Below are 72,089 nucleotides of genomic sequence, written 5' to 3'. Positions count from 1 at the left end.
TGCTCGGTGCATTCACTGAATATCCTATTAGTTTTTAAAAGGAAAGAAAAATTATAATAAGTTATCCAATCAATAGACTTTTCTGATTTTGCCCACGTTTCGAATAGCCAAAAGATGCAGCAGAGGGGCAGGATTCGTTTGGTCTCAATATAATTGAGGACTGTTTGGCTCCAATAACCCGGTCCACGTACAAATCCAACTATTACTACGAACCAGAAAATTTTGATGTCTATCAATTTAACCACTTAAAATAAATTTTCGTAATTTTAAGAAATTTAGATAAGAAGTAGAATAAAAATCTATGTCCTAAAACTAGAATAGCGAGAAATAAGAAAGAAAAAGAGTTCGTCGAAAAAGGTCGAAAAAGAAAAATGGTTGAAAAATAAAAGGTGACAGAAAAATAAAAGAAACTTATAAAACTTAAAAACACTTGACTAACCTAACCTTATTACTACAACTAACTTAAAATTATAATCGCAAATTGAGATTACTAATTGGAATGATAATTGATACATAGGTAAAAGGCGTCTAAAAATATTAAAGCTTACAGGAAAAACTAAATCCCAAATGGAAATAACTTAAAAAGAAACTAAAACTTAAAAAGGCGTCGCAAAATTCTAAAGCACCTAAATCTTAGTCTAAAGAAAAAGCACTTAAGGAATTCTACGGCAAAGCCTAAAAAACTAGAAGTAAAAATAACTATGGCAAAAAACTAAGTTTAAAACTAAATATGAGCTAAAAATACAAATATTAAGCTAAAACGATTAAAAAGGGACAAAATATAAAAATATACAAAAAATTGTAAAAAGTACAATTTTTATAAAAATATTATTTTTATATTATTTATTTAATAAAACTATTAATTTTATAATTTAATTAAACTAATTTAACTAAAATATAAATTAAATAAAAAGTAAAACTAAAAATAAAACTAATTATAATAATAATAATAATTAGGGTTAATAATAATAATAATTAATAATAATTACCCGTAATTAATGCCTGATTAGGGTTCTGTGTACCCGTGTCAGAGTGGCTCCGCGAGTTGCGATGCCCGAAGCAAAAATCTCCGCGAGTCGCGGGGTTCCGAAATTCAATTGACAGCTTGTTTAAAATTTGACGCGTTTTTATTTTTTTATTTTTTTTTCTGTTTAATATTTTCTGTTTTATAATCTAAAATTTATATAATAAAAACTTATATTTAAAAACTAAAATAAAAATAGAATTACTTTATAATTTTATAAATAAAAATCTTAAAGCTAGATTTATATATATATATATATATATATATATATATATTTCGGTTTTTTATATTTATAAAATATATTTATAAAATAAATTAAATAAAACTTATATTTTTACAAACTAAAGAAACTTTATAAAACTTAAATATTTATCAAACTCCTAAAAATATTTATATTTTTGTTTTTCTTTTTATATTTTCGAATATTTAAAACGTATTTTTATAAAAACGAATTTTAATAAAAGTAAACTAAATTTTTTTTTTTTATATTAGCGTTGCGCTTCCGGCTTTTAAGAGTTCCCCGGCAGCGGCGCCAAAAATACTTGATGTTTTAGCAGAGTAGTATATAAAATAGCTTATATTTTTACAGGAAATACTATTAAATACGATACAATTTTACACAAGATATTTATTTATTTAGAGAATGGATATACTTAAACCTTGCTACAACACTTATAGGCAGTGTACCTAATTGTACAGTAGTGTAGTTTTTAGTAAGTCCGGTTCGTTCCACAGGGAATCTTTTTAAACAAAGCTTAACGCTATATTAGTTTACTTTTATAAAAATACAAATACATATATATAAGTAATATTATTATTATAAAGGGGGGTTTTTACCGTTTAATGATCGGTTTGTCGATTTTAAAACTTTAGTCGCAGTTAAAACCAAATGTAAAATAATAAATATAAATACAAGACTTAAATTAAAGCGTAAAGTAAATAACAATAATGAAATTGCGAATAATAAAAGTGCGATAAAATAAACTTGCGATAATTAAAAAGTACGATAATTAAAAGTGCAATTAAATACAATAACAATAAAAATGCGATAATTAGAAGTGCAATTAAATATAAAATAAAGGAAATTAAATATGAAATAAAAGAATTATGCTTATTTAAACTTTCGTAATCATGATGTTTGACGTGTTGATTTTAGTTTTATGCCCATGGGTTAATTGTCCTTTGTCCTGGATTATTTAATATGTCCGTCTGGTTTTTGTCCATAACAGTCCATCAGTCATAAATATAAAGTGCGAGTATCCTCGTCAAATTATCCTTATACCCGAAGTTAAATATTCCAACTAATTGGGGACTTAAACTGTAACAAGATTTTAATACTTTGTTTAATAATTACACCAGGATGTCGACTGAGTGTAACCCAAGGTTTTAATATTTTGTTATCAATTATACCAAGTGTCCTTGTACATAATTTCACCTCTGTTTTAATTATTCTAGTGGCTATTAATCCATTCCCGTGTCCGGTTAAATGAACGATTATTCGTACATATAAATACCCCGCCCATCGTGTCCGATCGAGTGTATATGGTAATTTATAGGGACGCCCAATTGTAAATGTTTATATTAACATTAACAAACTATCATTTAGTTAAACAAATATAAAGCCCATTAATAGACCATAGTCTAATTTCCACAAGTGTCGTTCTTTTGTCCAAACCCCAATTATGGTACAAGGCCCAATTACCCAATTTTAGTAATTAGCCCAACATCATGATTACTTCGTTTTAAATAAGCATAATAATAACTTAGCTACGAGACATTAAATTAAAAAGGTTGAACATAACTTACAATGATTAAAAATAGCGTAGTGTTACACGGACAGAATTTCGACTTACACCCTTACAACATTCGCTAACATACCCTTATTATTAGGATTAAAATTAAAATTAAAATTAAAATTAAAATATAAATATAAATATATACGATATAGATAGAGAGATGGATATATAAGTTTTTTGAAAAATGATCATAATTCGGTTGGCTTTATAGGGAATTGCAGAATTTGGGGTTCCGCGACTCGCGGCATTTTTTGCCTTCAAACTCCGCGAGTCGCGGAGTTTGAAATTACAGCTCACACAATTTGGAGTCTTTCTTGCCGACGGTTTTTATTTATTTATATAATATATATATATATAATTAATAGAATTAATTATATATTATATTATATTTATATATATATAATTAACTTGTAATTTTTAGTCCGTTGCGTCGAGCGTTGAGAGTTAACTCTGGTCCCGGTTCCGGATTTTCGAACGTCCTTGCGTACAATTTAATATCTTGTACTTTGCATTTTGAATCTTGTACTCTTGTAATTTCGAGACGTTTCTTATCAATAATTGGAACCTCTTTGATTGTCTTTTGTACTTTTGAGCTTTTTGGTCGTTTGCGTCTTCAATTCGTCGAATCTGTCTTTTGTCTTCACCTTTTGTTATTTAAACGAATATCACTTTTAAATAGAACAGTTGCAACTAAAAGCTTGTCTTTCTTGAGGAATAATGCTATGAAATATATGTTCGTTTTTAGCATTATCAGTAATCTGAGAAAATGAAGATTGATTTGTGAAAATGTGAAAACGGAGATGTTTATTTTATATTTGAAAAATATAGTCGTTGTAATGTTGTCAGTTGACGTTAACAACCGTTATGTATATATGACCGTTGTAACGTCGTTAGTTGACGTTAACCACTGTTATGTACTCGTTATAATAATAATAATTTTAATAAAAGAATTTTATTAGTATAAATATGATTACTATAAAATACATTTAGTATAAATACATTTAGTAAAAATACGAAGATTAAGAGAATAAACATAGTATGCATAAATAATAAATTTAAGAATAAACATTAGTATGCACGAAATAAGTAATGATTAATTGCATAAGTAATCATAAATGTTAGATAACATAAATATAAATGTTAGTGAAGTTAATAAGAGTTAGATTACAGAAATATAATTCAGGCAGTATAACCAACCATATATAACATAAAAATAAATGTTATTGAAGTTAATAATAGTTGGATTACAGAAATATAATTCAGGCGGTATAACCGACCATATATAACATAAATATTAATGTTAGTGAAGTTAATAATAGTTGGATTACAGAAATATAATTCAGGTGGTATAACCGACCATATATAACTTAAATAACATAAATATAAATGTTAGTGAAGTTAATAAAAATTATATTACAGAAATATAATTCAGGCGGTATAACCGATCATATATAACTTAAATAACATAAATATAAATGTTAGTTATGATGATAATAATATTTACCTCACTAATAAATAATAGAAGATATCGTTAAAGAATTTTTTTTATTATTACCTTGATTGGTGACTTGTGCTTGCTTAGATAAACCTTGATTATACGGAGCACTTCGTGCTGATAACGTGTTATAATTTAGGAGTTTATAACATACCTTTAATGACTTATTATTTGGATATTGTTTTAAGAAGACGAATGAGAGAATGAGTAAAATTAATAATTTCAGTGTATCAATCTTACATACATGACTGTATATTTATAGTCCTTAAAGATACTATTGCTAGTCACAATTCACTATTGCTAGTCACAATTCATCAAATGCATTTAATGCATTTCATTGTATGTATACAGTTTGTCGGCCATGCATATTTGACTTATAACAACAAATATACCCAAGATATTAAAAATAGATATCCATAAACCGCGTTTTCCATTTCAATTCAGCCAGGTGGCCTAAGTAACTGTAACGACCCGGAAATTTCCGACCAAATTTAAACCTTAATCTTTATATGTTTTCGTCACGATAAGCAAAATCTGTAATGTTGAGTCCAGAAAGTTTGAAATCTTTATTATGTAATCAATTACCCTTTGACCGTCCTGATGATTCACGAACCCTTGTGTGTAAATATATATATATATATATATATATATATATATATATATATATATATATATATATATATATATATATATATATATATATAAATGTATATAGATGTATATATGAATTCTATACATAAAAGATACATATATATTACATATATATAAATATTAAATATTAATACTAATACATTATCTATAAGTTAAAATATAGTAGTTATAGTAATATTATTATGACTTTTATTATCTTTATTAATACAAAAATTAGAATCACTAATTTATAGCAATATTAGTTATATTATTACAGATATTATATAAATATGAAATTTAATTTGATACCTTTACTAATATTATTATTACTTTCACTACTATTATTAGTATATGTATTTAATATTAATAACAGTGTTATCTATATTATCTTGTATAATACATAAATATAAAATTTGATACATCTAATTTATTGTATCATTATCAAAACCAATGTTATCATTATAATTATAATATTATTATTAATATCGTAATTTATGTATTTTGATATTATTATTATTATTAATTATTAATAATTATATTATTACTTGCTAGTAATTTATGTGTAATATTAACTGTATTATTATTATATATGTATATTTATTTATGTATAATTTATAAAATCCCAATTAAATCTAGCAGATGCCCATCACAATCGACATTTTATCTTTTTCTGCTATTTTTCTTGTTTCCTGTACTACATCTGTCGATCACTTTGCTATAAATCAAAGACTTTAACCCAAGTTTTGGACACGTTCAATTAATCATCGTTACTCACTGTCAAAAATCACTCTCATCTGTTTTACTTTATCAAATTCTAAACAGAAAAGGGAAGGGACGCAGCCTCTACCCCTGTTCACGGACTCAACAATCAAAAACTCGGTTTCATAAATTATTTTCAAAATACGGTAATGCAGAGTTGTTAGAATTGATTCATTCGAACTATCTGCAAAGCCTAAACTTCCAATTCCTCATAACGCTCTCGAATTTTGGAAGTCAAAGTTTGGGTTTACAAAAGTCAAACAGTGTTCTTCATGAAAATTCGAATTGTGTGTTATGAATTGAGTAAAGTCGAGGTTTGATAAAGATTACAGAAACGTTTTAAAAGATTTTTCGTTTAGAAAGTTTGGATTAAAACATTCTTAAAAATCAAAAGCCAAAATATTTTTTTTCCTTCATCCGTCGAACAGCAGCAGCAGCAACTATGTTGTTGCTGTTTATTTTTTTTTTTTTTTGACAACCAGGATCGATTACAATAAACGATGCAATTCCATTTATCAATCTTAATTAAATTTTAATGCTTCTGTTATGATTAACTGGTCTTGGTCGATGGGAAATTGAAGAAGGTGAAAAAGGAAACTATAATAATACGGGGTAAATATAAATCAATAGGGGTATTTGTCAGATAAACAGCAGCAGCTCAATGGTTTAGAGGGAGTGTCGTTTAGCGAGGGGTCTCGGGTTCAAGTCCCGGCTTGGACAGTTTTTGTATATTTTTGAGTTTTTTTAAAGGTAATTCACTTAACAACTTATTATTATTATTATTATTATTATTATTATTATTATTATTATTATTATTATTGATATTATTAGAAATTGTTATTTATAACTAATATTATAGTTAATAATATTAATACTAATAAAAATATCAGTTATTATTTATTATTAATAATTAAAAATTACTGTGATTACTATTATTATTGTTAAATTGGGAAATATTTATTACTATCACACTATAAATTATTTTAATCTTCATTAAAATTTATACTTATATCATTTTATAATTAATAAGTAGTATTATTGTTATTACTAATATTATAATTAAAATTAGTATTATAATTACCATTATAAGTATTATTATTTATATTATAAGGAGTATTATTATTACGTAATTACTAAAAGTCATTATTATAACTATCATTAACAATAAAATTAATATTTTTACGATATCCTTATTATTATCATTAATAAATTTTTTTTAACATTGTTATTTTCATTTGGTAATATTAAGTATTATGATTATTACTATTTTTACCACTATTAATGTTACTTTGATTAATAATACACAAATGATATAGGTTCGTGAATCCGAGGCCAACCTTATACTTGATCAATGATGTTATATGTATTTTTACTACAAAATACAGTATGGTGAGTATATAGTTCCCTTTTAAACTTTAAATATTTTTGGGCTGAGAATACATGCGCTGTTTTTATAAATGATTTACGTTATGGACACAAGTGATCAAAAATAAAATCTACGTTGAGTTGTACCATGGCATATCTCTTTATACTTGGTAGCTAATATTTACGTGAGGAGCGTAAACGCGAATCCTGTTGATAGATCTATCGGGCCTGACAACCCCAACCGGGCTGGACGACCAGTTTTAAACGGTTGCACAGTACTTCGTTTCGTTACTACACTTGGTACGGTGTAGGGTTTATTTAAGAATATGCTGCTGTGATTTAAATGTTAAGTATGGTTACCAAGTGCTCAACGACTTTTCCATACACTTGCGAGTGTATTATGTATGTATATAAAATCTTGTGGTCCATAGTTATAACGCTGCTAGCATCAAATCTATATATCTCACCAACATTATGTTGACTTTTTAAAGCATGTTATTCTCAGGTATAAATTAAGTCTTCCGCTGTGCATTTGCTCATGTTAAGGACATTACTTGGAGTCGATCATAGCAATGGGACCAACTGTTGATGACTCCGTCCAGGAGGATTAGGACCGGTTGTTAAAGTTGGTATCAGAGCGTTGGTCATAGCGAACCAGGCCTTGCATTAGTGTGTCTAACTGGTAGTTGTTAGGATACATTAGTGAGTCTGGACTTTGACCGTGTCTACCTGCCAAAAAGTTTTGCTTATCATTTCTAGTCGGAAACCATCTGCTTATCATCCTTAGGGAATTGTCTGCTTATCATTCTTTAGTCTAGACACGTCTTACTGCATTTAGTGCATCGATAGTGTATAGACAAAAAAAAAATTCATATCTTATCGCATCTATAGACCTGCCTGACAAATGCCGTAGGTTCTTCTGTAGTCTACGAAATCTTTAGTGTTATATATATATATATAGATATTCTATGAAGTTAGAATATCATCCTATGTTCGAAGATCATTTCACATCAAAGATTCTTCTCAAATTGCCCTTTTGGCGATGAACCTGAAAGCACTTACCGGCGAACCTGTTCGAGAAACTATTTACCCTCTCATTTCTAGAGTATCCTATCACGATTATATATTATCCTATATTTGAATCTTACTCACCCGCTCGTTTCAATCGTCAATCATCTCGACATAATATAAGAAGTTAACGAACTACGTGCTCGAGTAATGACTTTGGAAAAATCTGGTGCGGAGGTTACAAACACCAGCAGCAGCACCAGCAGCATAAACTGTACCACCATCATCAATGCCGACAATACTCTTATCACCCCAACCACAATCACGTCATAAATCTCAACGTCACTATCTGTACCTCGGATATCAACATCATAGGCTTCAATATCATCATCTGTACTTCAAGTATACTTCTTGTTATACATATCATTCTACATCGATTAATTTCGTTCTACGTATTGTTCTACCTCATTTACCTTCGTCCGACATGGCAATTATGTAATCTCTAAAGTTTTAGAGATCATATAATCAAGTGCTAACAATAAATCAAATGAGTATAAAATCTTATTGACTCATTAAATCCATAATTACATCTGAAGAAAATATATATGCAAGTATATTTTCATAAAGATTGTAATTAAAAATTCTTTCGTACAAACTGTTAATGATGAAAATATTTTAACGGGTGGGTAGTACCCAAGGAATATTTAAAATTCACATTAACAAGTTACACTGTACATTCTTCGAATCTGATTCAACGATCATTTATTATCCTACTTACAACCACTGCTATTCATATCCGCTCACCCTGGAATAACCATTTTCATTCAAATTTCATATTCGGATTTTGACCTATCGAAATCCAACAAGTGGCATAAAGAAGAAAACATTGGACAAAATAAAATTTGTTAGAAACAGACGAAATAATTAAATTAAAATATTGTTAGGAATCCACGCTAACTGTTCCTAGCTAACTGTTCCCGGCTAACATTTAATTTATCGCAATTTACATTCTCGCAATTTTAATTTCTGCACTGTACATACTGTCGGGACACATGTACAACAATACGTCGGATTAATTCTGAGACAACACGTTGTATAATGGGTCATGATATATATTTATTTATTTTACGCACTTTAATTAACGGGACACGTATGCAAGGTTTCGACTTATCATATCGACCCATCTATATATATATTTCGGAACAACCGCAGACACTCTATACGTGAAGGTGGGAGTTGGCTATACAGGGTTGGAGTTGATTCCAAAATATATATATGGTTTGAGTTGTGATCGACACTGAGACCGGTACACGGGTCACGATACGTATTAATTAATTCGAATATTATATATTTAATTTATATATGAATTCATTGGACTATTGGACAATCGGACTATTGGACTGCTAACTTTGGATAATTAAAATGAATTAAAAGATTGATTATAACATATGAAACTAAAACTAATCTTCAAGTTTGCCACTTGATTTCATCTTAAACCTCATTTGTATCTTGATGATTACAACCCGCGTTCAAACCTATCATGATTCTTGAAAACACCTCGATCGAGAAGTTAAACCAGCTGCACCTCGTCTATGGAAGAAAGATTCATGCATACAGTTATGCACCCGAAAAACCCTCGAAACCTAAATTTATAGTTTAACACATACCGTGTTGAAACCTTTGCCATTTATTAGCAAAAACAATCCTACAATCCCTTTTCAAAAAAGCTAATTTTGTCACAGCTCCACTTTGACTTCTCAGTGAGACTACTCCTATTATAACCTCGATATTTATATCTTGTCCTTTCGCCGTCATTACCGGAGAACCTTTTATATTTCACAACATCATCAGCAGATGTACCAGCAACTCGTTATTTTTCTGGTGAAATCCGCAACCAGTATTTTGAAAATCTCGTAGAAATTCTCCCAGTTATATCGCAAATGTTTATCCCTAAGAATTTCATATTTCGAATGTGAAGTTTCTGAAAAACACCCTAAACTATGAAGTAGTTCTTGAAAAGCTGATGAAGCAGCAAAAACTGTAAACGACTTTAACAATCAAAAGATTGATGATAAAGAATGGTATGGTGGTAGAGCTAAGAAAATAGAAGGATTGAAACCGTAAGACGGATTGAGCAAAATATGAAAGAGGCTGTGGATAAATCACAAGGGCTGAACCCACTTTCAAAGAATCCAAACGATTCAGTGCCTGCTAAAATCGTTAGTAAGAACCCTATTCCTTATTATAAACCTTCACAGACAAATCTTCCTCGTTATCCATCGATATCATTATGCCTTTCATTGTAAATATCCTCAATATTTCTGGAGATATTTTCACAACTATTCCTATCTGAGATCATTTATTCTTCCGTAATTTCTGCGTTACAATACCAAGGAAACTGTGTTAGTTTCTAAGTTCTAAAACTTTCGAGTTTAAAATAGGAATGTTCTGAAGCAGTGTTAGGAACTGAAGCATGAATTAATATAATATAATGAAACTTGATCAACTTCATTATATTATAGTAAGCCATGTTAAGTTTCTAATGGAATATGATGATTCACAGTACCATCATCATGTGCCATATTATACGGCTCTTACATTCCATCTAATCTCTAAATATATCAAGAAAATATTATTCTTGATGATTCGGTCTTTCACAGGATATTCTGATGATTTGACAAAATAAAATCGTGCCATTTCCAATTCTTTCTGAGAACATTAGCTATGTTCATTTCAAATTTCATACCTGCAAATTTCGGACCAAAACTCGCTTGACTCGAAGTCGGGAGGAGAAAACGAAAGCATGAGGCTTTGAAGAATAATGAAGAATACAAAGGCCGATAACAATCCCGAAGTTAAAAACCGTGTATATCAATACGTAATGCAACGTAAAGACACGGGAGTATTAAAAACATTATAATTCCAAGGAAAGGATAAAAGTGAATAGATTCTTCTGGCGGTAGATGAAAGAGAAGAATGAAAGATATGAAAGTTAGAAGTATACCAAAAATCAGAACGGGATGAAGCATTTTAAAGAATACCTTAAGGTATGAATTAGAGGAGGAAGAATAGGAGATGTGAGGTATGGAAGTAATGAAAGGAAGAAGGTGGATTTATAGTAAAATATCCGACAAAGAAATCGAAACAGATTACCGCATTAAATCAAAGCAGATCCTGTTTCCGAAATTGTCGAAGAACCAAATCTTATACATAAGATTTTCTTTAAATCCCTTAAATTCTGGAAATCAATCCTAATCACGTCATTGGTTAAACCAATTCCATATTCACTCATTTCATTCTTTTGTGATAACTTCACTCGTGCGCTTCACATGATCGAATCGTTTTATCTATATCTTCCAATAATGATAAAACTCTATTATTACCTCATATTCGTCATGAAAACATTCCTATTGTTATTTATGACAACCTCTACCAAATTTCGGGGACGAAATTTCTTTAACGGGTGGGTACTGTAACGACCCGGAAATTTCTGACCAAATTTAAACCTTAATCTTTATATGTTTTCGTCACGATAAGCAAAATCTGTAATGTTGAGTCCAGAAAGTTTGAAATCTTTATTATGTAATCAATTACCCTTTGACCGTCCTGATGATTCACGAACCCTTGTGTGTGTGTGTATATATATATATATATATATATATATATATATATATATATATATAAATGTATATAGATGTATATATGAATTCTATACATAAAAGATACATATATATTACATATATATAAATATTAAATATTAATACTAATACATTATCTATAAGTTAAAATATAGTAGTTATAGTAATATTATTATGACTTTTATTATCTTTATTAATACAAAAATTAGAATCACTAATTTATAGCAATATTAGTTATATTATTACAGATATTATATAAATATGAAATTTAATTTGATACCTTTACTAATATTATTATTACTTTCACTACTATTATTAGTATATGTATTTAATATTAATAACAGTGTTATCTATATTATCTTGTATAATACATAAATATAAAATTTGATACATCTAATTTATTGTATCATTATCAAAACCAATGTTATCATTATAATTATAATATTATTATTAATATCGTAATTTATGTATTTTGATATTATTATTATTATTAATTATTAATAATTATATTATTACTTGCTAGTAATTTATGTGTAATATTAACTGTATTATTATTATATATGTATATTTATTTATGTATAATTTATAAAATCCCAATTAAATCTAGCAGATGCCCATCACAATCGACATTTTATCTTTTTCTGCTATTTTTCTTGTTTCCTGTACTACATCTGTCGATCACTTTGCTATAAATCAAAGACTTTAACCCAAGTTTTGGACACGTTCAATTAATCATCGTTACTCACTGTCAAAAATCACTCTCATCTGTTTTACTTTATCAAATTCTAAACAGAAAAGGGAAGGGACGCAGCCTCTACCCCTGTTCACGGACTCAACAATCAAAAACTCGGTTTCATAAATTATTTTCAAAATACGGTAATGCAGAGTTGTTAGAATTGATTCATTCGAACTATCTGCAAAGCCTAAACTTCCAATTCCTCATAACGCTCTCGAATTTTGGAAGTCAAAGTTTGGGTTTACAAAAGTCAAACAGTGTTCTTCATGAAAATTCGAATTGTGTGTTATGAATTGAGTAAAGTCGAGGTTTGATAAAGATTACAGAAACGTTTTAAAAGATTTTTCGTTTAGAAAGTTTGGATTAAAACATTCTTAAAAATCAAAAGCCAAAATATTTTTTTTCCTTCATCCGTCGAACAGCAGCAGCAGCAACTATGTTGTTGCTGTTTATTATTTTTTTTTTTTGACAACCAGGATCGATTACAATAAACGATGCAATTCCATTTATCAATCTTAATTAAATTTTAATGCTTCTGTTATGATTAACTGGTCTTGGTCGATGGGAAATTGAAGAAGGTGAAAAAGGAAACTATAATAATACGGGGTAAATATAAATCAATAGGGGTATTTGTCAGATAAACAGCAGCAGCTCAATGGTTTAGAGGGAGTGTCGTTTAGCGAGGGGTCTCGGGTTCAAGTCCCGGCTTGGACAGTTTTTGTATATTTTTGAGTTTTTTTAAAGGTAATTCACTTAACAACTTATTATTATTATTATTATTATTATTATTATTATTATTATTATTATTATTATTATTATTATTATTATTATTATTATTATTATTATTATTGATATTATTAGAAATTGTTATTTATAACTAATATTATAGTTAATAATATTAATACTAATAAAAATATCAGTTATTATTTATTATTAATAATTAAAAATTACTGTGATTACTATTATTATTGTTAAATTGGGAAATATTTATTACTATCACACTATAAATTATTTTAATCTTCATTAAAATTTATACTTATATCATTTTATAATTAATAAGTAGTATTATTGTTATTACTAATATTATAATTAAAATTAGTATTATAATTACCATTATAAGTATTATTATTTATATTATAAGGAGTATTATTATTACGTAATTACTAAAAGTCATTATTATAACTATCATTAACAATAAAATTAATATTTTTACGATATCCTTATTATTATCATTAATAAATTTTTTTTAACATTGTTATTTTCATTTGGTAATATTAAGTATTATGATTATTACTATTTTTACCACTATTAATGTTACTTTGATTAATAATACACAAATGATATAGGTTCGTGAATCCGAGGCCAACCTTATACTTGATCAATGATGTTATATGTATTTTTACTACAAAATACAGTATGGTGAGTATATAGTTCCCTTTTAAACTTTAAATATTTTTGGGCTGAGAATACATGCGTTGTTTTTATAAATGATTTACGTTATGGACACAAGTGATCAAAAATAAAATCTACGTTGAGTTGTACCATGGCATATCTCTTTATACTTGGTAGCTAATATTTACGTGAGGAGCGTAAACGCGAATCCTGTTGATAGATCTATCGGGCCTGACAACCCCAACCGGGCTGGACGACCAGTTTTAAACGGTTGCACAGTACTTCGTTTCGTTACTACACTTGGTACGGTGTAGGGTTTATTTAAGAATATGCTGCTGTGATTTAAATGTTAAGTATGGTTACCAAGTGCTCAACGACTTTTCCATACACTTGCGAGTGTATTATGTATGTATATAAAATCTTGTGGTCCATAGTTATAACGCTGCTAGCATCAAATCTATATATCTCACCAACATTATGTTGACTTTTTAAAGCATGTTATTCTCGGGTATAAATTAAGTCTTCCGCTGTGCATTTGCTCATGTTAAGGACATTACTTGGAGTCGATCATCGCAATGGGACCAACTGTTGATGACTCCGTCCAGGAGGATTAGGACCGGTTGTTAAAGTAACTCAATTCGTTTTAAAAGATAAATGACACATAATGTATCTAGTCTATTTTTATATATTTAGTTGAATGAAGGGTATGAAATGAGTAAGAAACATTTGTAAACAGAAACTACAATATACAATTCTGCAAAGTGGCCAATCTTCCAAATTTTATGACAAAATCGCTGTTGGGGTGAAAACCTATCCCACATAGGAGGGAGACAAAAACAAATGTATGTATATAAGTCTAAGGGGAAGTCCCTCTAATACCAATTGGTTTTAAAAAAGGATGGACTATTGGGCTTATATTGCAGGACATTGTGTTTGGGCTATGCGATCTTACAAATGGCATCAGAGCTAGGCTATAGCCCGATGTGGTGAACGACGCAGTGGTGGCGCACCCCTAAGCGCACGGTGCGACATGGCACACCCCTCAGTTTGCCAACGATAATGGAGCCATGGTGCCTTATATCGAAAGTCTTCCTTCCCAAGGAGTGGAAGTGCGGCGTGTCCCGATGGTGAAAGAAAAGTGAAAGAAAGAGATCGGCGGTATAAGAGGCGTGTCCCGGTAGTGAAAGAAAAGTGAAAGAAAAGAGACCGGTGATATAAGATGGCGGGAGTATCGTTGAAGGGGAGGCTCGGTGATGTGGTCTTCGGTTTGAGGGGAGGATTGTTGGGGTGCAAACCTAATACCAATTGTATGTATATAAGTCTAAGGGGAAGTCCCTCTAATACCAATTGGTTTTAGAAAAGGATTGAAGGATGGACTCTTGGGTTTATATTGCAGGACATGTTTGGGCTATGCGATCTTACAGTCGCCACTCTAATTGGATACAAATTGAAAACATATTACCAAGAAATTTCAAAGTTATTGCTACACGTACAATGTTACTTAAATTGGAGTAAACAATAATAACTAGCAATGACTAACGACCCTAATTTTCTGTAAAAATCTATTATGTCATTTTACATTTACAAATTAATTATCAGAGACGCATACCAGAAAAAGGATCATTGAAAAAAACATGACTAGCTGAACATGTTTCCGGTTCTCCCGTGGCAAGTTTTAGGAGTGTTGAATTTGCAATGTCAGCCTATTTGTGAAGGTTGAGATCATCATCATCTTCGAAAACGTTAGACGACAGAAATCCAGGTAACTGAAATGTCGCGCTGCTGGAAAAAAAAAAAAAAAAAACTATGACAAATGAAAAATGGAATACATTGCTAACTAGATGAAAAAAAGCTGAGAATTACGTACCTCCTATATTCGTCACCATAATAATTAAAATTCTGAACATGATTTCACAAAAAATTATAGTATGTAAATAACAACTCATTAAAGGCACCAACACACGCATCAAACCTTAATTAACAGAATCTAGTATAACAATATATACATACATGTTAATGTATTTATATGAGTATGTACGTTTCATACTTCATTAGCGATACCATGTTTGGTGCAGTCAATTGCATGTCTTGTTGCACGCCCAATGCTTTCTTTAGCTCTCAACAATGTTTCTATCAAACTCTACCGGTTCAAATTTGATACACACTGATAGTTCACCCTAGAAGATGGAGAAGCAAGTGATGTCATCATTCCAGTAAGTGATGTCATAAGTCCAGGACCTGTTGGCTGAACAATAGATACGGACCCAGGACTCCTACTACCAATTGTTTCACTGGTTGTCATATGTGAAGAATTATTATGGCTGTCATGCACATGGTATTGAGCTTGCATTCGTTTTGCTGAAGTTTCAATGACCCGAGTACTTGACTTTATAGTAGAGTTTGGCTTCTCAACAGACATGGAAGGCTTGTTTGAACGATGTCGACCTATGACTAGCCTGAACTCGTCTATAGATTTATTTCAAATCGTTGTCGTGTTTTTTCTTAGGAGTCATTTCAAAATTCTTGGAATTCTGCCAGATTGGTCTCCTCTAGTTTTTGGGGGCAGTGGTCACCTTTTTCACCGATTGGTCACCATTAGTCTCGCGGGGGGTGGGGGCGGTTTGAGTACTTTTTCACCTTTTTCAGCGCAATTGTTCTCTAGTTTCAGGGCTTGAGTAGAAGAAATGCACATTTTCTTTTCTTTTTCACCATGCAGTAAATCTCTAACTTGTGGCCGATAAGATTTTATGTGAACCTAATCAAATGTACCACACTAGACTTTATACACCTTTTTCATTCCATTTACCAATTTCATAGCTTTGATCAACTTAGGCTCAAAAACCAAACCCAACCACCATTATTACTACATCAACACAACCTAAGATTTTGCTTATATATGTACTGTGTTGGTGTCCTCGGTTACTAAATCGCAAACAGTAATAAAGAACTATATTCTTCTTTTTTTGCCTCTAAAGCCACGGGGGATCTATCACTTACGTAAGCACTTTATCATCATCTTCCCCAATTTTTAATCTATATAGCAGGTTGGTTCACCAGTTTTTTATTATGCCATAAATGTAAAAGAAAAGGTTCTCTTTCACAAATATGTGACGGTGAGAAACTGAAAAAGATAAGAGGCCATCTACTGGACCAAAAAAAGAAGTCTATAAAAAGACTTTCCGTGAAAGAAATGTAGGAAACGGAAATTTTCGAAACAATACTGTAGCTTGACGGTGGATGAGGATTGCCCAAATACCGTTCTTGTCCGCGGAGTTCAGTTTTCAAGTGAAGATAATAAGTGACATGATGCATATCAACTTTGTAAATGTACACTACACGAACACGTTAAAGTTGTATTCATTGATGTGGTTGGCAATGAAATAAATGAAGCACGCTACTCGTTAGAATGGCAAAATTTAATGGAAGAAATATGGTAAAAAAGGTCGATCATATCCACCAGAACAACCAGACCCACGTGAATCTCAATCCATTCAATATTTTGATAGTGGATAATTCCATAAATATTTACGGAATGACCCGCTGCGAAGTATTAAAGAGTAATACCGGAGTACACTATTAAAGTCTAATTTACGGTTTTGAAGATTACTATTTACTACAGTATATTAGAAGAAAGGAACCAATTAAGAATATGGCTGGTTAATTTAGAATTAAATAGATGGACTACATATACAGTACATATCAACTTTGGTAAATGAATCGACAACAAGCAGCAATAAATCTTCAGAATATAACTATTATTATCGTCTAACTAAATTATGGTATAGGGGTATACTCGCGAATTTCTCAAACGGGTCTCACGGGTTTGCGGATTGGATTTTACCTGTGACGGATATATTAGATATCCATAACCCGCCAGCGAGTATGAAATTTTACCCTACCGGTACTTTTGCTTAACATATTCAGCAAAATGTGTTAAGATATTGGTTTGAGTGACAATCACATGTTAATTGTTAACAATCACATGTTAAGATAGCGTACCATGTAATTTAAAATAAAACATGTTATTTTTTCAACACATTCTAGACATTTACATTCCATATAAGAGTTCCAACTAATTATACAGATATTTAGAAATCAAAATTCAGAAACCAACATTACTATAGACAAGCCATCAATTTAGTATATTTTAAATCGATACCTATGTGCGCGATCCGATAAAACGCGTATAATTTGAGCAACTTTTAGTAAATACAACTTCTTGGCTAGATTTTCTAGATTGTCATCACTTTGGAAATATCTGGTATCCCCTCCATTAGTAAGGATGCAGTAGAGTATACGGGTAAAGTCAACATCATCTTCATCTGACACAAAAAAAAAAAAAAAGATAACGTTCTTGTTAAACAGTCAACGTGCACATGACGTGTAGAAGGAATAAGAGTCTAAGATAAATAAAGCTAACTCTACTAACAGAATTCAATTAGAATTAGATAGCAGATAACTAAGGATAAAAATGCAATATAAATAATTCTACAACAAAATGTTTAACAATAAACATTTACCTTCCAGATCTGGGGTTAATTCTTGGCATAAACTAGTGTCCAAAATCTTTGCTGAATGCTCAATTATCAATACATTACGCGTATTCAAATTTGTAAGAGCCAATTTCTTCTCATGAACATAGCCAATTCCATCCACGAGGCTCATGATCTTGTTTTGATATGTCAATGAATATCTTTGGTCACTATTCGTGAAGGCCCTAATTACATAATCATGTAAAGTCTCATTGGAGAATTAGAAAGCAAAGATGAAATTACCATCATCTCAGCGTTGTGTATCCCTCAAACTCACAAGACTATGACATGAATCATCAACTGAATATTTCAACAATCGTGTTGAAAATTTTCATCTTGTTCACTTAAAGAAAGACGTTTGCATGCAACAGAATTTACTAGAAACTCCTGAATTAACACTTGATTGACTAAATCAATCACCTATTTTCCTAAAAAAGTAGTTCTCTGAAAAATGACGCTGATAAAAATAATTGACAATTGACATAGTATAATATATAGATATATATCCCAAAATATCATTTTTTTCATTTATTTTTATCAGCGTCATTTTAAGAGAATTAATGTTGGGAAAATAGGTTGATTGATTTAGTCAATTAAGTATTAATTGGGGAGTATCGCGAAAACCCAGTCGCGTGCAAACATCTCTCTTTAGGTGAACAAGATGAAAATTTTCAACGCAAATGTCGAAATATTTCAGTTGTTGATTCATGTGATAATCTTGTGAGTTTAAGAGGTATACAACGCTGTGAAGATGGTAATTTCATTTTCGCTTTCCAGTTCTGCAATGTGACTTTAAATGATTATGTAATTAGGGTCTTCACCAATAGTGAGCAAGTATATTCAATGACATATCAAAAGAAAATTAAGAGCATCGTTGAAGGAGTTGACTATATTCACCAAAAGAAATTGGCTCTTACAAATTTGAATACAAATTTGAATACGCGTAATGTAATGATAATTGGGCATTCATCAAAGATTTTGGACACTAGCTTATGCCAAGAATTAACTCCAAGGTAAATGTTTATTGTTGAACATTTTGTTTTTAAATTATTTATATTGCATTTTTATTCTTAGATATCTGCTATCTAATTGTAATTGAATATGTTAAGCAGAATGTGTTATAAAATAACATGTTTTACGGAATGACCCGAAGCGAAGTATTAACGAGTAATACCGGAGTTACTATCAAATGTCTAATTTATGGTTTTGAAGATTTTTGTATTATTATGTTGTTATTTATCAGCTTGCGACTACTTTAGGTTATCGGGGATAGTGCTTACCTGTATCACAAATGGAGAACACGAATTTAAATGATGCTAAGTTGCTTGCTTGAGTGATTAATCACCTTTGGCTTTAAAGGCTAAAAAGAACATTTCTTTATTGTTGTTATTTATGTATTAACAGAGGACGTCAACAAGATCACATATATAAGAAGAATCTTAGGCTACTTTTATTATAGTATCAACGGTGGTTGGGGTTGGGTTTTTAAGCCTAAGTTGATTAAAGCTATGGATCTGATAAATTGAAACAAGAAAGTATACGTAAAGTTAGTAAAGTTTAGTGTAGTACACTTAGTTAGATTCGTACGAAATCTTTTCAGCCTCAAGTTAAAGATTTAATAAAGTTGAAAAAAGGGGAAAAGATGACCACAGCTCCTACTCGAGCCCCAAAAAGTAGTGGAGACTAATTGGTGAAAAAATGAAAAGGTGGAAAACTTGAACACTATCACATATTTGCGAAAAGTTTCATTATGCATTCGTCTCACAACTAATCTATTATATCTTATAATAGGGAGTTTACGCTGAGGTCATAGCTTGCTTTTAAGAGTTGTAACATGTCCTTTAAAAGTTGTAACATGCCTCTAAAAATAAATCTGATGATGTCATGCTTTTAATAATTTAATATTTAATAATAATAGTATTGAATTAAAATTTAAAATAACTCCAGGAGGCTTACAGAGTACGAGTCTATTTTTTTATTTAATTTGGATTATAAACAGCTTCCGGGAGAAGCTTTCTACAACTGTTTATTACTGTACTATGTAAAATCAATTTAGAGTTAGATGAACATCTTCATTAGTTTTACTCTTTCTCCAATCACTTATTCTTCATTCGAATTGTACCACTGGAAAATATTCAATCAGGTACCATTTGTAAGTGATTATGTGAGTGCTTCTTTTATGTCTTTAAGGTTTTTGTTGCTTTCTACATCTTGATGTATTCTTGACGGTATAATTTTGTTTCAGATTCAATTAGAATGCGGTATTAAATCAAGATGTCTTCCAATTCAGAAGGTAATATTGTAAACTCTGGTTCGTTATACATAGTGTTCAACAAAGAAATTTTCATCAAAATCAACTAATCTTTTCCAATTCTTTTATCAGGTGACGTTTTAATTTTGAAACTAAGTTAGGGTTTTATCACCAATTCATTTTATAATTGAAGGTGTTTTTCATAGCTTGGAAGGCGAGATCTTTACACATCAGGTGACGTTTTAATTAAACTCTATTGATTGCAATTAGGATTTTAAACTCTATCGATTTTGTTTTCTTAAGTAGATATTTGCAGATTAAGAATCAGAATCGTAAGGAAATATTCAAGGTAATTTAAAATGTTTTTTTTTTTTTTTTGGTTTACATTGACCATGAATATCTTACTTTATATAACTTTCTTTTGTAATGTTATGGTTAAAGGTGTTACGGTCTTTGTAGGATTCAGCACTGATATGGAAATGAAAGTTGTGAGTTTCAAATACAGTTTTGTAAGTGTATGGTTTCAGTGGTTTATTTTAGGGTTTCTTTTCAATGAACTTTGATTAATTCATCTTAAGTTTCAATTGTTATTTATGTGGTGTTTGATGTAAATTATGGTGGTGAGTGCAGGCAATTAAAAGTTTGACGATCTTTTTAAGTTGAAAAGTGTTTAACTTTATATAGTTGCAGGTATCTTGACTCATCTACTAATAAACAAGTCAAGTGATTTAAGATTTATGTTGTCATAACTAATTTGTTCGTTAACTGGATAATAGTAAAATATGAGTTATACATGGATTCAGTTTTATGTACATATCGAAGCTTATTGGGTGTAAGTTGTATGTTTTAAGTTGTGGCCACAACTTAATCATATCAATCAAGGGTGTGTGTTACTTTAGCTTTATAATATTTTTGTACTCCGTATGTGATAATATGTACATAGACATAGACTATCAAGTATTGAGCCTGTTACACTAATAATGTGGTAATGGTGGTGATGGTGTATGTTCTAAGTACTAATAAAAGAAATCAATGTTTTGATAATTTAAATAGGGTATTTTCATTTTCACTCGATGAACACACAAATCAAGTCATCACTTTGATTTGGTCAATTTGTTGGAGCGTTAATACTTTAATACTACAGTATGTGAGAATTTTGCTTAAGATATGCAATTTGTTTTCTTTATATAATTTTTGGTACAAATATTTATAAACAATATTATGAATCAGATATATAATATATAATGGGAAAAACATTGACCATAATTTTATGCATATGATATGTTAGGGATAAGAATTGGTTTTGAATAGTAGTTATTATCCCCTAGTTTCATGTGTGTATATCTGTTGTAGAGTTAAAGTCACTTAAACCAAATGCCTAAACAAAAATATGCACAAAGGAAATATTATGTAATCAAGCATAATGTTGTACATTAGTATGGTTGTGTACCACGAGATATTCCATCTAGAGTCACAAATATTATAAACATTTTTTAATAAACTATATATATTATAAATATTTAAATTTAAATTTTTAACCAAATACGGTGTAGTAAATATTAATTAACGGGTCAATGACGCTAATATTATAATATAGATTTCTTCGCAAAATCCGTGAATTCACGGGTCAATGAACTAGTAACATAAAGAAACAACGGTACAAGGTAAGTATAATAAAATAACCCTAACCCTAACTCTAACTTAATAGGAAGAAAAAAAAATAGTTATTAATCCTAATTTAAAGTAAACATTGAATAATAAAATAATACTAATAAATAGTTAACTTGGCCCTAAGAATAGGACCTTGAAACCAACACAATTGCTTAACTCAGTTCCACGTCACACAAAAAAGGAATTGTTTGAACCTAAAGAATTGTTTAATACAAACCTATAGATTAACACACAAAAAATTAAAGAAAAACGAGTTACAAACCTTGATTTAGCCATCATATGCAGCAATTGAGATTATGCGCTGGGGAAGAAAAAAACGGGTGTTATGTAGATAATGTGTTGTGTATATCTAGGGTTTACAGGGTATTAAACCCTAAGCCGTTGCATGCTGGAAACGCAAATAAATTAGGTTTGTTTACATATGGATGTGATGTGATAGTGATACGTACGAATCAGCTTCAGGAAAACTCAAGTGCAGCTTTCTAGGTTTTATGTGTATGAAGAAGAAGAACAATAAGGAATTAAGCAGAACATACCTGTGAATTACATTATTCGCTACAGCAACAATTCGCACAAGCCTTGAATTGCTGGATCCCTAATTTGATGATGACAGTTTGAATGAGTGTTTATGGAACCCTAATATGTGTACCAGAGTGAGATGGAGAATTGGGGATAAAGAGTGGGAAGAAATCGATTAAAGGGATTTCTAACCCTAAACTTTTATGTTAGGCACCCCTGTAAAAATTAAGAAACTACAAAGTAACCCCTTGGGCGATCAATATTTTCAAACACTCCTCAAGTGTTTATATTATCTCTATTTATATTTATATTTATATTTATATTTATATTTATATTTATATTTATTTATATTTATATTTATATTTATATTTATATTTATACTAAATCACGTAAATTAGTTGCAATCCTATTAGCTACAAAGCCTTAATTTTACTGTCCTACTGTTCCATCCGCCCCACCTAACTCCCACATCTCCAACCTCTTTCTCTACTAGAAGGGTTCCATACTTTCTCTTAACCAAACATCCCAACTAAAATTCACCCACAACTCACCCCTACTGCCATTGAACTCTAGAGTTTTCTTCATTTCCTTAAATCAGTGGTTTCATGGTGATGATTTATTGTTCCCGATCATACTTATTGGTACACCTACTCACTTTTTTTCCCTTTCGTTTTCCTATTTTTTCCAATGCTTATTGGATTAATCGGTTCATTATTTGAGCAGCGATTAGGGTTTCAATTGATTAAACGATCACCATCATCGCCTCCTCTACTGTTAGTGCCCGCAAGGTAATCACAGCCGCGACTATCAACCAGTAAAATCGGGTGAAGATTTAAGGTACAAATTAGGTTTCAAGGTGATAAAACTGAATTCGTCGTCGCCAAATTTCTGCGCGCTTGAATACATCGTACAAACTCATTGATGGTATGTATTTTCTTTTATTTGATTTTTTCATTGTATCGTGATTTTTCCCCAATTTTTAGATGTATATGATTGCTAGGGTTTTTGCTTATTGGCAGGTATTACCATATACAATAACGACAATAATGTTGGTCACAATTTTTTGCTGGAGCTATATCTCATCAACGGCTATTCTGCTTTTTCTATACTATCGTATGGTTTAATCCGGTTAATTATTGTTATTCACTTATTGTTTTCAATTTTTGCCCAAATTAGTTGGTTGCTATAGTTGAAGGTAAGGGTACTGAATGTGAAGAAAATGGGTACGTTAAACATTCAATCAATATCTAAATTTCGAACCCATGACTACCGAGCATAACTACTACTGAGCCGATTAAACCATCAATCAATTAGAAGCCTATATAGCACAAGTAACATGTCAATTTCGTCCTTAACAACAATATACACAATTTAACCCAAAGTGCATAAACCCTAATTTCCCATAATCATGAACAATTCGCAAATAAACATGAAAGAAAGTATTGGATTAACAAGATGAAGAACAATTATTCAGCATTTAATTGGTTGAAGGAACAAAAAAACACCCATACACCTTAGAGCTTGCAAAAATCGAATTAAACGCATGTATCATGCAAGTTGTTGTAAACATGGAAATTATGAAACAAACAAGATGAATAACAAGCATAAAATTGGCTAAAGGAAAATCTCAAAAAACAATCATGTATCGGATCATTTGTACCTTATGCGACATGTTTAATTATGACTAGCTTAAGACCCGCGAATTCGCGGGGTTTTTATAGAAACAAATCAAAAATTGAATTTTCAAAATAATTAAATTTTATAGAGTATCTGTTAGGTTGTTAAAAAACCAAAATAATTTCGATAGTGATGTAATTACTAATAATAAAGCAAGCATGAAACAAGTGGATTGTAATGCTTCAACCACCTAAATATGTAACCAGTGAATGTCATTCTAAATCTTAGAACGTAAAAAGTGGCCAAAGTAATTTATATTTCAGGTAAATTAAGAATATTCTTTCTTTACATACATGAAAGAAATAACAAAACACTTCCATTTTAAAGAATAAGCATACTAGATTAGCAAATAAGTCAAAGTCACTCGATAACAATCTGAAAGACATGTTTGTCTTTGTACAGTTGATAAGATAATCCTGTTTAATCTTGTCAACCTAAAAATATATATACTAACAACACATAAATATAATATAAATGTTAAATAAAAATTAAGTAGCTTCTGATATGTTGATATAACAACGCATAAATATATAATAACACATTACCTTAGCAGTCAGCTTTTCTTCAATATATTTGCATCCTTCTATCATTGCAAGCTGTCAACATAAAAAAATAAATAAATTATCCATGAGTACATAAATGTTCGCAATCATTTGGCCGTAAATGGTTTATACATTTGATATAAGTATCCACTTATTATAGATGTTGGGTGAGTCTTATTCTTGACAAGATCATTTGCTCTATGCAGAATTATAGTAAAAACGGGTCAATATGCATTTTTCAGCAAGACTCAAATTCGTATATTGTAACCTCTCCGCCCATTATGACCCGTTCCAACATCCATGAGTGCCCAGTATGACCCATTTCAGAACATAGAGCTCTCCAAAGTAACCCAGACTAACACATTCTTATATAAACTTGAAGTAATTTTACTCCCCTAACGATTTAGCATACAACTTACAGTTCAAGTTCTTTATGGAATATCAGGCGTAAACAATTTTGACGTAAAACTATTTTGGATCAACACAATAAAGCATGTAGAAGATAACCATCTTGACTGGAACCCATATCGACCCATTACCCAAATTGTTCACCACTTGTACCCTATGTCATACTAATAATAATACCAGTAAGTAACATGCCTTGGAGACTGGATACCAACATCAATAAAAGCCATCGAAGTAAACACGTTCACGATCGTCTCAACAAATTGTTTATCACCTACCACAAATTTAAGGAATCATGTTAGAATATAATCTATTAGCAAAATGGTTAAATGGCAAGAGGTTATAAACACAACACGTTAATAAATTATACTTACCATGCAAACAACCATGGATGGGTGTCTGACATAATGGTCTTTGGTGCCACACTCTCCTATGACACCAAAACCGATTGAAAAATGTGTAGATAGTTACAAATATCAAGAATAATACACGGTAATCAAATTAGATTACAACACACTGCACTCATTGCACAGTGTGAAACCTTAAGAGCTGAATAATTCTTAAGGTCGGGCTCATAAAGAGCATATACACGATTGAAAGTTTATAATATGAGAAAATTTAACTACGTAAGAAAAAGACGTCTTTATCAGCAGTATATGAAAGAAAAAGAGTTGCATGTTCTTCTTACGGAGTTAGATGAGATGTCTTTATCGCTTGCAGTTTAGGAACTCATAGATTTATATCCCGTGCAGATTGATTTCAAGGGACAAACCTCCTAATAACTACAAATTAACAATGACACATCATCAGAAAGGCACACCAAGAAAGCCTATCAAATTCAAATACATACATTATTGCATTATAAATTATAGTATAAAAGAGGACATATAAGCAGTGAACACAAATAAGAAATAACTACTTGTGACTCACTTATCAAGTTTCCTTTTTAACTAACTGTTCTCATTTTACTCTTATGACCCATCTGAGAAAAGAGAGAAGATATAAACCAAATCAATTGATTCATAAGTAAATGAGTCTACTTTGACACCTAAAGTGTAACCTTTTTAAACAATTTTTTCTATCTCCAATTGACATGGTTAGTTATTATTTTCTCACATATATAGTATATAAGTACATTATTTATCTAAAATTGTTATTGTTATCAGAGGATACACTTTGAATTTAGGATTTTTAGGGATCAATGACCTAATTTTCTCTCATCCATGAACTCCATATGTCAGAACGGAAAGTTCATTCGCCATCCTTTTACCATGAAGTCCATAATGTTTCTATAAAAAACAAACCATTACAAAAGTATATGCAATACGCATGTCACAAACGTTAAACATCGAACACTTGACCCGCCAAAATGTAACTCACTGCAAATAGGGCAGCTTCTTGTCAAATTAGTTTTGATATCATTACCTAAACCTCCTTCCTCTATTATATAAGAATCAAATTATGGCACTACTATTCACATCAGAGAATATAACATATCGAAGTAATAAGTAACAGCAGAGTGATAAGACATCTTCATATGTTTTAATGAACATCTACAAATTTAAATTACATATAAAATTAAAATAGACTGGATATATGTATATGTAGGTATGTATACGGTATACCTGCCCGCCGATGCCCGCCGATGCCTGCAACGGAAGGAAGAGCGTCCCAAAGAGAAGCAAAAGTGGAATCACCGAGAGCAGTACAAGCTCTTTGTATAGGATTAACTAAACCGATCAAGCTCTACATGGTTTTCGTCATAATAAATCGTAATCATAAATCGTACATTCATAATCGTAAATCGTAAATCGTAAATCGTAAATATACATAAAAGTAGAAGTAATAAACCCTGGAATATGAGATCGGATCTTTGGTATACGAATGTGGATTTCGAGACAATCATATTCATTAATAGACTTACAGTGATTTCGATTAAACTCGATGATTTGGGAGAGATGTCGGGTTTCTCTTCGTTTTGAATGTCGTAAGTGATTGGTACTCCCCGAAACCCTATTTTGATTAATCTCTCCCGTGTTTTTTCTAGGTTAAGGGTATTTTAGTCTTATTTTTATTAATTTTGAAGATTATGAGGTCATAATCATTATATGACATTTTTAATGGCCGAGATTTATTAGTAATTTATCAATGAATGGCTGGGATTAGAACTTAGAAATTTAGATGACCTATTTTTGTTTTTGTTATAATATATATATAAAGATATAAAGATAAAGATAAAGATTAAAGAAACTGATCCGGTTGTGTGTTTTGGCCGTAGGTTAATCGAGAAAATAATTCGGTATGCTTTTCACATTAGAGGAAACTGCATGCCCTTTTTATAGGTTGGCCATTGTATTAAACAGACGTGTATTATTGTGTGAGTTCCTATTTTTTTAATGAGTTTGTAGGTTATGTTCACCTTAACTTGAATAGAATCGTGACAGCTGACTTCATCTTAGAAATCTTTATTTTGACTAGTTTAATCTCATACGGAAAAAACTAAATGATCACAATCTAAAATATTAAGACCATCTTTATCCCTGAAGGGGATGATGGGCGTGTTGCTGGGTGGGGTGGGGTGCTTGATGAGCGTGTTGTTTAACTGGTAAATAATGGAGTGGTGTGTTGAGTGGCGTGTTTGGTGATGTGTTAAAATCCGATTGAAAGTTGGGTGAAAAAGGGGATAAAAACTAATTAAAAAAGTGGAGGAAATACAACACGCTTCAATTTTGCTACGTGCTATGTTGAAACACTTGGACCAACACACACACCAACACGCCTTGTTATGGCGTGCTAGGTGGCGTGTTGGCCAACACACACCCCCAACACGCCTTGTTAAAGAGGGTCTAAACGTACATTCTTCCATTCTATTTTATTAAAAACAAAAACAAAAAAAACAAAAAGTTGTTTTACTTTTCAAAAAGTAAAATTATAAGATAAACAGGACCAAAGAACAAAACAAAAAGCAAATCTTTTTTCTTTGTAGAATGGCGGCAAACGCACACGCCCAAATTATGTGGTTTTTGAGAGTTTTCATTAATCGAATTTTCGAACGTATCAATCCAACACTTTGCCAACCAAATTTCTACACTTTTTTGTTCATCAATTCCCGCGCTCGATGTTTGCTCCTTCATTGATGGCTTCTTTTTTTTCTCGAACCGCCGGCTTTAGTTTCTTGCATTTTTTCGGATTTTTGTTGGGTTTGTTGTTGTTCATGTATGCACGGGCGATCTTAAGTGGGAACAAGGGAGGCCCCGCCCCAGTCGATTTAGAAATTTTAGTGGAAAAAATTTGAATTTTTCGACTTTGCCCTGGGTGAATTTTTTTTTTCTTTTGCCCTAAAACCTTCAAATTTTGCTCTAAAACCTTCAAATTTTGGTCACAAACATTCAAATTTTGCCTCAAAACCTTCATATTTTGCCCAAAAAAAGTTTCCAAGGTTTTAAAAATTTTTTTAGCCCCAGTGAAAAAAAATAATACTGGTCCGCTACTGCATGTATGTGTTAAAAATTAATCTAATGCCTAAACATATAAATTTTAATAACATGGTCTATGCACCATGATCAACTTCAATCAAAGACTACTACTAAATACAACGGACCTATCAAACATGTATTTTCATGAAATGAAACTTTGAAACTCGCAGAGTAAAACGTAAATGTTTAAGCAAGCAAGAAATGATCTGAAATCTCATGATGATCGGTTAACAAAGCGTTGAGCAGCGGATAAAGATAGCTCTTCAAAAACCTGAAATGTAACAAATGATCGAAACTGAGTTAAATATTTACAACGTAAAATGGGAATAAGAGGAATGAATAGAAGATTAATACACACGAGTTTCCTGTAATCATGCTGGAATGCCTTGACAAACTCCTCCGCATCAGCATTGCCGACCTGTAACGTTTGCTTGAAAGTTAAGTTAATATACTCACCCTTTTAAAAAAAAATAAAAAATAAAAAAATACTAGTAGTAAATAATAATAATCATCCAGTTCATGAATTAACCCGTCTGACCCATTCATCTGTCTAGCCATATGCAAAACTACTAGCGTACAAACATTATTATTTATTATTATTATAAGTAGAATAGCTAAATCTCATTGTAAAAACCAATTCAAGCTTGTATCATATCATATTATCAATAATATCAATACAAACGATTAGTTTTCAATTCAATTACTTTCTTAACATCGAGGATGGGTTGGAATCATTGAAAGAGGCCCCACTATCTTACGGTGGTCCCGTCATAATACGTGGACTGCCACTCGTTTCTTTAAGTCGACAATCGTTTAAAAACGAGCACCCTGAAGTTCTACCAGACATCTACTTCCTTGACCAATCGGCAACATTCAATTTAATTCAAAATTTAAAATTACATAATCAGTCTATGACTAATTTTACTGGTGTTTTTTTTTTTTTTTTTTTTTTTTTTTTTTTGTGGGTTACTCAGCATGGGGTTGGAACCAGTTATTTGATGAGATTAAGGACGGATTGTGGAAATATTACAAGTAATGGAACGGTGGAGCAGGTTGAATGGCCAATAAAATGATGCAGCTTACATTGATTGAGGTTTTTGTCCTCCTGCACAAGCTTTTAATCGATAACGTTATTTGTTAGTTGTTACCATAGAAGAAGTGTACATTATTATTAACTTATTGCCATCCAATTTTTTTCCTTCTGAGATGGTCTTTTCACTTTTGTTTATGCTCTACTCTAGTGGTTATTGGAAAGTTATATTTCATGTCGTCTTCATGGTTAATTGTTTGAAGATGTTTGGGAATGATGATAATGAAAGTATGATTAAAAATGGTTATTGCAGCAGACATGAATAATCATTCTCTTAATTGATTAAAAATTTATGACATTAATATTAGGTGTGCATTGGAGGTATACCAACGTTAAAGATTTTGCCCTAACAAGTGGCTACAAATGAACAAATTATGAACCCTAGTAGGGAAGAAAAAAGAAGGCAAAATTCAGCTTGCATTTTAAATCTTTAGTTACTAGTAAAAGTGCAAGCCATGACAAAAATCAGAAAACAATGAAAAATAAAATGATATGGGTTGTGACGTGTGTATAAGATGATGAAAATAATGGGCGTGCCAAATGCATTTCAATACGAATATGCAAAAATGGGCTTTTCTTGGCAACCGTAAGAAACTTGATTAAACAGAGAATACCAAAAGGTAGGTCGAACTAGCAAAAAAATAGTTCAACAAAAAAATTCACATATATACCCAAGATATTAAAAAAGGATCTCCATAAACGGCGTTTTCCATTTTAATTTCAGCCAGGTGGCCTGGAAAAGTAACTCGATTCGTTTTAAAAGATAAATGACCCACAGAATTTATATTTATATCTAGTCTATTTTTATAGAAAGACTACAATATCCTACCTTTGTGTGAATGAAAGCATTGTGTAATGGCATCCACTAGAAAGATAATATCCATCCACTCTTCGACGAAAGCTGGATTCAATTTTCAAATATCGGGTTAAGAAATTCCACAACCTGCAAGTGAATAAATCAAGAAAAAAAAAAACATGTACTCCTAACCAATCAGACATTTTCAAAAACAGTTTCACCATAATAATTATAATTATGAACATGATTTCTACAACAAAAAAAAAAATTATAGTATGTAAATAACAACTCATTAAAAGAACCAACACACGCATCATTACCTTAAATAACATAATCTAGTATAACAATATATACATACATGTTAATGTGTTTATATGAGTATGTACGACGTTTCATACCTCATTAGTGATACCATGTTTGGTGCAGTCAATTGCATGTCTTGTTGCACGCCCAATGCTTTCTTTAGCTCTCAACAATGTTTGTATCAAACTCTACCGGTTCAAATTTGATATACACTGATAATTCACCCTAGAAGATGGAGAAGTAAGTGATGTCATAAGTCCAGGACCTGTTGGCTGAACAATAGATACGGACCCAGGACTCCTACTACCAATTGTTTCACTAGTTGTCATATGTGAAGAATTATATTAAGGCTGTCATGCACATGGTATTGAGCTTGCATGCGTTTTGCTTGTGTAAAGGCAGGAATTTTTTTTTGAAATAGTAATATTTTTTAATATGTTTACAAAACTAGAAATTTTAAAAAAAACTTTACAAAACTAGTAAAACCGGAGTTTCAAACTCCGGTTTCTATCTACTTTGTCCACATGGCAGAGTGACATGACAAACCGGACTTTGAAACACGGGTTTGCCACGTGGGAAATTTTTTTTTTTTTTTTTTTAATTTTTTTTTTTAGGATTATGGGATGAGCTCGTTTATTTGTTTAGAAAAAAATTTTAATTATTTTTTCTAGATTTAAGGGATGAATATTAATTATTAACAAGCTAATTTGAAACTTCTTTTAATGTAGTTTGAGAAGTGAAAGTTCAGATAGTTATTACTCCGTAATTAATAAGCTAATTCTTTTAAGGGATGAATATCAATTATTAACAATTAATTTTTTTTTAAAACAAATAAACAAGCTCATCCCAGAATCCTAAAAAAAAGAAAAAAGAAAAAAAAAAAGTGGCAAACCGGTGTTTCAAAGTCCGGTTTGCCATGTCACTCTGCCATGTGGACAAAGTAGATAGAAACCGGACTTTGGAATACCGGTTTGGCCCAAACCGGAGTTTGAAACTCCGGTTTTACTAGTTTTGTAAAGATTTTTTCCAAATTTCTAGTTTTGTAAACATATTAAAAAATATTACTATTTCAAAAAAAATTTCGTAAAGGCAGTCACTTGGTTTTCTCGATACAACTGAAGTTTCAATTACCCATGTAATTGACTTAATAGTAGAGTTTGGTTTCTCAACAGACATGGAAGGCTTGTTTGAACGATGTCGACCGATGACTAGCCTAAACTCGTCTACAGATTTATTTCAGACCGTCGTCATCGTTGTCGTTTTTTTTCTTAGGAGTCATTTCAAATTTCTTGGAATTCTGCCAGATTGGTCTCCTCTAGTTTCGTGGTTGGTGGGGGCGGTTTGAGTACTTTTTCACCTTTTAAAGCAATTGTTCTCTAGTTTTCGAGGCTTGAGTAGAAGCAATGTTCATTTTTTTCTTGCAGTAACCTAATCAAATGTACCACACTAAACTTTATGTACACCTTTTTCATTCCATTTACCAGTTTCATAGCTTTGATCAACTTAGGCTCAAAAACCAAATCCCAACCACCATTATTACTACATCAACACAGCCTAAGATTTTGCTTTTATATGTACTGTTGGCGTCCTCGATTACTAAATTGCTAACAGTAATAAAGAACTAGATTCTTCTTTTTGGCCTCTAAAGCCACGGGGAATCTATCACTTACATAAGCAACTTATCATCATCTTCCCTAATTTTTAATCTATGTAGCAGGTTGGTTCACCAGTTTTTAATTATACCATAAATGCAAGGAAAAAGTTTCTTTTTCGCAAATATGTGACTGTTGGAAATTGAAAATGATAAGAGGCTATCTACTGGACCAAAAAAAAAAGTCTATGAAAAGACTTTCCGTGAAAGAAATGTAGGACACGAAATTTGTTAAAATACAATGCAAATTTAGATAATATGGAATTAGTAATGTATATAAATATCTAGATATTAAAATGTAAAGGAAATATCTAAATATTAATATATATATATATATATATATATATATATATATATATATATATATATATATATATATATATATATATATATATATATATATATATATATATATATGTGAAGAAAAATCTAGATGTTAAAATGAAAAAATCTAGATATTTTTATGTGGTATAAATATCTAGATATTTATCCATGGAAAAATCTAGTGTGTAGAAGTTTCCATGGAGTAGTATAAATATGGGTGTTGATTTCATTTGTGAGTAAGGTGTGAGTAAGTGGAGTAAGAAGGTGTGAGAGTTGTGAGGAAGTAAGAGGAGTGTGAGTTAGAGAAGAGAAAACTTATAAGTAATATTGTAATTGTATTTTGTATTAATAAAAGTGTTCTTTGTTAAGTTTCCCGGTTAAGCCTCAGTTTGTGTTTAAGTTCTTAGTGCACTTGTGTTGTATCTATTATATGGTCGGCTTTGCCGCCTAAGTGATATATGGTCGGTTATACCGCCTGAACGATATATGGTCGACACTGTCGCCTAAGTATTATTGTGCACTAAGGATTTATAAAATTAAAGGTTAACCAACGTCAAAGTGTTGGTGTAGTGAGTGAGTATAACCTAGGTCCTCTATAGTGGGTGTGTTGGGCTCGTCGAAGCTTCCAACAATTGGTATCAGAGCGGGTCGTTCGGGACCATTTCTAGTGGAGGAAATCGGTAAACGTTGGACGTTTACATCGACTTGTTAACACCGAAGCTCTAAGGGAGATTCTGTCGGAGCACAGTTAGGAACTGTGAAAGCTCATCGGTCAGGGACCAAGCTTATTGGACGTTGGACGTCATAATGGCAGATCTTGCAAGTACGAGCAGTGGAATCAAGAGTCTCAATAACCACAACTATGGTTATTGGCGGACTTGTATAGAATCCTACCTACAAGGACAGGATTTATGGAAAATAGTTGCTGGCAGTGACACAACGCCTCCACCGAAAGAAAATGCTGAAGCCTTAAGAAAATGGAACATCAAGGCCGGGAAGGCTTTATTTATATTGAAGACTACAATCGAGGAGGATCTATTGGAGCACATCCGTGACGAGAAAACACCAAAGGCAGCTTGGGAAACTTTTGAAAAATTATTTTCAAAGAAGAATGAAGCACGCCTCCAGCTCTTGGAAAATGAGCTCACAGGTATCTCACAAGGAAGTCTATCTATTTCTCAGTATTTTACCAAGGTGAAATCTATTTGTCGTGAGATATCTCAACTTGCTCCTGAAGAGAAAGTGAGTGATGCAAGGATGAAGAGAATTATCATCCATGGCTTAAGATCCGAGTATAATGGATTTATAGCCGCTGTGAGAGGATGGCCTACTCCACCATCATTAATAGAGCTGGAGAATTTATTGGCTAATCAAGAGGCATTGGCCAAGCAGATGAATGAAGTAAGCATAAAAGGCGAAGAAGAGGCACTCTTCACCAATAAGAAGAAAGCAACATCTCGAAGACAAGAGGCGATGAAAGAAAGTAAGACATATGGGTGGAAGGGTCACCCAAAATCAAAAGGCAACGCTTCAACGGGAGCTCAACAAGGATGAAAAGATCATCGCCAACAATACGGGGAAAATGATAAGAGAAAGAATGGTGAATGCTTCAATTGTGGCAAGAAGGGTCATTTTGCTCGAGATTGTAGATTCCTCAGAAGGCGAACTTTCGAAGAAAATGTGTCCGCCGCAAGAGATGAGAAGAAAGAGGTCACATTCGAAGCAACCATTAATGAGGAAACATGGGATGCAGAAGCTGGACTCTCTGTTGAAGCTGACATAGATGATCAAGCTCTTACAACAACTTTAAAGTCAAAAATAAACTACAAAGATGATTGGATCATCGATTCTGGGTGCTCAAATCATATGACCAACGATGGGACAAAGCTGCAAGAAATGGAGGATTACAAAGGAAAGAGAGTCGTGTTGACAGCCGACAATTCAAGGTTATCTATTTCTCACATTGGAAAGACAATAATTCCAAATGAAGGCGGCTCTCATAAGCTCCAACTCGAGAAGGTGTATCTTGTCCCTGGCATAAAGAAGAATTTACTGTCAGTACCACAATTGACAGCAGAAGGGAATTATGTGCTCTTTGGACCAGAAGATGTGTCCGTATTCAAGAGAGTGAAGGTGGTTGGCAATCCAATTATGCAAGGAAGAAGAATAGAGTCGGTCTATGTACTATCTGCTGAAACAGCATATGTGGATAAGACTCGAAAAAATGAGACGGCTGATCTTTGGCATGAACGTCTTAGGCATGTGGGCTACAACAAGTTAAAGGAGATGATGGTAAAACACATAGTAAATGGGCTTCCTCAAATTAATATCCGAACAGATACAATATGTGCTGGATGTCAATTTGGCAAAGCTCACCAATTGCCATTCAAGGAGTCAGCGCATCAGTCCAAGACACCACTAGAGCTCATACACTCAGATGTCTGATCTTTGGCATGAACGTCTTAGGCATGTGGGCTACAACAAGTTAAAGGAGATGATGGTAAAACACATAGTAAATGGGCTTCCTCAAATTAATATCCGAACAGATACAATATGTGCTGGATGTCAATTTGGCAAAGCTCACCAATTGCCATTCAAGGAGTCAGCGCATCAGTCCAAGACACCACTAGAGCTCATACACTCAGATGTCTTCGGCCTAGTGAAACAAACATCACTTGGAGGTATGAAGTATATGGTGACATTCATTGATGACTTCTCAAGGTATGTATGGGTTTACTTCATGAAGGAAAAGTCGGAGACTTTTCAAAAGTTTAAAGAGTTCAAGAACAAGGTAGAAAGTGAGCTCAATACTAAGATTCGATGCTTACGCACAGATAATGGAGGAGAATATTTATCAACTGAGTTCAATATCTATCTTGAGAAGCACAAGATTAGAAGACAATTAACTTGTCCCAATACTCCACAACAGAATGGAGTCGCTGAATGCAAGAATCGTCACCTTGCCGAAACTTGTAGAAGTATGCTTCATGGTAAGAATGTGCCAGGACGATTTTGGGCTGAATGTATGAGAACGGCATCATACGTGATAAATAGGCTTCCACAAACAAAGTTGGGGCATATTTCACCGTATGAAATATTATGGAAGATCAAGCCAACCGTCAACCATCTAAAGGATTTTGGATGTGTATGCTACGTCTTCGTGCCAGATCATCTAAGAAGCAAATTTGATAAAAAGGCAATTCGGTGCATTTTTGTCGGTTATGATGAATCAAGAAAAGGATGGAGATGTTGTGATCCAAATACCGGAAAGTATCATACTTCAAGAAATGTGGTATTTGATGAAGCTTCTTCATGGTGGTCACCTCAAAAGATAGAGCTTCCAGAATCTCATGGATTAGAAGAAGGTCCAGAAGAAAAAAGAGAGCCTAAAGAGCAGATATTGGATCCAATTAAAGAAGGAGATGGATCGTACTCTAAGGAAATGAGTCCATGGAAAACTGGGGTACATCAATCTACATCCGAAGAGGTTCGTCCAAGCCAAATGGATGCCGAGGAGCATGTGCAAGAATTACGGAGATCAACAAGGCCGAGGCAACCTAATCCGAGGTATGCCAATGCTGCTCATGTGGATGAATCAATACCTATTGAGCCTTCTACTTATGAAGAAGCAGCACAAAGTCAAGAATGGCAGAAAGCGATGGAAGAAGAAATTAATGCACTAAAAGAAAACCAGACATGGAGTTTAGTTCCAAAGCCAAAAGATGTAAAACCAATATCTTGTAAATGGGTTTACAAGGTGAAGACTCGATCAGATGGCTCCATTGAAAGGTATAAAGCTCGACTTGTTGCTAGAGGTTTTTCTCAACAATATGGGCTGGATTATGAAGAAACGTTTAGTCCAGTGGCGAAGATCACAACAATTCGAGCTCTACTAGCTTTAGCCGCTAGCAAATCTTGGAAGCTGTGGCAGATGGATGTCAAGAACGCTTTCTTACATGGAGAACTTGACAAAGAAATTTATATGGAGCAACCAAGAGGCTTTGAGAACAAGTCCCATCCTGACCATGTCTGCAAATTAAAGAAAGCACTATACGGCTTGAAGCAGGCTCCAAGAGCTTGGTACGGGAAGATTGGCGAGTTCTTAGTACAAAGTGGTTTCACAGTTGCTCCTTCAGATTCTAGTTTATTTGTGAAACAAGATCAAGGAAAACTAGCCATAGTGCTAGTATATGTGGATGACTTAATCATCACGGGAGATCACTATGAGGAGATCCAAAGAACAAGAGAAAATCTGTCTATCAGATTTCATATGAAGGAGCTTGGAGAACTCAAACATTTTCTTGGGCTCGAAATAGAGCAGAAAAGAGAAGGATTATTTATGGGACAACAGAAATATGCGCGAGATCTTTTACATAAGTACGGAATGCTTAATTGCAAACCTATCTCAACTCCGATGGATCCGAATACAAAACTACGAGCAGATGAAGGAAAAAGTCTTCAAGATGTTACCATGTATCGAAAGATGGTCGGAAGTCTTATTTATCTCACACTAAGCCGGCCAGACATATCTTATGCAGTTGGAGTGGTTAGTCGATACATGAGCAATCTGAAGAAGCCTCACCTTGATGTTGTACGACGCATCTTAAGGTATGTTAAAGGCACTATTAACTTTGGCATTTTGTACAAGAAAACAAAAGAATGTCACGTGACTGGATATTGTGACGCTGATTACGCTGGAGACTATGATACACGACGATCAACAACTGGATACATGTTTAGTCTTGGATCGGGAGTAATATCATGGTGCAGCAAGAGACAACCAACTGTATCCTTATCAAGCACCGAAGCAGAAGATCGATCGGCATCATCAGCAACACAAGAAATTACATGGTTGAAACAACTAATGGAAGATCTTCATCAATCAACAGACTATCAAGTAGAGCTTTTCTGTGATAACCTATCAGCTATACGTCTAGCAGAGAATCCAGTCTTTCACGCAAGAACAAAACATATAGAAGTACATTATCACTATGTTCGCGAGAAGGTCCTTGAAGGGGAGATCAAGATGGTGCCAACAAAGACAGATGAACAAGTTGCAGATATATTCACCAAGAGCCTAAGTAAACCAAAGTTTACAAAATTCAGAGAAGCACTTGGAATGGTCTGCAAGACATCATTGGAAGAAAATTTGCATTGAGGGGAAGTGTTAAAATACAATGCAAATTTAGATAATATGGAATTAGTAATGTATATAAATATCTAGATATTAAAATATAAAAGAAATATCTAGATATTAATATATATATATATATATATATATATATATATATATATATATATATATATATATATATATATATATATATATATATATATATATATATATATATATATGTATGAAGAAAAATCTAGATGTTAAAATGAAAAAATCTAGATATTTTTATGTGGTTGTTATAATTCAGTAGGCTTATAACTACCTTTAGTGGTCTAGTTCTTGACTGTAGACTAATAAGTATATAGAGAGAATATGAGAGAATATGAGAGAATATATTTAGTGTGTTTTTTATAAACTCATAACACACATATTTATACTCAAAAAATCTACTATACAATATCTATAATAATAATAAAATTAACATCCAATTTAACTTTTATAACACTCCCCCTTGGATGACAATTTTATTAGAGAATAACTAGTACTGCCTCGTTAAAAACCTTGCTAAAGAAAACCCATTGGGATAAAACTTTAGCTAAGGAAAAAAGAGTGCAGCATAGAGTTGACTCCCCCTCAAGTAGGCAACGCCTGAATTGTTACATCTTCTGAACATGCCTCATGCCAATATTATGAATGTGTGTTGTGAAAATAGCAGTTGGAAGTGCTTTGGTGAAAAGGTCAGCAGAGTTTTTGCTGGACTGAACATATCTCATTTCAATCTTGTTGTCCTTAATGAGATTTTGAGTGTATGAGAAGAATCTAGGAGGTATGTGTTTTGTTCGGTCACTTTTGATATACCCTTCTTTCATTGTGTTATGCAAGCTACATTATCTTCATAGATAGTTGTTGGACTTTTATCGCGTTCTAGTCCACAAAAATCAGTAATGAGTTGTGTCATTGATCTCAACTAAAAACATTCCCGAGTAGCTTCATGTAATGCAATCACTTCGGCATGATTTGATGATGTTGCAACAAGTGTTTGTTTTTGAGAACGCCATGATATTGCGGTACCTCCATTTAGGAATACATATCCATTTTGAGATTTAGCTTTATGTGGATCAGATAAATAACCTGCATCTGCATAACCAACCAAATCTTGTTTCGATTCGTTAGAATAAAATAATCCTAAATCAGTAGTTCCTCGAAGGTATCGAAATATGTGTTTGATCCCATTCCAGTGTCTTTTGGTAGGAGCTGAGCTGAACCTTGCCAACAAATTAACTGCAAAAGAAATGTCAGGTCTTGTACAATTTGTAAGATACATAAGAGCTCCAATTGCACTAAGATATGGTACTTCTGGTCCTAGGATATCTTCATGATCTTCACAGGGACGAAATGGATCAGTGTCAACATTAAGTGATCTAACAACCATAGGAGTACTTAATGGTTTTGCCTTGTCCATATTAAAACGTTTTAAAATCTTTTCAGTATATGTTGTTTGATGTACAAGTAAACCATTAGGCATATGTTCAATTTGTAAACCAAGGCAATACTTGGTTTTTCCGAGATCTTTCATTTCAAATTCTTTCTTTAGAAGTTGAATGGCTTCATGGATCTCTTTATTTGTACCTATGATATTAAGATCATCAACATAAACAGCTATGATCACATATCCGGATGTTGTTTTCTTAATGAAAACACATGAGCAAATAAGATTATTGGTAGACCCTTTGCTTATCAAGTAATCACTTAATCGTTTATACCACATGCGACCCGATTGTTTCAACCCATATAAAGACCTTTGTAACTTGATTGAGTACATTTCTTTGGGTTTTGCATTGGTTGCTTCTGATACCTTAAATCCTTCAGGTATCTTCATATATATATCACTATCAAGTGATCCATAAAGATAAGCAGTCACAACATCCATGAGATGCATTTCTAAATTTTTAGAAACTGCCAGGCTGATTAAGTATCTAAAAGTAATTGCATCCATAACAGGAGAATAAGTTTCCTCATAATCAATTCCTGGTCTTTGAGAAAAACCTTGAGCTACAAGTCTAGCTTTATACCTTGTAACTTCATCTTTCTCATTTCTTTTTCGCACAAAAACCCATCTATATCCCACAGGTTTCACATCTTTAGGTGTGAGAATGATAGATCCGAAAACTTTTCTTTTATTGAGCGATTCAAATTCAGCTCGTATTGCTCCTTTCCAATGATCCCAATCATGTCTATTTTGACATTCTATGACTGATTTTGGTTCTGGATCATCATCATCATTCATGATGTCATATGCAACATTATATGAAAATATCTCATCAAGATTTTTCATTTCATTTCGGTTCCATAATATTTTTGAATGTGCATAATTGATTGAAAATTTCGTATTGACATCATCAATCTCCTCTGCAGAAGGAGTATTGATTTGTAGTTCTTCTTGAACACTTTCTTTTACCTCATTATCAGCTGATTTTTTTTTTTCGAGGATTTTTATCTTTGGAACCAATTGGTCTCCCACGTTTCTGCCGTAGCAAAGACTCATGAGTGAAATTATTGCCAGCATTTGTAATTTCAATTCTAGCTGAAGCATTTACTGCTGGTATATACGATTTAGTCACTTATTTTTTGTATCTTTAAATGCATAAAGTAATTAATTTGCAAGTTCTTGCATATGCATTATATTTGAACTTTCTTTTCGCATTCTTTTGTGCGATGATCAATATTCCTTAATTGATGTTCACACCATGAAACATCATTTTATTTATATTTCATTTCTCCCCCTAATATAGGGAACAATGTTTCATTAAAGTGACAATCGACAAAACTTGCTATAAAAACATCACCCGTCATGGGTTCAATATATCTTATGATTGAATATGTTTCATATCTAACATATATTTCAATCCTTCTTTGAGGAACCATTTGTTGTGGTTGTTCAATTAAAAATACACTGCACAACCAAATGTTCTAAGATGGAAAATATTTGGTCTCCACCAAAATTAAGTTGGTAATGGAGAATATTTATAACTTGCACTTGATTTAATGCGAATTAATGTCACATCATGTAAATTTACATGTCCCCATATAAATATTGAGAGTTTTGTACTCATTTCTAATTGTCTAGTTATTAGCTGTAAGCGTTTATCTATTGATTCAGCTAAACCAATTTTGTGTATGCACATGAGCAACTGGATGTTCAACAACAATCCTTGTAGACATATAATAATCATTAAAAGCTTGAGATGTTAACTCACCAGCATTATCAAGTCTCATCCTTTTAATGGTGTAATCAGAATAATGTGTTCTTAATTTAATAATTTGTGCAAGAAACTTTGCAAATGCCATATTATGGCTTGATAACACACAAACATGAGACCATGCTTTAGATGCGTCTATTAGAAAAATGGTCCACATGATGGATGAATTGGTCTATATATATACCCTTGAATTCTTTCAAGAAACATTGGTGATTATTTCTCAATGTGCTTTTCATTAATCGCCATATGTGATTTTCATTAATCACCATATGTGTTTTTCGTTAATCACTATATGTGCTTTTCATTAATCACTATATGTGCTTTTCATTAATCACCATATGTGATTTTCATTAATCACCATATGTGCTTTTCATCATATATCATTTTCACCATATGCGCTTTTAATCATATGTGCTGCGCTTTTCGTCATATGCACTTTTCATTATATGCGCTTTTAATTATATGCGATGCGCTTTTCATCATATGCGCTTTTTATCATATGCGCTTTTAATCCTATGCGCTTTTCGGTGCTACATAGATATTTCTCATTTTCGATTATCATTGACTGATAATCATATCCATTATGATATATATCAGAGAAACTTAACAAATTTCTCTTTGATTTGGGAGAAAACAAGACATTGTTTACCAAAAAATTCGTACCATTTGGTAATATGAAATTTTGCCTTTTTCGTTTCTTATATCAAGTTTGCAAGAGCTGATATAGTATTTATAATTCCTTCATTTGATTTAAATCAATGAAATATTTCTTAGATTTAATCATAGTGTGTATGTTACTACTATCTGCAATACATAGGTCTTTACCATTTAATTGATGTTGTATTTCTGCAGGATTCATACTAAAACTTCAAATAAGATAAGCAAATAATGAGTTATATTTCAGCAAGATAATCAAATTATATTACCTGCAAACAAGTTATAATCTGAAGTACATAAAAGATAACACTTAATAAAACATATGCGTTATGGTCTAAAACCATTTATTTATGAGTGATACATAAAAAAACTAGGCATCTTAGAAAATTCAAACCATTCAAGTCTCAAGGTAGCTCAGGGTTAATTTAATCAAGATTTGTCAACAGATTCACTCTCGTTTCTTTTCTTTTGGGACTTATTTGTAGAGCTAAACAAGATGTTCATGTATTCAAGAAATACTAGACTGATGATCCACGTTACCAGATCATTAATAAGAATCTCCGAAATTCTTATAAGAGCGTCTACTAAAATCTTTAATTTTATTCTTTCATGGATCACCGTTATTATTATTATTATTATTTATTTTTTTTTGATAATTAATATCGTATCTATCTTTGAGTATTTTTCATAATACACTTGGATTTTCGATCATATAATATGTAGATTCTAAGGACTCGTCAATATGTTTGCTAAGAAAAATACTTACTATTGCTTTCTTTTGTTCGGAATAATTGTTATTTTCATTCAGGGTTTCTAAAATACCGTTTGATTCGAGATGTTTTTCTACATTCATAACCCATGTTAAGTAGTTGTTCCCACTTGTTCTAAATGAGCAAATTTAAGCCTTTTCAAATTCGACATTTTCTATTATCAAAAAGATGAATAACATAAATCATAATCATAATCAACTTCTATTCATAGACAAATAATAAAATGAAATTAGAATCATTTTAAATTCATAAGTAGCAAACAACAGAATAATGGTATGATTACAAATAATAAAACCACAAGGGCAGGATAGAATATAGGTTCACCCGGTGGTATATTAGCAACAATGATGATAGTTAATATGACCAATACAATAGGAAAAATCATCCTTGTGTGAATCATTTTTACAAAAACTTTTTGAGAGTAGTAATCTGAAAAATGAAGATTGATTTGTGAAAATGTAAAAACGGAGATGTTTATTTTATATTTGAAAAATATAGTTGTTGTAACGTCTTCAGTTGACGTTAACAACCGTTATGTATATATGACCGTTGTAACGTCGTTAGTTGACGTTAACGAATAAAGTCACTATATCAAAACGCGTATGAGTAATATAAAGGACAAGATTTTTTTTCTTATTTTAACTTTTAAGATTTACTTTTAATAAAAATACAAACTACTTTTGCTTATTTTAACTTTTAAGATTTACTTTTAATAAAAATACAAACTACTTTTTTTTATTTTAACTTTTAAGATTTACTTTTAATAAAAATACAAACTACTTTTCTTATTTTAACTTTTAAGATTTACTTTTAATAAAAATACAAACTACTTTTTCTTATTTTAACTTTTAAGATTTACTTTTAATAAAAATACAAACTACTTTTCTTATTTTAACTTTTAAGATTTACTTTTAATAAAAATACAAACTACTTTTTCTTAAAAATACAAACTACTTTTCTTATTTTAACTTTTAAGATTTACTTTTAATAAAAATACAAACTACTTTTCTTATTTTAACTTTTAAGATTTACTTTTAATAAAAATACAAACTACTTTTTCTTATTTTAACTTTTAAGATTTACTTTTAATAAAAATACAAACTACTTTTCTTATTTTAACTTTTAAGATTTACTTTTAATAAAAATACAAACTACTTTTTCTTATTTTAACTTTTAAGATTTACTTTTAATAAAAATACAAACTATTTTTTCTTATTTTAACTTTTAAGATTTACTTTTAATAAAAATACAAACTACTTTTTCTTATTTTAACTTTTAAGATTTACTTTTAATAAAAATACAAACTATTTTTTCTTATTTTAACTTTTAAGATTTACTTTTAAGAATAAACATTAGTATGCATGAAATAAATAATGATTAATTGCATAAGTAATCATAAATGTTAGATAACATATAAAGACCCCATCGTATTCGTATTGATCGGAATTAATCTCGACCCATGGTACCGTGTTGTCAAATGACGTGTTGCGTACATAAAGTACCGTATTGTCAAATGACGTGTTGCGTACAATCATGAGGTCTTATTAACATAAATATAAATGTTAGTGAAGTTAATAAGAGTTAGATTACAGAAAATATAATTCAGGCGGTATAACCGACCATATATAACTTAAATAACATAAATATAAATGTTAGTGAAGTTAATAAAAGTTAGATTACAGAAATATAATTCAGGCGGTATAACCGACCATATATAACTTAAATAACATAAATATAAATGTTAGTGAAGTTAATAAAAGTTAGATAATTTCTTACCTTGATTAGTGACGTGTGTTTGCTTAGATAAACCTTGATTATACGGAGCACTTCGTGCTGATAACGTGTTATAATTCAGTAGGCTTATAACTACCTTTAGTGGTCTAGTTCTTGACTGTAGACTAATAAGTATATAGAGAGAATATGAGAGAATATGAGAGAATATATTTAGTGTGTTTTTTATAAACTCATAACACACATATTTATACTCAAAAAATCTACTATACAATATCTATAATAATAATAAAATTAACATCCAATTTAACTTTTATAACAGTGGTAAAAATATCTAGATATTTATCCATGGAAAAATCTAGTGTGTAGAAGTTTTCATGGAGTAGTATAAATATGGGTGTTGATTTCATTTGTGAGTTATATATATATATATATATATATATATATATATATATATATATATACATATATATATATAAGGTGTGAGTAAGTGGAGTAAGAAGGTGTGAGAGTTGTGAGGAAGTAAGAAGAGTGTGAGTTAGAGAAGAGAAAACATATAAGTAATATTGTAATTGTATTTTGTATTAATAAAAGTGTTCTTTGTTAAGTTTCCCGGTTAAGCCTCAGTTTGTGTTTAAGTTCTTAGTGCACTTGTGTTGTATCTATTATATGGTCGGCTTTGCCGCCTAAGTGATATATGGTCGGTTATACCGCCTGAACGATATATGGTCGACACTGTCGCCCAAGTATTATTGTGCACTAAGGATTTATAAAATTAAAGGCTAACCAACGTCAAAGCGTTGGTGTAGTGAGTGAGTATAACCTAGGTCCTCTATAGTGGGTGTGTTGGGCTCGTCGAAGCTTCCAACAAAATTTTTGGAAACAATACCGTGGCTTGACGGTGGGTGAGGATTACCCGAGTATCGTTCCTGTCCGCGGAGTTCAGTTTTCAAGTGAAGATAATAAGTGACATGTTGCGTATCAACTTTGTAAATGTACACTACACGAACACGTTAATGTTGTATTGATTGATGTGGTTGATAATGAAATATATGAAACACACTACTCGTTAGAATGGCAAAATTTAATGGAATAAATATATTAAAAAAAGGTCGGTCATATCCACGAGAACAACCAGACCCAAATGAATCTCAATCCATTCAATATTTTTATAGTGGATAATTCCACAAAAAATTTACGGAATAACTAGCTGTGAAGTATTAACGAGTAATACCGGAGTACACTATTAAAAGTCTAAAGTATAATTCAGGGGTGGTGATATTTCCAACCATGTTTTTGACAAATCCAAACATATTTGTTATCACTTTCCAGTAATACTCTTAAATAATTTTGAAATGGAAAATTTATATAACATATCATTAAAGGTAAATTTGTCAATTTAGGTGGATCTATCAAATAAGTGTTTGGAAATATCAACTCCCATAATTTATGGTTTTGAAGATTACTATTTACTACAGTTTATTAGATAAAAGGAACCAATTTCTATTTCTAATAACTATATCAGCCCAAAAGGGGTTTGTCGTTTCTAGCCTTCTTTGTGTCGTTTGAGAGGAGTTGGTGGGTTCTGATTGGCTAAGTAGGCATGGATTTAGGTCTGGATATACTGTTTCTTCCTTACCTCTTTTTCCTTTTTCTCCTTTCTCCGTATATGTTTCACGCCACAAAAAAAAAAAAAAAAAAAAAAAAAAACAAAAAAAAACACACACCCCTTCCTCAATCGTCATCTCTTCCTCCGTGGATTTCTTAATTCGTTCAGTGAAATCAATGTCTCTTCTTCTTTGTCATCGCCATCATCTTCATCCATGGTAATTTTTTATTTATTTTCCTTTCGTCACCGACAATTTAGGGGTTTTCCCGTTAGGGTTTTCAATGGCCGTTTACTTCTTAAATTGCTCGATTTATGTTACGGTTGTTCTGTAATGGAACAATGGGGGTTTTAAGATTTTTTATAACCACAGTTAAGTTCAGTCATACTCCGTACAATTTTGATTTATGGAACTTCTGCTATTATATCTTCAGGTTTGATTTATTTTGTAACTCATATGCTTAATTTTGTGTGTTTTAAATGATGGTTCTTGAATATTATTTTAGTGTTTTGATATTTGGGTGAAACACTTGCGATTTTTGGAAAATAAGTTGATTTGAGGTGTTTTAAAGTTTGGGGATTTGAGGTGTGTTCAAAGTATCTATTTTTGAACAACAGTTTTTATGTATTAAGTTTGGTGATTTAAGATTTTGTTGAACCATTTGCAAATGTATTGCATTCATGGTATTTGTAGTCGTAATTTCAGAGTGGATATTTGTTTTCTTTGTATTAGTACTGTTATTTAGTATTTGTCTTGCCTGAAGTTGTTCAAATCTATCATTTCTGTTTTATAATTTATTTTCTTAATTGTTGTTAGAGGTTTGTTTTACTATTAATTTGTTAACCTTGAAAGTGCACCTACAAATTTTGATTATTATTGAATAATATACATTTTTAGCGTGTTTGAATCATCAATATAAATCAAGGATTTCCTGGTCTTTTATTTCTGCTATTTTCACATAAATGTGTGTACCGTCAATCTATTGCACATATCGATTATTTGGTTACCAATTTAATTAACACTTATTATCATTGTCAAACTCTTCCACAGGAAGATCAAACCTGAGAGCCATAATACACAAACTGTATCATAAAAACTGGAATGTAGAGCATCAGAGAACCAGTCGAATGAATAACATTCCAAGGGTACGTACTTTCAATTTTGTTACTTTCATTTGTTTTTATAATGCTTTATCTTGTACCTTCTTATTTAAATTATTATTTCAGATGCCATAATTGGACCACATATGTACATATACAAATATATATAGTGCTCTTCACATATAAACTGAATTGATTTACTCACATTTGATATAACTGAATGATTGCAAACATATGTTATTTTTTCGGTTTTATATATTTATATGTATATATAATATATGAATATATGTATTTGTAAATGTATCTATAAGCTGCAATCTAAACATACGCCTAAAGAACTTTACAAACTGATCATGAACTGTTGATTGAAAAAGGTTATGGACCAACTTCTGTTTCATAAAAATGATAAATATTTGAAGAGTAATAATAGTACAATAAGAGTAGGAGGTTGATCATGTAACCTGAGAATGCATAATAATTGATGGACACTATTACCAAATACTATGTTTATTGTCTCCTAATAAATGTTAGTATAGAGTTCTAAAGTAAATAACATCTTTTATAATGAAATTTAGTAGATAATACTGTTGTATTTAATAACATTATTTTTGCAAAGATAACTCCTATATCTTCATTAGGTATCCAGCAATTTATTAATTTTTTATTTTATTTTTTTGGAGAATTTTTGGAGCATATGATGATGCCTGATGCATCATTAATAAATATATGTTTTGTCAATAGCACATAAAAATATGCTTATATGGAAAAGGTATTATTTGGCCACATATTTTTGGTTCTGAACTCCAAGCCAATTTTCAAAAAGATGTAGAATTTTATTACCGAATTGGACAATTAAGACATTATTGTTAGAGTACTTAAAAACAAAGGCAATCAGTTGTTATACTCTCTAAATGTGGCAAAACGGGTAGCTGGATGTCCTAGGTAATGGGTCATAATCGATACTTTTTATAAGGATAGAAGTCACGCATTATTTGGATATAGATTTCTTATTTTCGAATTCCAGTGTGATGATAGTCCCTGATGATGATGATATTGTTTGTTTTCTTGGTTGCAACTGCAAGCACAATGTAAGTAACCTTATTAGTCCATCTTGGGTCCCGTCGGTAGGCACTATGTTGTGTTATCGCTATAGTGTAATTAGTGTAATTTAGTGTTTTTTTACTCTAAGAGAAGAATGTTTGATGATATATGTTAATTGAAAGAACATCGTGAGTTTGGAACTCTAAAACATCAGGTTCCACCTATCAATATATGTACTCCGTATTACTTTGTGAGAAAGTACATCACATACTAACAAAAGGTTAAAACAAAAACCATTTTGCTAAACGACCGCTCTCGAGACTGCTACTGAGTCACCGAATATCAGTAAAAGTCGTGCTATTGTAATCCGTATCAACAATGTAATAATCATTTGTTTATTTCTATCGGTTTTAGATTTTGCAGTTCACATGCTGTTCAGATTTTTTTTAATGTTAAATGAAGTTATGTTTGCGGAAGAGATGTCATAAAGCGCAAGAAAGAAAAGGAGTAACAACCGGTGAAACAAGCCCCTACACCCTTTTGTTTGATCTTTACGTTGCGTACCAGGATAACAACCCGATACGCTATATTTTGCTATGTGATGTGATATTGTTGGAATTAAAACACAAACACTCTTTTGTAATACCAACAGTAGTAGTAGAAGCAACCACTCTGAAAGTATGTACATATAATGTTATCACAGTCGAATAGAAAAAACCGGGCAACGCGCAGCAGCGCGCGCCCCGGACCACTTTCTAGTTAAGAATATGGCTGGTTAATTTAGAATTAAATAACCGGACTAGATATACGGTACATATCAACTTTGGTAAATGAATCGACAAGAAGCAATAAATCTTCGGAATATAATTATAATTATCGTCTAACTATATTATGGTATAGGGGTATAACCACGAATTTCTCAAACGGGTGTCACGGGTTTACGGAACGGATTTTACCCGTGACACATAAGAGATACCCATGACCCGCCAGCGAGTATGAAATTTTACCCGACCCGTACTTTTGCTTAACATATTCAGCAGAATGTGGTAAAATATTGGTTCGAGTGACAATCACATGTTAATTGTTAACAATCACATGTTAAGATAGTGTACCTTGTAATTTAAAGTAGAACATGTTATTTTTTAACACACTCTAGACATTTACATTCCACATAGATTTCATATGAGAGTTCTAATTAATTTATGCAGATATATTTAGAAACCAAAACCAAAATTCAGAAACCAACATTACTATTGGCAAGCCATCATTTTAGTATATATTTTAAATTTAAATTTTAAATTGATACCTCTGTGCGTGATCCGATAAAACGCGTATGATTTGAGCAATTTTCGTTAAATACAACTTCTCGACTAGATTTTCTAAGTTGTATCATTTTGAAAATCCCTGGCATCCTCTCCATTGGTAAAGATGTAGTAGAGTAGTCAACAACATATTCATTTGACACAAAAAAGGATAACGTTCTTGTTAAACAGTCAAAGTGCATATGACGTGCAGAAGGAATAAGAGTCAAAGATAAATAAAGCTAACTCTACTAACATAATTCAATTAAAATTAGATAGCAGTTACCCATGAATAAAAATGCAATATAAATAATTTTACAACAAAATGTTTAACAATAAACATTTACCTTTCAGATCTGGATTTAATTCTTGGCATAAACTAGTGTCCAAAATCTTTGTTGAATGCCCAATTATCATTACATTAGGCGTATTCAAATTTGTAAGAGCCAATTTCTTTTGGTGAGTATAACAATTCCATCCAGAAGGCTCTTGATCTTGTTTTGATATGTCAATGAATATCTTTTATCACTATTCGTGAAGACCTAATTACATAATCATGTAAAGTCTCATTGAAGAACAGGAATGCGAAGATGAAATTACCATCATCACAGCGTTGTGTATCCCTCAAACTCACAAGACTATCACATGAATCATCAACGGAAATATTTCAACATTTGCGTTGAAAATTTTCATCTTGTTCACCTAAAGAGAGACGTTTGCATGTGACTGAGTTTTCTCGAAACTCCCCAATTAACACTTGATTGACTAAATTAATCACCCTCCTTTCCTCAACAGTAATTCTCTTAAAAATGACACTAATAAAAATGATTAAAAATTTACATAGTATAATATATAGATATATATATCCAAAAGTATCATTTTTTAAATTATTTTTATCAGCGTCATTTTCAAAGAATTTCTGTTGGGAAAATAGGGTGACTAATTTAGTCAATTAAGTGTTAATTAAGGAGTATCGAGAAAACCCAGTCGCATGCAAACGTCTCTCTTTAGATGAACAAGATGAAAATTTTCAACGTAAATGTCGAAATATTTCACTTTCTGATTCATGTGATAATTTTGTGAGTTTGTGATGTACATAACGTTGTAATGATGGTAATTTCATCTTCGCTTTCCAGTTCTGCAATGAGACTTTAAATATTATGTAATTAGGGTCTTCACGAATAGTGACCAAATATATTCATTAGCATATCAAAACAAAATCAAGAGCCTCGTGAAAGGAATTGACTATATTCAACAGAAGAGTTCTTACAAATTTGAATACACGTAATGTAATGATAATTGGGGATTCAGCAAAACTTTTTGACATTAGTTTATGCCAAGAAGTAACTTCATATAAGGTTTACTGTTAACATTTTGTTTTAAATTATTTATATTGCATTTTTATTCTTAGATATCTGCTATCTAATTGTAATCGAATTCTATTAGTAAAGTTGGTTTTATTTATCTTTGACTCTTATTCATTCTGCACGTCATGTGCACGTTGACTGTTTAACAAGAACGTTTTCCTTTTTTATGTCAGATGGAGATGTTGTTGAACTTACGTGTATACTCTGCTACATATTTACCAATGAAGGGAATACCAGGAATTTTCAAAATGATGACAATCTAGACAACCTGCCGTGAAATTGTATTTACCGGAAGTTGGTCAAATCATACGTGTTTTATCGGATCGCGCACAGAAGTATCAATTTAAAATATACTAAAGATGACTTGTCTATAGTAATGATGGTTTTTGAATTTTGATTTTAGTAACTAAATATCTACATAGATTAGTTAAAATTCTTATATGAAATTTATGTGGAATGTAAATGTCTAGTTAATCATTTAGGGTACTTTGTGTGTGTGTGTGTGTGTATATATATATATATATATATATATATATATATATATATATATATATATATATATATATATATATATATATATATATATATATATATATATATACTAGTTTTATGAGCCCGTCCGTTGGACGGAAGTTGTAGATGTACGGTTTCACAACTCTTGAATTTATGTAAATGTAAGATTTTTCTATACTGGTTACTCGGGAAGGGTAGGAAATTTAACCACATACTCTAGTATACGCAGTCCATCAGAAATATTTTCTTGCTGTTTTCAACTCTTTCAGGATTACAATAAGATTCTAATCTATGACATCACAGGTCCAACCATTGGACTACTTTGAGATGGTTAGTTGCAAATTAAGGGTGAATTTATATAACAATAGTATACAAGTACATATAAGAGTCAAGTTAGTTGAAAATTAATACACCGCCTTTGTTACATTTAGTATGGTTATTAAATAATGTATTGCTTAAGTTGGAATATAATAGTACAAATAATACGTAATAAAAAAATAATTTATGGTTTAGAGCTGTTACGTTGCATGGACGTTAAAAATACAACTAAAAGACTGGTTATGATTAATTATTAATAATGTGTCGTTTAATTTAAAGAATAATATTAATATTACAAATAATACGTGATCGTTGTCAAATATCACTAAGGTTTAGAGCCCGTAAATTACATAAACGTTAAAAATACAATTAAAAAGGTAGTTATAATTAATTAGTTTATAATATACTCCCTATTGTTTAAGTCAAATTAAATATCAAATCCGTGATCGTGATCAAAATATTACTAAGGTTTAGAGCCCGTTCAATATAATCAAAAGGCTAGTTTTGATTAATTATTTATGATATACTCCAAAGTCAGATTGAATATCAAAATTCCTGTACTCCGTACGTTTTTAAATATATATGGCATTATATTTACCTCATCATATACTCCATGCTTTTTTTATTATATTTATTTATTGTTGATAATCTCCATTATTAGGTGTTTTTAATTATTTATGGGATCGTAGTTTCTATTGGAATCAAAATACTACCCTTAGTTAATACGTAAAAACTAAAAAAATAATTATAGTAAATATATTTGAATTGTATGATAAGTATGGAAGGTAAATTTCAACCTATATAAAAATTTAATTGAGAGATATTATTTAATCTAGTTTAATTGAAAAATTGACAAGTGTGTAAATTTAATTCACATTAATTGAGAGATTGACATGTAGGATTATTGTAACGTGATATATATATATATATATATATATATATATATATATATATATATATATATATATATATATATATATATATATATATATATATATATATATATATATATATATATATATATAAAGATTTTACTAAGCAAAAGACACATTCTGCTGAATATGTTACAAAATAACATGTTTTACGGAATGACCTGCAGCGAAGTATTAACGAGTAATACCGGAGTACACTATTAAAGGTCTAATTTATGGTTTTAAAGATTTTTTGTGAAACTATGTTATTATTTATCAGCTTGCGACTACTTTGGGTTATCGAGGATAGTGCTTACCTTTATTACAAATGGAGAACACGAATTTAAAGATGACGAAAAAAATCTAGAATTTTCAAAGGAACTATCACCTAAGATTCATTATATGATAAAAAAAAAAAACAAAAAAATGAACCAACCTACCCAGTAGATTTGCCAGGTAGATTTCAGTTTTTAGACATACAAATATTCTACACAAATCTACGAGGCAGGTTGATTCACAAGTTTTTTTTTATTTCTATCATTAATCTTATGTGAACTTTTTTAAGAGACAGTAGATTTGTTTCGTCAACCGCGTTTAGGTCACCGTAGTTCTTACGTCCATCCTTATATTCGTATCACCGATTTGTCGAATAGTATAACATTATCCTCAATAACCCAAAGAAGTCGCAAGCATATAGATAATAGCATAATTTTAAAAAATAAACAAACTTTAACTCTTCAAAACCATAAATTATACATTTAACAGTGTACCTACCTCTAGTAGTACTCGTTAATACTTTACATCGGGTAATTGCGATTCACAACCAAAATATTGAATGGATTGAGATTCATGTGTGTCCAGTTGTTCTCGTGAATATGACTGACCCTCTGACTATTTCTTATATTAGTTTTTTCATTCTAACGCAACGCGTTTCATTTATTTCATTACCAACCACATCGATGAATACAGTATTTACATGTTCGTGTATTTTACATATACAAAGTTGATATGAAACCTACAACTCTTATTATCTTCGATTAATAACTAAACTCCACAAACAGGAACGGATACTTGTGCAACCCTCACCCACCGTCAAGCTAGGGTATATTTTTAAAAAATTTCATTACCAGTTCGTCTCACATCTACACTTCTTTCACAGAAATTCCCTTCATAGACTTGTTTTTTTTTTATTATCCAATAACTCTTAAGTTTCTCTAGGCCCAATTTCTCATTGTCACTGTAAAAGAACGTTTATCTTAAATTCATGATACACTAAAAAATCGGGTTAACCAAACTACCGAGTAACTTTGAAAATTGGTGTAAATGATGCTAAGTTGCTTGGTTGAGAGATAGATCACCCTTAGCGTTGAAGACTAAAAAGAATAGATTTCTTTATTGTTGTTAGTGATGCATTAACCGAGGACGTTAACAAGATCACATATATAAGCAGAACCTTAGGCTATTTTGATTATAGTAGTAACGGTGGTTGGAGTTGGGTTTTTAAGCCTATGTTGATTAAAGTTATGGATCTGATAAATTAAAACAAGAAAGTGTATGTAAAGTTAGTAAAGTTTAGTGTAGTACACTTAGTTAGAATCGTACGAAATCTTTTCAGCCTCAAGTTAAAGATTTAATAGAGTTGAAAAAAGGGAAAAAGATGACCACAGCTCTACTCGAGCCCCAAAAAGTAGTTGAAGACTAATTGGTGAAAAAATAAAAAGGTGGAAAACTTGAACACTATCACATATTTGCGAAAAGTTTCATTTATGCATTCGTCTCACAACTAATAACATAAAACAAACCGTACAAGGTATTTATAATAAAATAAACCTAACCCTAACTTAATAAGAAAAAAATATTAATTATTAATTATTTATCCTAATTCAAAGTAAACACTGAATAATAAAATAAAATTAATAAATAGATAACTTGGCCCTAAGTATAGGACCTTGAAACCGACACAATTGCTTAACTCGGTTCCACGTCACACAAAAAAGGAATTGTTTGAACATAAAGAATTGTTTAATACTAACCTATAAATTAACACGCAAAAAAAAAGTTTAAAGAAAAACGAGTTACAAACCTTGATTTAGCCATCATATGCCGCAATTGAGATTATGTGGTGTATTACGATAACAAACACTAGACTAAATCCGGGGAAGAAAAAATCAGGTGTTATGTAGATAATGTGTTGTGTATATCTAGGGTTTACGGGGTATTAAACCCTAAGCCGTTGCATGCTAGAAACGCAAATAAATTTAGGGTTTATGTGTATGAACTATGAAATAAGGAATTAAGCAGAACATACCTGTGATTTTCATCATTCGCTACAGCAACAATTCGTACAAGTCTTGAATTGTTGGATCCCTAATTTGATGATGACAGTTTGAATGAGTGTTTATGGAACCCTAATATATGTACCAGAGTGAGATGGAGAATTGGAGATAAAGAGTTTGGGAAGATATCGATTAAAGGGTTTTCTAACCCTAAACTTTTATGCTAGGCACCCTTCTAAATATTAAGAAACTACAAAGTAACTCCTTGGGCGATCAATATTTTCAAAGCACTCCTCAAGTGTTTAAATTATCTCTCTCTCTCTTTTCTATTCTTATTATTACTTGGATTATTTTACTTTTTACGTATTTATTTCCTTTTTTATCATATACATAAATAGATAGATTAGAAGATTAGATTTGTATTGCTATAAAAAAATGTTTTTAAGAAATATACTATTTTAAAGACTATAAAAGATCCAATACGTTCATTATTATACTCATTTATTTATATACTCCCTATAATATACGGAGTAATAATATATAATATACATATAAATATGCATATCTATCTATCTATCTATCTATCTATCTATCTATCTATCTATAGATTCTATTATATTCCTAAAATGATGACATCATAAATAAGCTTTTTCCTTTACAAAAGAAAATCAAAAAATAAAAAGAAAATTTTTTAGGCCATGTTGATGATGTCATAAATAATATTATTTTAAAGCTAATTACTTTTTTAATTTTTATAATGATGATGTCATAATTATATATTAATTTAATTAAAAAAATAATACGAAATCTTTTATAAAAGAAAATATTAATCTCTCCTAAATTGTAATTTTAATTTTCTAAAAAAATTTAAAAGACAATTATTATTACTAATAATAATTTTTATTATTAAAATATAAATATTCAACTTTGAGCGAACTTTATTATTATTATTTACTTTTGATATAAGAATTATAATTATAATTATAACTCTTATATTATTAATATTCAAATATGAATTCTTTTTACGAAATTAATTACGTTACATATGTATGCGAAAATACATGTCTCTATATATTTGTAAAAACAACGACAAGTTTCTTAGTCAAACGGGTCATTAAAACAAATGACTTTAACATTTACATTCACTTAATACCTAAAATATGTCATTAAATTGTTTCGTTTAAATAAACCCGTAATTTCACGGGTCATTTCACTAGTATATATTATATAATATATATAAATATAAATATACACTATATATGTATCTATAAAATATTGATATAAAACAATTTATATTTATGCTTATATACTAAAAGACATGAGAATTCTTGCCGTTTCAGCCCCAAGGAATATTAAACAACACCCAAACTCAAACCTCAATTTACACTTCCACCCCCTCAAGTTTACATACCATTTGTAATTTTCCAATATACTATCCAAATTTACCCTCTAATTAGGGATTTAAATGTAATTTCTAATTATCCATATATACTAATACACATAGGGGTGTATAGGGTTGCATTTTCATGTTAATTATTTGATTATCGCGTTTTAAAATCGTAAATAATCAAATAATAGTGTTTCGTAAGTTAGAGTTGAAAATCAATTAATCACGTTTTCTCAAGCTTAAATCATGATTTTGAATAACTAAGGTGGGTGTCACTGCAGCAAAACACCGTTTTTAGCTTTTGATATTTTTGTTGCTTTTTCTTCAAATACTCTTATAATTGTATGAATAAAAAGCCTTAAATAAAAAATAGCATTGTTCTTCTCGAAGTCCATCTTTCAGAGTATCACGTGTGACATAAGCTAATACTAGTTTTTAGAGTCACTATTATTAATTTACAAAGAAAGCAGTATTACGGAATATTTATTTCTTTAATTTATGAATTATGTGCGATAAGATTATAACTTTTCCTGTACTCTGTATGGATAATGATAATTACACTCACTAAATTGATAAATCCACTCATCTCATGCATTAAATATTTATAATTATTAGTGGAGTTATCAATTACATAAGTGGAAATATCAGTTCCCCCTATATAATTCATGAAATATATACAAGTAGTACTGCGGTGCAATATAAGTTATGAATTATTAGTTTAAATTATGTTTCTGAATCAACTTTCTTGTGCAGCATGAGTTTTTATAGTTCACAATGTTAAGTTCTACCTTTCTTCTACAATTCATGAGTTCGATCTTTGATAATTACTGTCGAATAGTGATTAGTTTGTACAATTCATGAATAAAATTATATTATGAAGTATTGCGTATTAGACTGATTTGTGTCGTTATTATAAAAACATGTCCATTTTAGTAATTTTACATGTTAAGATATCATATAATTTAATTTTTCCAAACACCCGACAACTGATTATATGATTATTACGTTATCAAATAGTAAAATGAAATCGAAACACTATTAATCCCAATCACGTTTTGATATCGCTGATTATTTGTTGATGCATGTTCTGTAAGTCCCTAGACATCTAGCCTACGTTTGTGATTAGTACTTCAGTTTATGGGATACCATGATCGCTCGTTATTATCCTATCTGTGTTTGTATGTGATTACAGGTACTGCAGGAACGCGATATGGATGTTTGACTATGTTAGAGTTTGTCAGACGTACGAGTGAAACCTCACTCGTATGGCTGACAGGCTCATACGTGAAATGTCCCGTTCATATTGATTATAAACGTTCCATATTAATTGATTTCGTTGCGAGGTTTTGACCTCTATATGAGACGTTTTTCAAAGACTGCATTCATTTTTAAAACAACCATAACCTTTATTTTATTAATAAAGGTTTCAAAAGCATTACGTAGATTATCAAATAATGATAATCTATAATATACTGTTTACACACGACCATTACATAATGGTTTACAATAGAAATATATTACATCAACATATGTTTCTTGAGTGCAGTTTTTACACAATATCATACAAACATGGACTCCAAATCTTGTCCTTATTTTAGTATGCAACAGCAGAAGCTCTTAGTATTCACCTGAGAATAAACATGCTTTAAACGTCAACAAAAATGTTGGTGAGTTATAGGTTTAACCTATATATATCAAATCGTAACAATAGACCACAAGATTTCATATTTCAATACACATCCCATACATAGAGATAAAAATCATTCATATGGTGAACACCTGGTAACCGACATTAACAAGATGCATATATAAGAATATCCCCATCATTCCGAGACACCCTTCGGATGTGATATAAATTTCGAAGTACTAAAGCATCCGGTACTTTGGATGGGGTTTGTTAGGCCCAATATATCTATCTTTAGGATTCACGTCAATTAGGGTGTCTGTTCCCTAATTCTTAGATTACCATACTTAATAAAAAGGGGCATATTCGATTCCGATAATTCAACCATAGAATGTAGTTTCACGTACTTGTGTCTATTTTGTAAATCATTTATAAAACCTGCATGTATTCTCATCCCAAAAATATTAGATTTTAAAAGTGGGACTATAACTCACTTTCACAGATTTTTACTTCGTCGGGAAGTAAGACTTGGCCACTGGTCGATTCACGAACCTATAACAAATATGTACATATATATCAAAGTATGTTCAAAATATATTTACAACACTTTTAATACATTTTGATGTTTTAAGTTTATTAAGTCAGCTGTCCTCGTTAGTAACCTAAAACTAGTTGTCCAAAGTTAGATGTACAGAAAAAAAATTGATATATATTATCTTGAATCAATCCACGATCGAGTGTATACACGTCTCAGGCTAGATCACAACTCAAAGTATATATATTTTTGGAATCAACCTCAATCCTGTATAGCTAACTCCCACATTACTGCATATAGAGTGTCTATGGTTGTTCCAAATAATATATACACATGGGTCGATATGATATGTCAAAACATTTGCATACGTATCTATGGTATCCCAAGATTATATAATATATTAGAATACATGTATAATACAATATAAGTTAGCTAGGATATGATTAATATAGATTTGTTACCAATTTTCACGTAGCTACAACAAGCAAAAATAACCAATCTTGTTTTACCCATAACTTCTTCATTTTAAATCCGTTTTGAGTGAATCAAATTGCTATGGTTTCATATTGAACTCTATTTTATGAATCTAAACAGAAAAATATAGGTTTATAGTCAAAAATATAAGTTACAAGTCGTTTTTGTAAGAGGTAGTCATTTCAGTCGAAAGAACGACGTCTTGATGACCATTTTGAAAAACATACTTCCACTTTGAGTTTAACCATGATTTTTGGATATAGTTTCATGTTCATAAGAAAAATCATTTTCCCAAAAGAACAACTTTTAAATCAAAGTTTATCATAGTTTTTAATTAACTAACCCAAAACAGCCCGCGGTGTTACTACGACGGCATAAATCCGATTTTACGGTGTTTTTCGTGTTTCCAGGTTTTAAATCATTAAGTTAGCATATAATATAGATATAGAACATGTGTTTAGTTGATTTTAAAAGTCAAGTTAGAAGGATTAACTTTTATTTGAGAACAAGTTTAGAATTAACTAAACTATGTTCTAGTGATTACATGTTCAAATCTTCGAATAAGATAGTTTTATATGTATGAATCGAATGATGTTATGAACATCATTACTACCTCAAGTTTAGTAGGTAAACCTACTGGAAGTGACAAGAAATGATCTAGCTTCAAAGGATCTTGGATGGCTTGAAAGTTCTTGAAGTAGAATCATGACACGAAAATAAGTTCAAGTAAGATTATCACTCGAATTAAGATAGTTATAGTTATAGGAATTGAATCAAAGTTTGTATATGAGTATTACCTTGATTTAGAATGATATCTTACTGTAAACAACAATGATTTCTTGAGGTTGGATGATCACTTTACAAGATTGGAAGTGAGCTTGTAAACTTGGAAGTATTCTTGATTTTATGAAACTAGAACTTGTAGAATTTATGAAGAACACTTAGAACTTGAAGATGGAACTTGAGAGAGATCAATTAGATGAAGAAAATTGAAGAATGAAAGTGTTTGTAGGTGTTTTTGGTCGTTGGTATATGGATTAGATATAAAGGATGTGTAATTTTGTTTTCATGTAAATAAGTCATGAATGATTACTCATATTTTTGTAATTTTATGAGATATTTCATGCTAGTTGCCAAATGGTGATTCCCACATGTGTTAGGTGACTCACATGGGCTGCTAAGAGATGATCATTGGAGTGTATATACTAATAGTACATACATCTAAAAGCTGTGTATTGTACGAGTACGAATACGGGTGCATACGAGTAGAATTGTTGATGAAACTGAATGAGGATGCAATTGTAAGCATTTTTGTTAAGTAGAAGTACTTTGATATGTGTCTTGAAGTCTTTCAAAAGTGTAAGAATACATATCAAAACACAACATGTATATACATTCTAATGGAGTCGTTAAGTCTTCGTTAGTCGTTACATGTAAGTGTTATTTTGAAACCCTTAAGTTAACGATCTCAATTAATGTTGTTAACCCAATGTTTATTAAATCAAATGAGATGTTAAATTATTACATTATCATGATATCATGATGTATTAATATATCTTAATATGATATATATATACATTAAATGTCGTTACAACGATAATCGTTACATATATGTCTCGTTTAAAAATCATTAAGTTAGTAGTCTTGTTTTTACATATGTAGTTCATTGTTAACACACTTAATGATATATTTAAATATCATTTTATCATGTTAAATATAGTGTATCAATATCTTAATATGATACATATGTATTTAGTAGACGTTATCATAACGATAATCGTTATATATATCATTTCGAGTTTCTTAACTTAGTAATCTCATTTCTTATGTATATCATACATTGTTAATATACTTAGTGCGATACTTACTCATCATAATCTTATGTCAACCATATATATATGTCTATATATATACCACAACATGTAGTTTTTACAATTTTGTAACGTTCGTGAATCGCCGGTCAACATGGGTGATCAATTGTCTATACGAAACTTATTTCATTTAATCAAGTCTTAAAAAGTTTGATTGCTTAACACGTTGGAAACATTTAGTCATGTAAATATCAATCTCAATTAATATATATAAACATGGAAAAGTTCGGGTCACTACAATACGCACGGTTGATGCTGGGCTAAGTCACAATTATAACCTAAATGAGAAGACACGAGTGAGTGATTGATCAATCCTTAATTAGCGATGTTACTTAATTACGGATTGAGTGCAATAAGATTATAATGGAGGATGGAATGTTTGATGATTATTTTGGGCCCCGATGATCGTCTTTCACTTTAACTATCAAGTGATCAACCACCCCGATCCGGTCTTGATTGTTAATTAGCATAATTCACCTTTGCGCGATGTAAAAATCCCTTGGACAAGATCACAAGTGGAAATTACAAAGGCCTGGGCAAAATGGCAGAGAATCAACAACGCCTAAATGAGAGGCCATGCTCCCTATTTATAGTATTCAAAATATCCGCGGTATGCGAGTTACTTAACCGTGTGCGAAACCTCAGCGGATTAAACCGCAGTCATTTGCTAGTGCGAAAAGATAACTGCTATACTTATTTTCAGCGAACACTCCATAACCTTGCATTATAGTTCGCGCAGTTCTGCCCTCGGCCTTTAACAAATAAAATATACATATACAATGCTATGTATATGATCAAGTCCCCCCAGTTTATTATGATTCATATCGCAAAGCAGATGTATCATGATAAACTCTAAAAATGCGCAGTTTTTTCAACCATCATCCGCGCTTAGTAATTTTTTCATTTACTTAGTTACCGTTGCAAGACAAAAGTTACCGTTACAACCATCATCCACGCTTAGTAATTTTGGGTGGTGGAAGATGCAGGTTGAAGACTTGTTATGTCAGAAGGATTTGATTGATGCTTTGAGTGAGAATAAACCAGAAAAATTTAAAGACGATGAATGGAAGACGCTTGACAGGAAAGCCCTAGCTGTTGTCAGGCTCACACTGACAAAAAGTGTTGCCTTTAATATTGTGAATGAAACCACTACACATGGTTTGATGAAGACCTTATCGAATATGTATGAGAAGCCGTCTGCTTCAAACAAGGTGTTTTTGATCAGACAGTTGGTAAACACCAGGTTGAAAGAAGGTGCTTCGGTAACAAACCATATCAATAACTTCAACAATATTATCTCTCGATTATTGTCTGTTGATATCAAGTTTGATGACGAAGTTAAAGCTCTTTTGTTATTATCTTCATTACCTGAAAGCTGGTCAGGTTCAGTCACAGCTATCAGTGGATCCACAGAGTCCTCAAAGCTAAAGTTTGAGAGCATTCGTGATTTTATTCTAGGAGAAGATATAAGAAGAAAGAGTTCAGGAGAACCATCAGGAAACTTGCTGAGCACAGAAGAGAGGGGTAGGAGAAAAGGCAGAAGTAACACCACCAGGGGCAGGTCAAAGTCAAGAAGGAGGAGTGTGTTGAGAACGAGGAATGATATTAAATGTTGGAATTGTCAGGAGACTGGACACTTCCGAAACCAGTGCACTAAGCCAGTAACATCATCAAAGCCAAAGGAAGTTAATGTTGCAGTTGCAACAGATGATTATGATAACGTCCTTGTTTGCTGCATTGAGAATACAATTGATGCATGGGTTATGGATTCAGGAGCATCGTTTCATGCTACCCCAAGTCCACATTTGATGAAGAATCTACGAACAGGTAATCTTGGTAAAGTTCGTTTGGCTAATGATCATTGTCTTGACATTACAGGGATTGGAGACTTAGAGCTGAAGACCTCTTTGGGCACTAATTGGACCTTGGAAAATGTTCGAGTTATTCCTGGCCTAAAGAAAAAACTAATCTCTGTTGGACAGCTTGATGATCAAGGATATAGTGTGCTATTTGGTGAAGGTCAGTGGAAAGTAATAAAGGGGAACTTAGTAATAGCCAAGGGTAAGAAGAGAGGCACTCTTTATATGGCAGAAGTTCCAGCTAATGAAGTAAATACAGTTTCCAATGATCGTAGCTTAACCAGTTAGTGGCACCAACGTTTAGGTCACATGAGTGACAAAGGAATGAAAATGCTAGTGTCTAATGGTAAAATTCGTGGTCTAAAGAGAGTTGAATCGGACTTTTGCGAGTCATGTGTTCTAGGAAAGAAGAAGAAGGTCACCTTTGCAAAAGCAGGGAGAACATTAAAGGCTCAGAAGTTGGAGCTAGTACACACGGATGTGTTCGGGCCTACTCCTGTTTCTTCATTGGGAGGAGCACGCTATTATGTTACTTTCATCGATGATTCAACACGCAAGGTATGGGTTTACTTTCTTAAAAATAAATCTGATGTATTTGAAGCTTTTAAGAAATGGAAATCTGCCGTTGAATTATCTTGTGATTTGAAGGTAAAATGCTTGAAGTCGGATAATGGAGGAGAATACATCAGCACCGAATTCGTTAACTATTATGCTGATCATGGTATTCGAATGATCAAGACGGTTCCAGGTACTCCACAGCAAAACGGAGTTGCAGAAAGGATGAATCGTACTTTAAATGAGAGAGCACGTAGCATGAGACTTAATTGTGGGCTACCAAAGACTCTATAGGCTGATGTAGTAAGCACTGCCGCTTATTTGATCAACCGTTCTCCATCAACTCCGCTTGATTTCAAAATACCCGAAGAAGAATGGAGAGGTAAAGCAATCAGTTATGAGCATCTAAAAATCTTTGGGTGCAGTGCATATGATATTAATAAAGATGGTGACAAACTTGATGCAAAAGTAAAGAAGTACGTGTTCATTGGTTATGGGGGAGACGACATGGGTTACAGGTTATGGGATAACAAGGGAAAACATGTTATCAGAAGTAAACATGCCACATTCAATGAAGCAGAATTGTACAAGGATTTCAACTCAACACCAAAAGAAAAAGAATCAGTTGAATTTGAGGTTGACACAGAGACAACTAGAGAAGATGAAAGGAAAACTCCAGAGGATGAAACTGAAGTTCCAATGGGAGTTCCTAACAGTGAAAGCTCGGAGTCTGATCACGAGCAGACTTCAGATAGTGGAAGCTCAGAGTCTGATGATGAGCAGACCCCCACAGTCCCCACCACAATTTGACCAGTCCAATTGGGTCAGGAGATCTACACGAGTCACAAGACAGCCAGTTAGGTTTAGTCCAACAGTTAACTATATTCTTTTGACAGAAAATGGGGAACCAGAAAGTTATTATGAGGCAATGAAGGTGAAAGATTCGTTCCAGTAGGAGCAGGCTATGAAAAGCGAGATGGAATCTTTATTGAAAAATTAAACTTGGAAGTTGACCAAGTTACCACCAGGAAAAAGGGTCTTACAGAATAAATGGGTTTTCAGAGTCAAAGATGAAGGGGATGGTTCTAAACGATACAAAGCAAGATTAGTTGTCAAAGGATTTCAACAAAAGAAAGGAGTCGACTATGCTGAAATATTTTCTCCAGTAGTGAAGATGACGACTATCAGATTGGTTCTAAGTATGGTTGCAACCGAGAAGTTACACTTAGAACAGTTGGATGTTAAAACAGCCTTCCTGCATGGCGACATTGAAGAAGACATTTACATGTCTCAACCAGAGGGGTTTCGTGTCAAAGGAAAGGAGAGTCTTGTGTGTAATCTAAAGAGAAGCTTGTATGGTTTGAAACAAGCTCCCAGACAGTGGTACTTGAAATTTGATAATTTCATGGAGAAGACAGGATTCGTGAGAAGTTCTACAGATCATTGCTGTTATTTGAAGAAGTTCAAGAGCTCCTATATTATATTGCTTCTTTATGTCGATGATATGTTAATTGCAGGTTCTGATATGGTTGAAATACACAATTTGAAGAAGCAATTATCTAGAGAATTTGAAATGAAGGATCTCGGGCCAGCTAAGCAGATTCTCGGTATGAGTATATGCACGAATAAAGATGGGTCAGTTTCTTTATCTCAAGAAAAGTATATTCGCAAGGTTCTTGAAAAGTTCAGAATGAATGGTGAGTCTACAAAGCCAAGAAACACGCCGTTGGGAAGTCATCTAAAGCTTTCTAAACATCAGTCTCCTAAAACTGAAGTAGAAAAAGCAGAAATGGCTAAGGTTCCTTATGCATCCGCAGTAGGTAGTCTAATGTACGCTATGGTGTGTACAAGACCTGATATAGCACATGCAGTTGGGATGGTTAGTCGCTTTATGTCAGCTCCAGGGAAAGAACATTGGGAAGCAGTGAAGTGGATACTGCGGTATTTAAAGGGTACTCCCAAAGTTGGGTTATGTTTCAAGGGCAGAGATACTACTCTCAGGGGTTATTCTGATGCAGATCTGGGTAGATGCAATAATACCTTCAAGAGCACCACCGGGTATGTATTCACTATAGGAGGAACAGCAGTGAGTTGGATGTCTAGGCTTCAAAAGAGCGTGGCTCTATCTACTACTGAAGCAGAATACATGGCCTTGACTGAAGCCAGTAAAGAACTAGTGTGGTTGAAGACATTCGTGAAAGAACTGGGTAGCAAACAGACAGAATTTGTCTTATATTGTGATAATGAGAGCGCAATCAAGTTAGCGAAGAATCCAGTCTATCATGCTAAGACGAAGCACATTAGCATGAAGTATCACTTTATCAGGGAACGGATAAGCAATGGAACATTTAATCTGGAGAGCATTCCAGGTTCAAAGAATCCGGCAGATATGTTCACCAAACCAGTAACGCTGGATAAGTTGAAGCTGTGCATAGCTTCAACTGGCCTTCAGGAACATTGAAGAGAAGGCAGGAACTAGAGAGAGAAGAGATGAGCTGAGTCTTGCATTGCAGAAGTACAAGAGTGCAGATCGATGGTATTCGAAGCCTCCAAGTGGGAGATTGTTGAGGTGTAGGCTTCGGTAGTTTAAGCCCAAGAAAAACGGGCCAGGAGTTTACTTGGTGACCAAGTTAGGGTTTGGCCAACCCTAATTGTTTGGGCCGTTTTTATTGAGGGTCCTAAGTCTATATATAGTCTCTCAATTGTACTTGTAAATTATCACCTCCAAAAATTAATAATACTCTCTAGTTCCAAAGTGGATGTAGGTTTCACATCGAAACTGAACCTCTATAATTCTCATGTACTTTTCTTTTTCTGTGTTTATTATTCGGCAATTGTGTTTTGTGATTATTAGGGTTTCTACTCTGATTAGGCAGATTAAGCCATAACAGCACACTACTCGTTAGAATGGCAAAATTTAATGGAATAAATATATTAAAAAAAGGTCGGTCATATCCACAAGAACAACCAGACCCAAATGAATCTCAATCCATTCAATATTTTTATAGTGGATAATTCCACAAAAAATTTACGGAATAACTAGCTGTGAAGTATTAACGAGTAATACCGGAGTACACTATTAAAAGTCTAAAGTCTAATTTATGGTTTTGAAGATTACTATTTACTACAGTTTATTAGATAAAAGGAACCAATTAAGAATATGGCTGGTTAATTTAGAATTAAATAACCGGACTAGATATACGGTACATATCAACTTTGGTAAATGAATCGACAAGAAGCAATAAATCTTCGGAATATAATTATAATTATCGTCTAACTATATTATGGTATAGGGGTATAACCACGAATTTCTCAAACGGGTGTCACGGGTTTACGGAACGGATTTTACCCGTGACACATACGAGATTGACATGTAGGATTATTGTAACGTGATATATATATATATATATATATATATATATATATATATATATATATATATATATATATATATATATATATATATATATATATATATATATATATATATATATAAGATTTTACTAAGCAAAAGACACATTCTGCTGAATATGTTACAAAATAACATGTTTTACGGAATGACCCGCAGCGAAGTATTAACGAGTAATACCGGAGTACACTATTAAAGGTCTAATTTATGGTTTTAAAGATTTTTTGTGAAACTATGTTATTATTTATCAGCTTGCGACTACTTTGGGTTATCGAGGATAGTGCTTACCTTTATTACAAATGGAGAACACGAATTTAAAGATGACGAAAAAAATCTAGAATTTTTAAAGTAACTATTACCTAAGATTCATTATATGATAAAAAAAAAAAAAAAAAAAAATGAACCAACCTACCCAGTAGATTTGCCAGGTAGATTTCAGTTTTTAGACATACAAATATTCTACACAAATCTACGAGGCAGGTTGATTCACAAGTTTTTTTTTTATTTCCATCATTAATCTTATGTGAACTTTTTTAAGAGACAGTAGATTCGTTTCGTCAACCGCGTTTAGGTCACCGTAGTTCTTACGTCCATCCTTATATTCGTATCACCGATTTGTCGAATAGTATAACATTATCCTCAATAACCCAAAGAAGTCGCAAGCATATAGATAATAGCATAATTTTAAAAAATAAACAAACTTTAAATCTTCAAAACCATAAATTACACATTTAACAGTGTACCTACCTCTAGTAGTGCTCGTTAATACTTTACATCGGGTAATTGCGATTCACAACCAAAATATTGAATGGATTGAGATTCATGTGTGTCCAGTTGCTCTCGTGAATATGACTGACCCTCTGACTATTTCTTAATTCTTATATTAGTTTTTTCATTCTAACGCAACGCGTTTCATTTATTTCATTACCAACCACATCGATGAATACAGTATTTACATGTTCGTGTATTTTACATATACAAAGTTGATATGAAACCTACAACTCTTATTATCTTCGATTAATAAGTATAGGACCTTGAAACCGACACAATTGCTTAACTCGGTTCCACGTCACACAAAAAAGGAATTGTTTGAACATAAAGAATTGTTTAATACTAACCTATAAATTAACACGCACAAAAAAAGTTTAAAGAAAAACGAGTTACAAACCTTGATTTAGCCATCATATGCCGCAATTGAGATTATGTGGTGTATTCCGATAACAAACACTAGACTAAATCCGGGGAAGAAAAAATCAGGTGTTATGTAGATAATGTGTTGTGTATATCTAGGGTTTACGGGGTATTAAACCCTAAGCCGTTGCATGCTAGAAACGCAAATAAATTTAGGGTTTATGTGTATGAACTATGAAATAAGGAATTAAGCAGAACATACCTGTGATTTTCATCATTCGCTACAGCAACAATTCGTACAAGTCTTGAATTGTTGGATCCCTAATTTGATGATGACAGTTTGAATGAGTGTTTATGGAACCCTAATATATGTACGAGAATTGGAGATAAAGAGTTTGGAAGATATCGATTAAAGGGTTTTCTAACCCTAAACTTTTATGCTAGGTACCCTTCTAAATATTAAGAAACTACAAAGTAACTCCTTGGGCGATCAATATTTTCAAAGCACTCCTCGAGTGTTTAAATTATCTCTCTCTCTCTTCTATTCTTATTATTACTTGGATTATTTTACTTTTTACGTATTTATTTCCTTTTTTATCATATACATAGATAGATAGATTAGAAGATTAGATTTGTATTGCTATAAAAAAATGTTTTTAAGAAATATACTATTTTAAAGACTATAAAAGATCTAATACGTTCATTATTATACTCATTTATTTATATACTCCCTATAATATACGGAGTAATAATATATAATATACATATAAATATGCATATCTATCTATCTATCTATCTATCTATCTATAGATTCTATTATATTCCTAAAATGATGACATCATAAATAAGCTTTTTCCTTTACAAAAGAAAATCAAAAAATAAAAAGAAAAATTTTTAGGCCATGTTGATGATGTCACAAATAATATTATTTTAAAGCTAATTACTTTTTTAATTTTTATAATGATGATGTCATAATTATATATTAATTTAATTAAAAAAATAATATGAAATCTTTTATAAAAGAAAATATTAATCTCTCCTAAATTGTAATTTTAATTTTCTAAAAAAATTTAAAAGACAATTATTATTACTAATAATAATTATTATTATTAAAATATAAATATTCAACTTTGAGCGAACTTTATTATTATTATTATTATTTACTTTTGATATAAGAATTATAATTATAATTATAACTATTATATTATTAATATTCAAATATGAATTCTTTTTACGAAATTAATTACGTTACATATGTATGCGAAAATACATGTCTCTATATATTTGTAAAAACAACGACAAGTTTCTTAGTCAAACGGGTCATTAAAACAAATGACTTTAACATTTACATTCACTTAATACCTAAAATATGTCATTAAATTGTTTCGTTTAAATAAACCCGTAATTTCACGGGTCATTTCACTAGTATATATTATATAATATAGATAAATATAAATATACACTATATATGTATCTATAAAATATTGATATAAAACAATTTATATTTATGCTTATATACTATAAGACATGAGAATTCTTGCCGTTTCAGCCCCAAGGAATATTAAACAACACCCAAACTCAAACCTCAATTTACACTTCCACCCCCTCAAGTTTACATACCATTTGTAATTTTCCAATATACTATCCAAATTTACCCTCTAATTAGGGATTTAAATGTAATTTCTAATTATCCATATATACTAATACACATAGGGGTGTATGGGGTTGCGTTTTCATGTTAATTATTTGATTATCGCGTTTTAAAATCGTAAATAATCAAATAATAGTGTTTCGTAAGTTAGAGTTGAAAATCAATTAATCACGTTTTCTCAAGCTTAAATCATGATTTTGAATAAGTAAGGTGGGTGTCACTGCAGCAAAACACCGTTTTTAGCTTTTGATATTTTTGTTGCTTTTTCTTCAAATACTCTTATAAAATTTGTATGAATAAAAAGCCTTAAATAAAAAATAGCATTGTTCTTCTCGAAGTCCATCTTTCAGAGTATCACGTGTGACATAAGCTAATACTAGTTTTTAGAGTCACTATTATTAATTTACAAAGAAAGCTGTATTACGGAATATTTATTTCTTTAATTTATGAATTATGTGCGATAAGATTATAACTTTTCCTGTACTCCGTATGGATAATGATAATTACACTCACTAAATTGATAAATCCACTCATCTCATGCATTAAATATTTATAATTATTAGTGGAGTTATCAATTACATAAGTGGAAATATCAGTTCCCCCTATATAATTCATGAAATATATACAAGTAGTACTGCGGTGCAATATAAGTTATGAATTATTAGTTTAAATTATGTTTATGAATCAACTTTCTTGTGCAGCATGAGTTTTTATAGTTCACAATGTTAAGTTCTACCTTTCTTCTACAATTCATGAGTTCGATCTTTGATAATTACTGTCGAATAGTGATTAGTTTGTACAAATCATGAATAAAATTATATTATGAAGTATTGCGTATTAGACTTATTTGTGTCGTTATTATAAAAACATGTCCATTTTAGTAATTTTACATGTTAAGATATCATATAATTTAATTTTTCCAAACACCCGACAACTGATTATATGATTATTACGTTATCAAATAGTAAAATGAAATCCAAACACTATTAATCCCAATCACGTTTTGATATCGCTGATTATTTGTTGATGCATGTTCTGTAAGTCCCTAGACATCTAGCCTACGTTTGTGATTAGTACTTCAGTTTATGGGATACCATGATCGCTCGTTAATATCCTATCTGTGTTTGTATGTGGTTACAGGTACTGCAGGAACGCGATATGGATGTTTGACTATGTTAGACTTAGTCAGACGTACGAGTGAAGCCTCACTCGTACGGCTGACAGGCTCATACGTGAAATGTCCCGTTCATATTAATTATAAACGTTCCATATTAATTGATTTCGTTGCGAGGTTTTGACCTCTATATGAGACGTTTTTCAAAGACTGCATTCATTTTTAAAACAACCATAACCTTTATTTTATTAATAAAGGTTTCAAAAGCATTACGTAGATTATCAAATAATGATAGTCTATAATATACTGTTTACACACGACCATTACATAATGGTTTACAATAGAAATATATTACATCGACATATGTTTCTTGAGTGCAGTTTTTACACAATATCATACAAACATGGACTCCAAATCTTGTCCTTATTTTAGTATGCAACAGTGGAAGCTCTTAGTATTCATCTGAGAATAAACATGCTTTAAACGTCAACAAAAATGTTGGTGAGTTATAGGTTTAACCTATATATATCAAATCGTAACAATAGACCACAAGATTTCATATTTCAATACACATCCCATACATAGAGATAAAAATCATTCATATTGTGAACACCTGGTAACCGACATTAACAAGATGCATATATAAGAGTATCCCCATCATTCCGGGACACCCTTCGGATGTGATATAAATTTTGAAGTACTAAAGCATCCGGTACTTTGGATGGGGTTTGTTAGGCCCAATATATCTATCTTTAGGATTCACGTCAATTAGGGTGTCTGTTCCCTAATTCTTAGATTACCAGACTTAATAAAAAGGGGCATATTCGATTCCGATAATTCAACCATAGAATGTAGTTTAACGTACTTGTGTCTATTTTGTAAATCATTTATAAAACCTGCATGTATTCTCATCCCAAAAATATTAGATTTTAAAAGTGGGACTATAACTCACTTTCACAGATTTTTACTTCGTCGGGAAGTAAGACTTGGCCACTGGTCGATTCACGAACCTATAACAAATATGTACATATATATCAAAGTATGTTCAAAATATATTTACAACACTTTTAATACATTTTGATGTTTTAAGTTTATTAAGTCAGCTGTCCTCGTTAGTAACCTAAAACTAGTTGTCCAAAGTTAGATGTACAGAAAAAAAATTGATATATATTATCTTGAATCAATCCACGACCGAGTGTATACACGTCTCAGGCTAGATCACAACTCAAAGTATATATATTTTTGGAATCAACCTCAACCCTGTATAGCTAACTCCCACATTACTGCATATAGAGTGTCTATGGTTGTTCCAAATAATATATACACATGGGTCGATATGATATGTCAAAACATTTGCATACGTGTCTATGGTATCCCACAATTACATAATATATTAGAATACATGTATAATACAATATAAGTTAGCTAGGA

General features: G+C 31.5%; 1 protein-coding gene and 2 long non-coding RNA genes across 7 annotated transcripts; 1 reads left to right on the top strand and 2 right to left on the bottom strand.

The window, feature by feature from the left end:
- Positions 1 to 17,905: 17,905 nt before the first annotated feature.
- LOC139858594 (uncharacterized) lies at positions 17,906 to 22,601 on the bottom strand. Its single transcript, XR_011763008.1, has 2 exons — positions 22,560 to 22,601; positions 17,906 to 18,165 (listed from the first exon to the last, which is right to left on the bottom strand). It is a non-coding gene; the product is annotated as an uncharacterized lncRNA (long non-coding RNA).
- Positions 22,602 to 28,993: 6,392 nt separating this feature from the next.
- Positions 28,994 to 55,248, bottom strand: LOC139859257 (uncharacterized). 4 transcript variants are annotated; one of them, XM_071848049.1, is made up of 6 exons: positions 55,081 to 55,248; positions 31,201 to 31,330; positions 30,836 to 30,949; positions 29,947 to 30,021; positions 29,275 to 29,334; positions 28,994 to 29,187 (listed from the first exon to the last, which is right to left on the bottom strand). In XM_071848049.1, exons 2-6 carry the CDS (start codon positions 31,236 to 31,238, stop codon positions 29,103 to 29,105), a joined length of 372 nt encoding a protein of 123 aa, XP_071704150.1. In that variant the 5' UTR covers positions 31,239 to 31,330; positions 55,081 to 55,248; the 3' UTR covers positions 28,994 to 29,102. The 4 variants fall into 4 exon arrangements, with proteins under 4 accessions (XP_071704150.1, XP_071704154.1, XP_071704151.1 ...); XM_071848053.1 differs by having other exon boundaries at positions 30,000 to 30,021; XM_071848050.1 differs by having other exon boundaries at positions 30,836 to 30,907.
- LOC139858365 (uncharacterized) lies at positions 46,319 to 49,131 on the top strand. 2 transcript variants are annotated; one of them, XR_011762912.1, is made up of 3 exons: positions 46,319 to 46,440; positions 47,272 to 47,366; positions 48,643 to 49,131. It is a non-coding gene; the product is annotated as an uncharacterized lncRNA (long non-coding RNA). The 2 variants fall into 2 exon arrangements; XR_011762913.1 differs by lacking the exon at positions 46,319 to 46,440 and adding an exon at positions 46,450 to 46,654.
- Positions 55,249 to 72,089: the final 16,841 nt, after the last annotated feature.

The sequence above is a fragment of the Rutidosis leptorrhynchoides genome, chromosome 7 (genome assembly GCF_046630445.1).
Source record: "Rutidosis leptorrhynchoides isolate AG116_Rl617_1_P2 chromosome 7, CSIRO_AGI_Rlap_v1, whole genome shotgun sequence".
Taxonomy (NCBI): domain Eukaryota; kingdom Viridiplantae; phylum Streptophyta; class Magnoliopsida; order Asterales; family Asteraceae; genus Rutidosis; species Rutidosis leptorrhynchoides.
The sequence above is the reverse complement of the archived record's forward strand: the minus strand, read 5'-3'. Positions and strand labels throughout refer to the sequence as shown.

Excerpts from the sequence above, each read along its gene's own strand:
- LOC139859257 (XM_071848049.1), bottom strand. The coding sequence starts at position 31,238 with ATGCAATTGACTGCACCAAACATGGTATCACTAATGAG. Across the intron at positions 30,022-30,835 it reads ATGCTTTCATTCACACAAAG|GAGGACAAAAACCTCAATCA; the intron begins GTAGGATATTGT and ends AAGCTTGTGCAG. Across the intron at positions 29,335-29,946 it reads GCTCCACCGTTCCATTACTT|GTCGGCAATGCTGATGCGGA; the intron begins GTAATATTTCCA and ends CAAACGTTACAG.